Source organism: Eleutherodactylus coqui, chromosome 13 (assembly GCF_035609145.1).
Source record: "Eleutherodactylus coqui strain aEleCoq1 chromosome 13, aEleCoq1.hap1, whole genome shotgun sequence".
Classification (NCBI taxonomy): Eukaryota; Metazoa; Chordata; class Amphibia; order Anura; family Eleutherodactylidae; genus Eleutherodactylus; species Eleutherodactylus coqui.
The window spans coordinates 50,162,450-50,234,538 of record NC_089849.1 but is presented as its reverse complement, the minus strand read 5'-3'; the positions used below and the strand labels follow the sequence as shown (position 1 = coordinate 50,234,538).

At 46.4% G+C, this 72,089-nt stretch overlaps 2 protein-coding genes across 5 annotated transcripts; one reads left to right on the top strand and one right to left on the bottom strand.

The window, feature by feature from the left end:
• The first annotated feature begins 15,020 nt into the window (after positions 1 to 15,020).
• Positions 15,021 to 56,128, top strand: SRC (SRC proto-oncogene, non-receptor tyrosine kinase). Of its 2 annotated transcripts, XM_066587237.1 has the most exons (12): positions 15,021 to 15,234; positions 32,216 to 32,453; positions 35,450 to 35,549; positions 37,975 to 38,073; positions 40,963 to 41,066; positions 46,423 to 46,572; positions 47,714 to 47,869; positions 48,775 to 48,954; positions 49,029 to 49,105; positions 49,190 to 49,343; positions 53,775 to 53,906; positions 53,982 to 56,128. In XM_066587237.1, the coding sequence occupies exons 2-12, from the start codon at positions 32,216 to 32,218 to the stop codon at positions 54,188 to 54,190; spliced, it is 1,599 nt and encodes a 532-aa protein (XP_066443334.1). In that variant the 5' UTR covers positions 15,021 to 15,234; the 3' UTR covers positions 54,191 to 56,128. The 2 variants fall into 2 exon arrangements, with proteins under 2 accessions (XP_066443334.1, XP_066443333.1); XM_066587236.1 differs by lacking the exon at positions 15,021 to 15,234 and having other exon boundaries at positions 32,207 to 32,453.
• Positions 56,129 to 64,964: 8,836 nt separating this feature from the next.
• Positions 64,965 to 70,629, bottom strand: BLCAP (BLCAP apoptosis inducing factor). 3 transcript variants are annotated; one of them, XM_066586221.1, is made up of 2 exons: positions 70,533 to 70,629; positions 64,965 to 67,812 (listed from the first exon to the last, which is right to left on the bottom strand). In XM_066586221.1, exon 2 carries the CDS (start codon positions 67,783 to 67,785, stop codon positions 67,522 to 67,524), a length of 264 nt encoding a protein of 87 aa, XP_066442318.1. In that variant the 5' UTR covers positions 67,786 to 67,812; positions 70,533 to 70,629; the 3' UTR covers positions 64,965 to 67,521. The 3 variants fall into 3 exon arrangements, with proteins under 3 accessions (XP_066442318.1, XP_066442319.1, XP_066442320.1); XM_066586222.1 differs by having other exon boundaries at positions 70,436 to 70,556; XM_066586223.1 differs by lacking the exon at positions 70,533 to 70,629 and adding an exon at positions 70,466 to 70,527.
• Between the last annotated feature and the right edge of the window lie 1,460 nt (positions 70,630 to 72,089).

Sequence of the window (72,089 nt, the reverse complement as noted above, 5' to 3'; positions counted from 1 at the left end):
ATTTTGAGTAGTGAAATGTTGGGGCTCATGTTCACAGGCGTTCTTTCACTGTGTATTACGCGTGCGATGCCCGGGCCGCCCAATATGCGTCAATGGACTCTCATTGATCCATTCACATGAGCGTGTAAACACTGTGTGTAGATATGCGTGAGAAATAGATCGCAGCGTTCTCTATTTATCAGTGTTGCACGCAGCGTCCTGAATTTTGGTTTTACCGAAACACCCACGGACAGGAGTCCTTAGAAAGGGGTCATTTAGAAATGTTAGGAGGGTCTAATAAATAAGCAGTCGTGGTGTGAGTTATTGTTGGGGACTGTAAATTGGCGCAGTAACGTATAGATGGCATTATAAGACTTTTTATTGAGAATGAGCCCCATAAAGACTTTTTTGTCACACAAGTTTGTAGGTGTCCAATCTGAACTTTGGGCGAGTGAAAGGTTGTGTACAATGTAAAGCCAGGTTTTGGGCTCATTCACATGGGCATATGGAAGCTGCGTATTACGCGCATATTTTTCATACAGTACAGATGTGTTTTTCAGGGCTGTTTTAACCATACGGCAAACTGTGCAGTAACAGCCGGCTCACTGGTATCCATCTTCCAGAGGAGTAACTTAAACACAATAAGGCACCCTGCACATGGGCAGAAATTCCGCGGCGGGATTTCCCGCAGAATTTCCACCCGTGGAAGCTGCCATAGGATTGGATTAGAAAACGCAATCCTATGCAGACGGCCGCGATTTGTCTGCGCAAAATCACGCACAGAAAACAAATCGCGGCATGCTCTATTTCTCGCTGAGCCCAGCACAGAAATGTCACTCCCCGGCCGCCAGATTCGGTCTGCGCATGCGCCGCTGGCTGGCAGCCGGCACATCAAAGAGCTGGAGCCGCGGGAGAGATGAGTGCCGCGCTGGTCCCTGCAGGGGCGAGTTTTGCAGCGGGATCCGACCCGGCCGTCTGCAGGTGGCCTAAAGGGAAACAACCCTAATCACAAATAAAGCCTGTGTGTATAAATATAAGCTACACTAAACCACTAAAGCCTACCTCATACAGGCGTTACTGAAAGCGATGCGATTTAAATTGCGTCGCTTTGCCGTGTTTTACTTTAGTTTTTGGCCGCAGTGATGCTGCGTCTGATGCCGGCTTTTAGTGCTCCTCATCATTAATGATGAATGCTAAACGCCCAAAAATAGAGCAGCATCACAATAGCGATCGAGCGGCTATCTAAAGCTTTAGTCAAGATTACTAAAAAATGTTTAAAAACATAGTATGCAGTGTCCATGTAAGCAGGCTCACACAATCTGGAAAGGTTAAGGCCTCCTGCCCACGGAAGGATATTCACTGTGGAATCTGTGGCGGGTGTCCGCACCGCAGATCCGCAGCAAATAGCGCCCATAGCATGCTATAGGAAATCAATTCTTCTACACACTTACGGAAATTACTTGCGATTTCCGCAAGCGGAGGAAAAATCGCAGCATGCTCTATTTTTGTGTGGAATCTGTTGAAGTCAATGGAAGCCATCCGACCCGCGGCCCTTACGTAATCACATTGCAGAAAGGTCGCGGATTCTGCGTTATCGCTAGGCGATGACACAGAAAAAAGCAAGATTTTCAAAATAAAAATCTGTACTGCCCATGTCCAAAGGCTCGCCGTGCGGACCATCCGCAGTACAGATTGAAGACTGAAAGAACAGGTACACGCAGACGCTGCTGCTCCCAGGGCGGGATTTCACTTCGGAATTCTGCATGTGGAATCCGGTCCTGCCATGTGCAGGCGGCCTTTAACAAGCCAATACATTGGAATACAAATAATAGAAGTAGTCAGTCCTTGTATATGTAATGATTCCATCACAATATGCATAAAAAAAGGAGGACTACAAATATACCAGTAGAGTGCGTTCCTGAGCCCCAACCTGCGTTTCACCACTTGCTTTCTTAGGCCACGGTCACACAGGGTGGATTCCCGATGGAAATGTCGCGGTTTGGCCGCAGCGAAAAACAGCGACATTTCCGCTGGGAGAACCGCCGCGGCTTTTGCCACGGCGGCTTTGAAGCGGCCCTGCCGCTCACTCTTCTGCTGCGGCTGGCGCTCCCATAGAGGAGAGCGCGACCGCAGCGGAAAAACAAAAAATTGACATGCTGCAGTCGGCAAATCCGCGCCGCAGCAGCGGCTTCTGCCGGCTTAGCCGCAGCGGATTTGCCGTCCCGTGTGTACAAGATTTCTGAGAAATCTCGTCCACATGGCTGGCTAATCCCGGGATTAGCGGCCGCATGCGGATTTGCCGCGGCAAGATTCCGCACGGAATTTCCGCGGCAAATCCACCCTGTGTGAACCCAGCCTTAAGGGGTTATAGTATATAACTCCTCATATTGATAAGAGAGACCTTATGGGCCCCCTAAGGTGCGAAGGCCGAGTGCGACAGTACCCTCTGCAACCGCTATAGTTATGTCCCTGGGTAAGTCGCAGACATGTCTAACCTTTATTGCTTCCGGAACATTTGCACACGTGATAGAGCACATACATGAAATGCATATACAGGAGACATATTCTTTTGTGTTCTAGAACAAGATACCATTGATGGTAAGATGTAGGATATCATCATGCCATATGTACCAGGTTTGCAACTATTGCAATATTGTGAAACAAAAGTAGCCGTAATGTCTAGACAATGAACCCTTGAAAAGACACTTCCTTTTTTTTTACTACATTGCCTTCATTCAGAATACAGTTATCATAATTATTTCTACTGCCCGTAGACTATAAATTTCCTGGTAATCATTGCCTGGTAAGGAAGGGGAAAAGCTTCTGCTCAGCAAGTCAGCTCAGTTAAAGGAAACCTACATTGTAGGGCTCAAAGGTGAGGGAGCAGGAAGTCTGGGGAGCTATGTTTAATGCTCATCAGCTCCCTATTCCTGTTTTGTGCCTCTGCAAAATTGGCGTGGGCCAGCAGCTTCATCCTTTCTATGCACATATCTCATAGTCATGGTATGGGCAGCATGGTGGCTCAGTGATTAATGCTGTTGCCTTGCAACTCTGGGGTTCTGGGTTCAAATCGCATTGCGTTTGTGTGGGTTTCCTTCCACACTCCAAGTACATACTAATAGATGAACTCAGATTGTGAGCTTCAATGGGCAGAGTGCTGCAGAATATGTATGGGCTCTGTAAAATAAATGGGGAGTTTTAAATGTTACCCCTTAGACATCCATAAGTGGCTATTGTGTGGCAGTCTGTTCTCTAGTGCTGGTTTGGATTGCAGGATAATAGCAGTAATTTAGAGGCTGCTATTGAGCAGGGGTTGGACCCGATGACCCTGGAGGTCCCTTCCAACTCCAGCATTCAATGGTAGATGTGCATGTGGAAAGAGTCAAACTGCTGGCGCATTCCAACTGCATAGGAATGCAGCACTGGAACAGCTGCCTGGTGGATACGAAATACAGCTCCCCAGACTCCTCATTCCCTCGCCTTTGAGCCCCATAACATAGATGCATGCAGTCCACCATCAGGGCTGCAGGCCATGCTTCATCTTTTATTATTTTTGAATTTACTTATTTAGAAACCCGTAGGCAATTGTGCTCATGTCAGCTAGTGAGGGTATAAACAGGATTTAAAAATCTTCTCTGAAGACCGCTAACCTGGATGACTGACTCCTAGACTGCTAGCTAATATAATCCCAGAAAGAAAGGGATTGAATCTTCAGTTTAGTCAGTAAACACTATAACAGGGATTCTAGTGTTTTTCATCTAATCAAGCAGGTAGCCCATTACTCCTCAAAGACCAGGGGCTCTAGGCTAATCTTCCTAGTTCTACCATCAGAAAGAGAATAGCTGCTGATTATAGATTTTGGTATCACTGACTGAACTATTTAGTTAGACATTAATTTCTGACTGTACCAATAGAAAGGGGCAGCTTTTTGGTGTAGTCTGTGGCTACACTAATTTTTTTACTCAAAGGGAGTATAGTTATGACTGAAAAACCTATCTACTAAGAAATGGTATTAGTGTATCTTGACGCCACCAGGAAGAACTGGAGGAGTCAAGATTGACAGGGGGGTGACGCCCCCTGTACCTGATTGGCTGCAGAGTTCAAAGGGCTGTATAATAGGCTCATGCAGCATCTGCAGTGATTTCTGACAGGGATGGAGGGTTAGGGTGAGGGGTAAGTGTAACAGTTAGTCTTACTGATATAATATAAGGCTAACTGTTACACTTACCCCTCACCCTAACTCTCCATCCCTGCCCATTTCCTATGCCTCAGCACTGACGTCCCCCCTCCCCCCGCTCCTGCACCCCCCCTTCCTCCCCTGCACTGTCTACTACCACAGCCACTCAACCTGCGGCCGAACCACGCGGGAGCACTGTGAGTGGCGTCCCTACTGCTGTGCCCTGCTCCCGCTCAACCAGCATCGACACAGTAGTCTTGAGCTGCTGCTCCCCCTGCGGCTACAGCATCTGGGAGAGCTTCTAGTTTCATCGGCGCTGCTGTCCCTGGGTCCCACTTATGCAGCAAAGATGCAAGGCACTTCCACTCCCCCAGTGGCCCAAACAGCCGGCAGAGCTGTGACAGGTGTCCCTGCTGAAGTCCAGGACTGTACGCTTCCTCTTCGGCTCCCCCTGCGGCCAAAGCAGGCGGGAGCGCTGTCACTGCTGCCCCTGGCTCCCACTCCTCCTGCAGCATGGGCCCCGCTTCATCTCCCCTGCAATTTTCCCAGCGTACCTGGCTCGTAGCTCCTTCCAGGACCTTAGCTTCTTACGCCAATCAGAAACTAGGGGTGTAACAGGGGCGTCAAGATACACTAATACCCTATGAACTACCCTGTGAGAGGTAGTTATGCCATTTTGCATAGTAGCCTGACAAATATCATAGGTAGACGACAATCCTCCCACTCACCTCAGGTTACCTATCGGTTAGTACTCAGACAAGATAGCTGCTAAACTGGGTCATATGTAACTCATCTAATCGCACATTTGGGGAACAGCATTCACTAACCCTATACATTATGTAGATTCATTTGTTCCTGATGAACTGTGCCTTAGGAAGAGAAACACGTCGAACCATGGACCAAAAGTACTTCGTAAACACTGTAAACCAACCTATGTGCTAAGTGTAATGAGAAATTGGTGATTGCACACTCATTACACATATGTTTGCTAATAAATAAGGGAAACTATGCGAACATTCCAAAACCGCCTTGGATGGTTGGATCTCTACCGTCTTCTATATAGCTAACACAGGATAAGGCAAATAGCGTGATTCCTCCAGTAAGGAATGGAGGAGGGCAGGCTGAACCAATCCCTGCCCATTCTGTCTCCGTTCACTAGCGCTGATTGTTCCTGTGTAAAAGCACAGGGGCGATTATCGCTGAGACGACCTGTTGGGCATCTGCACCCGATAGCTCGTCCTGTGCAAAAGAGCACTAAATTCAACCCTACCTAAGGACATCTTCTAGTGAAATTGTTCTTTAAAAGGGTTGTCCACCACTAAACTTCTGATGACCAATCCTCAGGATAGGTCATTAATAGTTGATCGGTGGGGGTCCGCCACTCTAGACCTCCGCTGATTAGTTCTTGTCTCAGCTGCTGACAGAGTATAGAGCAGGAAGCAGATAACTCAAGACATTGTAGCAACCGGCACTGGTAATGCAGGCACAGCTCCCATTAACTTCAAAAGAAGTTGTACCTGTAGTACCAGCCCTGGCCACTGTAATGTTTATGGAGCTATCTGCTTCCTGCTTCGTACACATTATAGTACTGGTTCTACAGGTACAACTTATTTTGAAGTTAATGGGAGCCATGCCTGCATTACCAGTCAGCAGCCCTGACAACAGCTGATTGGCCTGGGTGCCAAGGACACCCGCCAATCCACTGTTGATGACCGATTCCGAATATAGGTCATCAATAGTTTAGAGGTGGACAACCCCTTTAAAGCGCAAATTCACTAGAAGATGCTGTTTAGGTAGGGTTGAAGTTACCTTGTAACTTGAATGTGTTACGTGGTTGATGTTTGTTGCCACAACATGATCACTTGCTTAGGATTGCCGCAGCCGTATTATGGATCCATGTTGAACAGATCCATTATATGACACCTGTAGAAATCTATGCTGTACCCTCATATGCCTTTAATTTCATATAGAAGCTCTCAGATATGCCATTTTAAGGAGGTATTGATCCCTAAAGGCATATTGGGTGCCTAAAGCACCATAATACAGAGCTGTAGGGACGCCATGTGATGATGGAAGGCTTTGCACATGATTTGAGCTGTGCATTAGACATAAGAACTAAGTTGCCCTGTTAGTTTGATGGAACTGATCATTATGACTGTTTGCATACAGAGTTCATTGTTGTGATCTGACACTGACAGTTATTTTATATAGGCAATTGCATGAAATCCAGTCTATGTTTGTGATTTAAGTGAACCCTTGAACTGATGAAGTGGATTGGCCTCTGAATACAGTCTTTATGACAGCTACGATTTATGGTGCATGTTTGTGTCTGTAGCTACCTGGGCGACTGCGCTGCTCGGAGCTTTACTAGTTTACTAATCCGTGGCCAAATTCCAGAGACATAAGTAATGACATTCCAGGCAGAAATTCCTACCTCTGCTAGCTGCCATTCTGGCATCTATAGCATTTCAGCCTCTGAATATTGTTAACTGGTACTTCCTCATGATTCAGCTATTTCAGATAATAGCTATAATCTTTCCATGGGGAAGTAGCACTTATATACTTCCTCTTCTTTCACAGGGACTTTTCCAGCTGAGTTTTTATCATTTTGGGAAAATATAAATTAAGCAATCCTCGTGGCTTAGCACCTACTGCTCAGCAAGTGAGACAAGAAGAGTTTGCAGGTGGGATGTGATCTGAACAGACTCAAAAGCCAATTGCAAAAATAAATGCATTGTGTGCTTGTCGGCTTTGATCAAGTTCTTTCTGTGAGATGGGTCCATTCAGGCCTCGTACATTGTGATTTGCAAATTGTGCCCTACTCCTGGAGACCCCAGAATGAAATAAAAACCATTTTAGTCTCTAAGGAAAGAGATTTAAACATATTTTTTTAAAAAACAGATTCTTTTCTTCTCCATTTGGCCCAGATTGACCTGGCAATTTCTCCTGAAGACTTCAAGGTTTTCTGCAGACACAGCTGTAGTCAAGGGTAAAACTAGGCCGTGGTGATGGCAAAATCGCTAGAGGAGTTTAAGAGGGGACTAGACATCTTTTTAGAGAATATGATATTACAAGATATAGACATTCGGTGGTTGTTGATCCGGGTCTTGGAGTTAGGTAAAACTCAAACGTTGATCCAGGGATTATTCTGACTGCCATTATGAAGTCAGGAAGGAATTTTTTCCTCCAAATGAGCTAAATTGGCATTTACCTTGTTTTTTTTTGCCTTCCTCTTCAGAAATCAACATTGTAGAAACAGGCTGAACTAGATGGACATTGTCTTCATTCAGCCTAACATACTATGTTACTATAGTAAGTGCAGAGATAGCATTCACAGCTGAGCCTTGGAGCCTGATGGAGCCCAAAGACCCCTCTGCCACAAAATAAAACACTGGTATAGTGAAAGACAAATAGCTGGGGCCTTGTTGCAGATTTCGCACTGACATTCAGATCAGACCCTGTAATTAACAGTCCCCAGATCAGACCCCATAATGAGTATAGCCCAAGTCACTTTTCAGACCTCAGAGTAGACCAGAAAAAAATGACTCCACTCTCCTCCTGTCTGGGCACCGTCCAACCACCCTGTCTATCCTTTGCATGTCACCGCTTTAGCAGCTCCAGTCCACCGTGTCCAGATGCCAATGCACACTACGTCCTGATGTGGGATGAGGTCAGACCTCAGTGCTCTGCCGGTGCTCAGAGCAGAGGAAGACCGGCTGAAGGTGAGTAACACAAACCATGCTCACCGATCCACAGGATTTCTGTACCAATGAACACTTCCATCACTGATTGTAATGCTCATTATAAAGATTGTTGCCAATGAAATTGCCCCCACCGTCAGTCACCTATGGCAAAGTGGCACACTAAGCGCCGCCTACCCTTGGCTACCCTTAATCTTGGCTCTGGGTCCATGTAATGTGTAGAGTAGGGTGCGTGTAATGCAAAGTCATCCTCCAGTTGCTCTTCTTTCTGGCTAAAAGATGATAGTCCAAATGGAGGGTCCCTTCTATTACTAAGAAACCACTAATAGGGTGGGTTTCAAACATAGCATTTTCCTGATGTTCTGTCACACTTTTACAGATGTTAAATATGAAACACGCTACAAATGGTGTGAGGTTTTTTTCTGGCATTTTTCCCTACTTTTGGGCTGGTATCAAGATCACAGCATTCTGCAGATGTTTGGAAACACCCCAAATGCCCCGGAAATATCTTTATATTCTCCACCAAGGCTAGAAATATATCATAAACAAAAAATATAGGCTGCTTTCAGATGAGCGTGTTTTGATCTGCATTTGGTCTGTTTTAATGCGGACTGTCATACACAGCTAATGAAAATCTATGAATCTACTTGTATGGACGTATTTTTCCTGGCCATGTCGACTTTTTGTCAGTTTTTAATAAATAAATACACCCATTGTAGTCTGTGGAAAGTGATGAAGATAGAGATGTATCCGTATTGCATCCCTATTTCATCAGTATGTGCATTCATATTTGTATCCACCGGCATTATTTTCTATTGCGCAAAAAACAGATCCATAGATCTTGCCCAGTAGAAAATAAAACCAATGACAGCAAATACAGAGGCAAAAACAGATCAAATATCACGGATCCTGCATTCATTTCTATGGAGCTGTTGGATATTCCCAGTACAAGCCCTCGGCTATCTCCAGCAGTCCCATGGATATGAATGGAGTAGTGGTCAGGCATGTAGACCGCCATTCTATTCACATGGAGGATTCGTAGTGCACGTGGTCTCGTGATCGCTGGTGGTCTCAGTGGTCAGACCCTTTAGGTGCGTTTAGACGGTACAATTACCATTCACAAAATTCGCTAGATTGTTCGAATTTGAATGATAATCGCTCAGTGTAAACACGACCAATAATTGAATGATACTTCATTTGCATATCTTCATCGTTCATTTTAAGCAGGCTCATTCAGTTTTAATATCGATCATTCAATCGTCCTCATTCACTAGTACAATGAATGTGAATGACTGAACAATTTAGCGAATGAATAAGCCAATGATGTATCTGCCTGTATAAACAGGCTGCACGAGTGTGAATGATAAATTGTTACATGTGCAATCACCCTTAAGGATGCATTTACACTACAAAGATGATCACTCAAAAGATGGATTTTGAGCGATCATTTTGCATAAACTACTACTTGGCACTAATGCCTATTAGTACCAAGTAGCAGTGTGTGAGCTGCCAGGAGGCATATTTGGTATTTCAGCCGTACTTCAGTAGCGGTGAGCGATTCCAGCTACCTGAATGGTTGTTGGGTACACCCCCCCTTTGGAGATGTGCACGAGTGGCTGGCCCGTTAAATAAGCAGCAGCAGGGCCGTAGGAGGGTCAGCAACTAACCCCAACCCTAAACCCAAACCATAAACCTAACCCTAAACCCTAAACCTAACCCTAAACCCTAACTCCCCCGCGGGGCTCGTTAGCTAGCACTCGTGCAGATCTCCAAAGGGGGGGGGGGGGGGGTGTACCCAACAACCAATGAGGTCGCTGGAATCGCTCATCGCTACTGAAGTGCGGCTGAAATACAATATATGCCGCCAGGAGCTGTAGTCAGGAAACAGACCTCCTGCTGTTTCCTGATTATTTTCGCTTTGATCTGCCAGAGGGGCTGACAATTGAGAACAGCTGATACAATGTTATCAACTGTAATCACTCTGGGCAGAGCACAGCCTGCGGTCCTGCTTATCAGCTGTTCTGCTGAATGATAGTTTTCAAGTAGAACTGAAAACCATCATTCAAAAGCAAACTGAAAGATGGGCACATTTAGACACAATGATTATCGCTCAAAAGATGGCTTTTACCGGAAATTTGAGCGATAATCGGTGTGTTTAAATTGGCCTTAAGGCCTATTTACACACAAAGATGATCGCTCAAAATTCGTTCAAAAGATAGGGAGAATGACCATTTGAGTGATCATTCTGCATAAGCTGCTAAGAGGCATTAATGCCCATTAGCAGCTTATTACATTCATTTGCATGTAAATGAGCCTCCAGGGCTGTATGCAAAGAACAGCAGGTAGTCTGTTCTCTGCATACAGTTCCTGTGTTCTGCCACAGGGCTGCAGCCTGAATACAATGTAACCAACGCTCCCTGTGGAGAACACTGTCCCTGCTATCAGCTCTCTGGCCGGACGATGGATTTTATGCTCACCTAAAAATCATCGTTCAGCCTAAGAGTGAAAGATGGGAGCATTTACACGCAACGATTATCACTCAAATGATGGCTTTTAAGCAAATTTTGAGCGATAATCATTGGCTGTAAATGGGGCTTAAGTGACACTTAACACATATTCTGTAAATAGTTACTAAACGCCTTTAAGCCTGGTTAGAAAGAACGCTTTATGTATAATGTTACTATTAACTACACTATATTTAGGGTAAATGTTAAGAACTGACATTTTTAGCAACTTCTTACATATTTTATAGAGATGTTAGATGTTGTGGTTGTCAGGATCCTTGAGCTGAGGTCCCTGCCACAAAGTACAAAGAGGAACAAACTTTCTTATGTTTTAAGCTAAAGCATTCACAATCAATTAAGAACACATCAAATAAATGTGCACACCCGAAAATGATATTAGGAGATCTTTATTGAACAGATAAGTCAAAAGATAAACTGAAAAACAATAACAAGCAAACACTAAGAACCCATTAGAGATGATAATGGACCATCTGCAGTAACTGCCTGTAATTAGGCACATGAAATAAAGGGTCATACATCAAAGAATGTGCCCTAGACTCAAACAATCACAGCACTCCAGCAAGAGACTGAACTATCATTCTAAACGAACCATATATACATACAGAATTCATAAATAAGGTTGTATGCATAAATCATAAACACCACGAGTACCAGTCGTATTAAACGGATCTGTTACATGTAATGCAAATGGAATAGTTTTCATTTGGGTCCGCTCCCCCATAGAGTACAATGTAAAACAAAACGGAAAGGTCCATCCGGCAGGTCAGTCTTTGTTCTGTGAAAATAAAACGGAAACCAGCCGATATGGAAGAAAACTGAAACAATATAAGGACGGCTTCGGCGATTTTATGAAAACGGAACCTGTTTTGTGACAGATCCGTTTAGCAGATCCATTAAACACCAGATATGGCAGATATAACTGACATTCCCAAAACTGGGAAAGACCCCTCAACTTGTAGTAATGACCGTCCCATCTCTTCAATAAATAATGATATTAAACTGATTCCATACTGATAGCTCTCAGATTGCATCCTCATATTCCTCACCGTATGAGGAACAGGCTTTGTTCCCACGAGCGTATATCGGCCCGCCGTTTTCACGGCCGGCTGATATACAGTACGATCTGATGCATTGGATTCCAATGCACCAGATCACATGGTCGTATTCCCGCAACGTAAAAGCGCCCAGTTGGCCAATATTGCGCCGGACATTTTTATGTCGGGCTCAAAAGATAGTCCTGGAACTATCTTTTGGGCCGGAATATGTTGGCCGCTGCATGGGTTCCTATGGGAGCCAATGACAGCTGCTGGAGGTGGGAGGGAGTTTACCAGCCTGGCTGCTAAACTTCCTCCCTCTGCTCGCCTCCCCGCTAGTTTTTTAAAATGGGAGGGGCGGGGGAGAGCTAAGCGCCGTCCCCGGTCCCACCTCCTCCCATTGCTGGCTGTGGACAAGGGATGGGACAGGTTGGAGCAAGGCTCTGCACCCTACTTGCAGCCAGCAATGGCAGGAGGCAGGATGGGGTGGTGCCTCGGTCCTGCTCCCTCCCATTGCAAATAACGAGCAGGGGGGAGAGTAGAAGTGAGCCTGCGAGGGTGAGGGAAGGGAACGGGGTGATGGCATGGTGACCTCGGCGTATATGCACCGAGGGCCATGCCGTGTGAACGGGCGCACAAACGGTAGATTTGTGCGCCCATTCACGAGCTTCTACGCCCCAGATGGTAGTGTATATCGGCCAGCTGTGAAGTTGCCGGCCGATATACGCTCATGGGAAAGAAGCCACGGGTTGCTTTCGTCCCGGGCAGAGAGGCTCGAGACAACATCATTAAGACCATATCGTTAATCACAAAGACCCGTAGATCCCTATTATGTCTTTTACCAGTCTATGGGATTCTACTCGACTTGGGCGGTGTGGGTGGATTTGGAGACTCGCCCTCTCTCTCCAGCTGGCTATTGGACAGCCCTATCTTATAGAAGGGGTTGCTTATTTATCCAGTCATCTATTTATTTATTTAGATTTTAGTTAATTATAATTACGGTCCTCACTTGCAGCGCACTTCTCTTCTTGATCTCTCCCCCCCCCCCCTTTGTGTTTTTTCTTCTATTTCTCCTTTTTAGTTGCATAGTTGATGCTATGTTTAGGTTGGATGTGGTGTATTCATGGCCAGTGTGTGGATTTAAATACCTGTCATAAAAACCTTTTGAACATACAATATCAGATATTTTTCCCTCGGTTTGCATTAATTAGAGTTCTTTTTTTTTTTTTTACTTTTTAAAAAAAGAAGAAAAAAAAACGGATAAAAGAGTGCGGCTGTGAATATCATCTAAGTGCATAATCACACGGTGCAGATATGGATTCTCACAGTGGAATATACTCATTGCATCACAATTAATGAACTCTGCTAGGACAATCTGCAACAAATAGAGCATGACCATCTTCTGCCACAGATTTTTTTTCTACTGTAAGGCGTCCGGCCCACAAGCGTGAAATGCGCGCCGCGTTGTCCAAGCAAGAAAATCACAGCTATTAGAACCAATGGATTCCTATGGAAACACTCAGACGAAAAATAATTTTAATCGCACCTAAAAAGATCGGACGTGCGCGACTGAAATCCCACAAACGAAATTCCCAGCTGTGTAAAAAGCTCGGACGTGACCTATCTCTGGTGTGAGCTGCGCAGGGGTTTCCATAGACACCTATGGGAGCTGGATAACATGCAACACGCCATTTCCGATCGCGTGAACGGGCAATTTCACCACTAATTAAGCTCAGGACTTAATTACGGGAAATTACCTGTTCACACTATTTTTGCGCAGGAAGCCCCATTTTTTTTTGCGCCGATAACTTTGGCGTTTTTATGGGCTTGTGTGAACGAGGCCTGAGGGCGCCTTCACACTGGCGATAAAATTGTGTGGTTTTCGCACGATGCGAGAGCGGGTAAAAACGCAGAATAATGAAACCCGTGCTTTATAAAGTTTTCATTCACATCTCCAATGTTTTCACTCATTCGATGTTGCGAGATTTGAAAAATGCAGCTTGTCCGATCTTTCTGCGTTTTGCTTCCTTTTATCGCCCATGTTTCCCCATGGAGCCTCCGTTTTATCGCATCGCACGAGCTTGTGATTTTTGTGCGATGTGATGCGTTTTTTCATTGACTCGCTCGTGATAACTTCACGCTATTTTAGGTTTTGAAAAAATCGTGTGCGGCAGCGATGTGATGCATGATTTTTCATGAAAAAACATTGCTGACATTTAAAAATGCGAATTTGCAGCGTTTTTCTCACAGTGATATCGAGATCGCCAGTGTGAAGGAGCCCGTATGATCGCTCCTGTGTAAAAGCAGAATAGCGATCATGGCTGGGAGGGCTTTCTGGCGTTTGTGCGTCCAACAGTCGTCCCGCGTAAAAGGCGTGTTCATTTGTGCGCAGCAAAGACGCACCCATTTGAAAAGCTAATTAGTCTAACGAGCTCCAGATGTGTCCTTTTTCCTGGGGAATTACGTAGCGTACCGCGCATCTCCTAGCGTGCCGCACCCCCCTACTGATTTCTATACGGACCATTGGTTCACAAATGCGCTGGAAAAATGTGCGCCTGCGAACAAACCCGTTGAGATCAATGCGTTCTACTCTCTGCGTATCGCACACGGAGATTGTGCCCGCATAGATACGTTCGTGTGAATCTAGTCTAAAGGAGTATCTTTTATATGAAATGATATCCTTACGCGGGCGAGCGCAAAATATCAATCCGAGAAACCCGGACCAATAGCGTGATTCTGTGAGGAAAGCGCATCGCATTGTACGGCCGCACGTGCGGTTTTTCACTCGTGTTTTTCACATGTATGAATATCACATATTATTCCAATAGGAAAAATTAAAATGGCGTCACACGCACGTAAAAGTCGCGTCTGAGTGCGATGTGATGTATTTTTCTTTTGCTCCCATATAGGATAATGAGCGATATCGCCCAGAAATAAGACATCATGTGATTGCTCAAATAACAGATCATTTTTTGGGGCTAGTTCTGTTCAAATCACAATCGGACGGAACTCGTGCGAGGAACTTGTCCGTGTAAATACGGCCTAAATGTGTGCGCCATATTTGTGTTACCGCCTGGGGATAACATAGTATTTCACACTAATGGCCTCCTTGCGCCGGACTGCTATTAGGGACTGGTCATTCCCACACAGGGTGGCGCCCGCAGGTCACGTCCTTTGCCAACGGAGTGACTGACCCCCGGGTGCCACCTCAGCTGTGCCCCCTGCATGGGTGAGCAGCTTGTTCTCCCCCCCTCTGTGTGTGAGCAGTAATGTGGTGTACAGACGACATACTGGGCGGATGTGTCACCCTCTCAGTGATTCAACACTACTATTCACTAGGAAGGAATGAGGGAAGCAGGAAAAAGAGGCTCAGGCTGGGATGGAGGAGGCAGATAAGAGGAGGAGGATGGTGCAGCCAGGGAGGAGCAGGACAGCATAAAGGAAGAGCAGAGACAAGGACGGGCAGTGGGCGGGGCCAGCCTTCTGACTGACACCCGCCGCTGAAGCTACAGCGCACGGAGCAAGGCGACCGCTAGGGGGAGCAGGAGAGACGAGTCCCACAGACACATGGAGGGATGGACGAGCCCATCTCCGCCTCCCGGGGGTGGGCTGAACGCAATCGGTGGGGAGGAGGGAGTCGCAGCCGCCGCCGGCCGGGCGTGAACCTCAATCCAGGGAGAGACACAAACTTCTCGGGCCGGAGCATCAGGGCTGAATGGAAAGTGGCCGGAGATTGATCCGGTGGCGGCGCACTTCACCCCCCTCTAAGTGAGGGGGGTCCCTGGAGACTAGAACCCCCCTGTGTGGGTGACAAAAAGGTAGGCATTGGGGTGTCAGCCGGGGGGTGGCGCTGTGCTGTGTACATAGAGGGTCAGGGGCTGCATGGAGCTGTGTCCACTGGCCGTGTGCCTGCTGCCCCCATTGTGCCGCCTGTGCTGTCAGCCACTCATTGTTTACATCAGCAAACTTCATGCTGTAGCTTGCTGTAGGGGGCGCTGGTGGTGGCAGGGCTGTATGTCCTATATGTGCCTGATTGCGTTGCCTGCGCCTCTGTGTATACAGACGCCTTACGGACGGACGTTGCGTCCTGTGGCGGTCAGACCAGCCCGTAGTAGTCAGTGCGGCTATTTATGTAGGTAGGAAGGCGAGAACAACTAGTAAAATGGCGCAACCTTCCGCAGGCGTGTAGATACGTGGAGGTGTAGTCGTTTATTACATATTGAAACCAGCGCATAACGCGTTTCGGGGTACAAGGCCCCTTCATCAGTCAGGGCGCTGTTGGACGAGCCGGGGTATCGCCGGCCGGTCCGCTCGTGCGGCCTGTTTATACCGAGAATTGGTCATTTGTTCTTGCCTTCCTCCCCTGCGTCAGTACGACCCCCCGCCATTAGGTTGGCAGCGCCTCCGTACCACCCAGGGTAACCTTGACCGTTCTGGTCTAACAGCCCCGTTCACATCACATTACCCGGGTCCTCCAGGGTTTGCGCTGCCTTGTCTTCAGCTAGCACACAGTCATGGGCTTCTCCCGCATCAGAAGAGCCCTGATGGTCGCAGCCTGTCCTCTGCTCATCTGATTTGTGGATGGGACAAGCCCATTCAGCGCCCGCAGCCCCGTGCCGTACGGCTGGCGCTCGGATGGCGCTCGTGGTTTATCTCTGTGTGGGTACATTTGCCGACACAACACGATATTGTCTGATGAAGCGCTGAGGCTGCGTCTACACGGACGCGGTTCGTGGCGCAACGGAGTTCAAGTGTTGTACGTTTGCGGTCTGTACAAATGCATGGTGTCAGGTCGGCCTCGCACGAGCGGAAGTGCAATCTGCACATCTTAGTGCAACTTTGAGGCTTTTTTGGGCACGTGTGTCGGCGTACCCTGCTGCACGTTTTCTGCCCTCGGGGCATATTTTTTGCGCACGGGACACACTAATTGAAATGGCTAATTAGTCTGAGTTCCAGATGTTTGTTTTCCCGCAGTGTCACACACATTCTCGTGTATTTGCCCCCCCCCTCCTCCATTGACTTCTATGGGGACCTTTTGTGCGCAAAAATTCTGAAAAATAGACCATGTTTTTTTTTTTCTTAATTTTTAAAATATTTTTGCATGATTAAAATACAGAAATGTGAGCGAGCGCACTGATATCACTTGGTTCTATTCTCTGTGTATTACGCGCGCAGATACACCCTGGTCAAGCCGGTGTTGGGGTACTCTTAGATGGGATGATTGTGGGGTGCTTAAACACCCAATAGTCACCCCAACTATTATCAGTCCTGCTTGCACACAGTCCTTCGGTGAGTGGAGGCGGAGCGCCGGGGGGAACTCTTTAGTCCAACCGCCTCCATTCGCTGTGAACAGGCAGTCGCTCATCGATGAACCGCTGCCTGTTCACACTGTGAGAAGTCGCACGCTGGTTGGTTTGCTTCAGTGACTGGCGACTAATGAGCGGCTTCAGGCTAAGTATGGGTTAAAATTGCACATTTCAGATATTCTATTTTTCCTGCCGTTGATGAAAACGGACTTTTTTAACCAAAACACTTGTTTGTCAGGTGACCTTAATTACGAACTCTCAGTTTAGGAGACGGTCGTAATCTGGGAAGAGGTCGCCCATGTTGGCGGTTTTCTTCCAATAGTCGGATGAAGGATCTCTTGTTCTCGGAGGATCTTCCTTCATAAGGCGAATCTTCTGTCCGTTACGCAGATCGCCAATGTAGCGTGCCGCTCCGCTCATTACTGCAGGGGATCCCTGGTGTGGGGCAAGCCAGAAATAGTACCAATCAACAGTCCATGTAAATGGGTCTTAAAGGGGTCTTCCTGGACTTGACTATTAAAGGGGTTGTCTGGTTACCTGACAACACTTCTGCGATGCCTCCCGCTGCCATAGGGCTCCTTCACACGGCCGTATTTATGCCGCAGTAAATAGAACTTATCGATTTCGATGGGTTAATCACCGGGCCTTTTTTTTTTTTTTTCACGCAACTCTTCGCCACGTGAAAATACGTGTCATGTTTGTTTTCAGGCAGCAGGAATTTTTGCCGGTAACCGGACAACCCCTTTAATAACGTTTCCTTAGGACATAGGTGATTGGATAACCTATCCAACAGTTCTAACAGTTTCAGCTGATATCTGCCCAGCTGTCAGTGGGGAAGGAGCTGGAAGCTTGACAGCTCCGTCCGCATGGCAGTGGCCTGGGTTGGTATTGCCTTGAATTTAATGGGAGCTGCGCCTGCAGTACCAACCCAAGCTGCTGCGATGGGACCTGGAGCTGTCAGTTTCCAGCTCCCTCCCCGCTGGCATCATAACAGCTGACTACAACTTTGATGTGACTAGAAATTGGCGTGTCACTCGCGATATTCTAAAAATCGCACAAGACTTGTGGAATACGGCACACTAGGAGGCGCTCGTGTGATGCGGTGACCATGACCGGTCGGGACCGCTAGTGCAGCTGTTGGTAATGTAGTGTCCAGCCTTTCTAAGGGCCCTTAATGCTGGACATCCCGTTGGTGCAGATGCCCGGCAGTTCTTCCCAGCACAGGAGCGATCATCGCTGAGGGAATGGTGGCGGCGCGGGACGGGGATCGTTCCTGCCCGGCCGCTTCACAGTAAACAGGCAGTCAGTCATAGATGGAGCGCTGCCTGTTTACACCGGCCGATTGTCATGCGGTTTTTATGCAGCAGAAACTGAATGATAAAAGATAAGCGAACTAATTCTCGTTCGTCATTCAGATTCTCGCTGGACCGCGGGAATCCGAATGATCATCGGCCTTCAGGTGTTTTCGCTTTGAACACCTGACTGCGTTCTCTCTCTGTACAAGAGCTGACAGTCCGCTTGTTGCAGGTTTTCCTGCATTTCCCTGTTAACCTGCGATTCAGATTCCTGCCAACTTTCTAATATTTAGGTCTGTGGATGTTATCTAGGCCAAAATATTCGGTGTCCCACCTCCCCCTCGGCGGCGGGTTGCAGGCAGGTTGCGGCTCGTCTTCTCTCTAGAAGTATCACACAAACCTCTGCTGTTCTCCCGGCAGCGGGCTACGAGGGGGGATCTAGAAAACTACTCCGAAGTCCCTGAGAAGTTTGTGCGTGTAGTCCGTACAGAGAAGCAAACAATATACAACTCGGGAGCGTATATTCCAGTATTGTTCAGATACCATCCTCATAATATACTGTAGCTGCAGGGTAAGTTATTATATGGAGGGGTATTGGCCGACTGATTGCCCCCCCACCAGAGGGCTGACCGGTGTAAACATGCCAGCGATCCTACAACCTTCACACTCATTTGTCCGCCATTAATTGCATCTTTTAGGTAGATATCAAAAATCATTTATGAACCGCACTCCCTTTCGTGTAAATAGAGGCCATACTGCTGATGGTAATGGAAATGGCGCACAGACGATTGTAAGCTGGGAAGGAACATTTATAGGCCTTCCTGCCCAATGACTGGCGTATGCAGAAACCTGGGGAACATGCATCCAACAGCACACAAATACCCGTCTGATCCGTGTGAACCTCGCACATTGTATGTCTTATCTCGTCCGTGAAAAATCGCTTGCGTTTATAGGCTCATAGGCTATAATAGGTTCTTGTGCTGTGGGATACATGGACCGAAAATAAACCCATTGGAAGGGGCCCTAAGGGTGCCGGTACATGCAGCGGTTCTCTGCTGGTTGGCCCCCATTGACTCGTCTAGGTGGTGACCGGCAATCGCAGAGATCTACTGAGGCTTGCAGTGAACGCTGTGTGTACTGGCACCCAAAGGTCCTTCAATGGGTTGGACAGTGGGGGTCTCGCTGCTGACCCTTGCCGATCTTGAGAATAGGAGTCCTGGGTGTCTCTCTGCCTGTCGTTGTGGGGGTCGCTTCTCCCCACTTGGTGATCTCGAAATGAATGAAGCAGTGGTCGAGCATGTGCGGTCGGCACATTAATTTCCATGGGGCTGATAAGTACCCAAGTGCTTGCCGCTCGGCTATCTCTGCAGTCCCATTGACAGTGAACGGAGCTTCAGCGCACTTGCGTGCCCAGCGCTTTGTTCAGTCTCCTCCTCATTATTGTGGGTGGCACAGTAACCCCGCAGTGAGGGGGACCAGGGATACGAGATGAGTTTGGATGAGACCCCCACCGATCGGCAAGTTCTTCCCCATCCTGGTACATCCCCTTCGAATGAGTGCTGATTGACTTGACACGTTGTCGATTAGCACCCTTTGTCAGCAATTTGCCTGCCCATATAAAAGGGCCCTCAGGGTGCTAATACAGGGGTGCTGTTAACGCTTGTGTCATAGCGCTAATTGGTGGGCTGTACCTGCCCTTGCAGGTTTGACCTGGCAATTGTCGGGAAAATGCGAGGTCTAATAGTAGCCTTAGACAGTGTAACAATGACAGAAGACGGTGCGGTGCAGACACACGATGGTTTATGGGGTAGAGCCTGCCCATACAAGCTTACTACCTATAAATCCATCTAGCGCTGTACTGCGTGACCTTCTTACCTCATTGACTTCAGCCTGGAGACACACAAACTGTATTTTATGAGGATATGTACAGGTGCAGCTCTGTAAGCGGGGTTTGGGGCTATGGGCTGCACCACTAATGCCAAGTGTGTGCAATGTCTAAAGCGGACCATATGTATCTGCTTCCTCATAAGACAGCCAGAATGACCTGAAAAGAGAGAAGAACTCTTCAAGTTTTTACTGCGCTTTACAGATGTTTGATGTGAGCACCGTTGGTGATTCGGTAGAGGTCAAGTCGGCAGTCAAGACACACATCCTCCGTTCATTCCAGTGCAGCGGATGTGGCGTTTTAGGTTGCGTAGTGACACTAACGGCAATCGCGTTGAACATCGGTAAGGTGCAATAAAAACTGGATGAGTCTTCTGTCTTCATGTCCTTCGGGTTGTTGAAGAAATCTGTTTTTCTTCTTTTTGAATCGCCTTGTGTTAGAATTGTTACTTTGTTCATTTACTTCTGAGTTTGTGAAAGGGGAGGGGCTAATAATGTTTGATTCCGTAGGCTTCATTGTCACGGAATGTCCGTAGCGGGTATCCTGCAGCGGGTAGCCGCCTCCAAACTCTCACCATTTAGTGCGGGTTTTATTGCGTATTCCTGTGCGGTATTTACACGCTCATTGAGGAGAGGTGAAATCCACAGCGGAAACAGCGATAAAATTGACATGCAGTGGAATTAATTTCCTTACCGCAAGTCAATTTCCGCACGGGTTTTGTGCGGATTGTTTCTGCAGCTTGTGGACGAGATTTTTGAAATCTCCTCCACTTTGCTGCTACTGTAAATGCCACAGAGGGTCTGCATGGAAATCCTGCAGCAAATCGGCTGGTGTGAACCCAGCCTAAAGGGATAATGCAATATTACTATTTTTTTTTGTTAAAATCATAGGTATGTGTCAAAAGTTTTAATCCCTAGGGGTCAAGCTGCTGTGACCTCCACTGATTGCTAGAACGAGCCGGCGGAAGTGCTTGCGCAAATGCTGTCACTGCTCGCTAGCTGAAGACCCCTATGGGGCTGACTTCAGCTAGTGAGTGGGGGTCTCGGCAGCCAGACTCCCAGCGATGAACACTTTTCACGTGTCCCTATGATACATCATGTTTTTAGAAAACGTAATTAGACTTTAAGCCCCTCGAATGAAACGCGAAAGTCTATATTTTTGTCACGTATTGCTTGATTGTGGCACGATGTATAGTTGGTAAATTGTGAAAATGATCATTGTCCAAATACTAAGCATCGGTTAATTAAAGAGACTCCATCGCCATCTTCTTGTACCCCTCCGAGGGCAGCACAAGGTAGTGACAAGCACATGGATTTCAGTGATATGTCTGCTAAGTGTATCTAGTAGTTTTATCAGTAGCAGAATATTCATAGAGGACTACTTATAGTAATCCTGGATATTCATGAGCTGCAGGTAGCCACTCCCACCCCATCCTCCAGCCAATAATTGACTGCTGTCTGCCTATTACTTTGCATAGAGAAACAACTGCCAATCATTGGCTGGAGGGCACGGTGGGTGTGGCTAGCTGCAGCTCATGAATATGCATTTTATTGGGTGCTACTAATTAAATGCAAGCTTCTCCAAAACTCCTGCACAGACACAGCTGACATATATCACTGCAATCAATGTGACAGGCACTACCCAGGGCTGCAAAATCACGGTGACAGATTCCCTTTACGTCTAGACCGGCTCTGTCAAAAGGCAAGCAGAAAATCCATAAATGGCCAAGTGTTTGTTTTAGAAATATCACAGTAATTTAGAGGCGGCCATTCTGAGTGTTGGAGGAGTCCAGCGTCATGACTTCTGTGATGCATCTTCCAAATAAACCGATTTAGCGTTTTTATAGAAGATTGATTGTAGGTTCAGCCTGAATCGGCGCTGAGGATCTCTGCTGGCGTTAGGTATAATAGATCTTAGGGACGGGATGACGGGGAAGGTGCCGTCTGTTTACACGCAGGGTGTGCAGACGTGGTAGGCCAACGTGGACTTGGTGCCTGTTTGATGGACTCAGACGCACGTATCGGCGGTCTCGGCCGTGGCGCACGGGACCTGATATCTGCTACTAGATTTAAAGCTCCTCTAACGTTGGGCTCTCTGACCCGAGCGGTGTTTACAGCGCGTTACGCACGTTTATTCTGCACGTGTAATACGCGGTAACAAACTTGCATTACTTGCAAGCTGTATTCTTGTTTGCACACTAGTGCCGCCCATGTGTCAGACCTTCGTTCAATGTGGCATCACTGCAGTGGTGAGAAGCGTTCCCACAGTGACGAGCACCAGGACAGGGGTCCCCCGCTCTCCAAATCAGTGGGGGTCTCTACAGTGACACCACAAACTGATCCGAAAGTTAGCGGATAGGGGAAAACCTGTATTCTTGTACAACCCCTATAATACTACAGAGACATTTTATCTATGTCTTGTTTTGTCTATGTGTGTGTGTGTGTATGTATGTATGTGTGTGTGTGTGTGTGTGTGTGTATATATATATATATATATATATAATAATTTTAATTTTTTTTTTCCAACCTCCACGTATTTCTTCTAACTGCTGGAATCGGGAGTCCTACTTCCCTTCCTCTTTTCCTGCGGTTTTGTTTGTGGTTCAATCTTTTGATATAACAGGGAATTTCTTACGCCGATCCACAGGATAGGTGATAAGGTTGCACACTGGGACCCCCGTGTAACCAGAAAATAGCAGTGCCCGAGTCCCTCTAGTGCATGACCACCACTACATTCACGGTCTATGGCAGGGTTTCCTAACTTTCCAGCCTAGCGGCACCCCTGGGGTGCATAAGGATGTTGCGGGGCAACCATGCCAAAAAGGGGGTGTGGTCTGGGGCATGGCTACATGCGTAGTTTATCACAACGTATGAGTTTACCTCTATTATTCCAGTGGCCCCAGTAGTAATAACTCCGCCTCTCAATGGGCCCAGTAGTAACAATACTCACTTTTATGCCCTCATCAGGAATAATGCTCCCGCTTATTGCACAATGATTAAAAATGCTCCGTCTTATTGTCACATCGTTAACATTCTTCTCTTGTTGCCCCATCATTAATAATCCCCCCCCCCCCCCTTGTTCCACTTTTAAAAATATTGTCCTACCATTAATAATGCTGCTCTTTGTTTTCCTTGTCAGTAATAATGCAGCCCCTTGTAACCGTCCATCAGTAGAAACGCCCCATCATCTCGATAAGCGATAGTGTTTACCTGGCCCCTCTTATGATGTATAATTTAACCCCCCCCCCCCCCCCCCCACACACACACGTTATACTCCCCTTCTTTGCTGTCTGAGTAGTCTTTTACTTTATGGCCTCACTTGGCCACCTGGTAAACTAGTGTCTTAGAAGGATGCCTGTAGCAACTTCTACTGCAGCCGTAGTTGCGATTGGCCCCGGAATGTGATCGGCCCACCGGGTTCTTTTCCAGTGGACTGAATGGCCAGTCCAGCCCTGTTGACGCAGCACCCCTGGTGGTCAGCAATCACTGGTCTATGGATATAGCTGCGGTTATCAGTGATCTCTCTCTGTCCTATAGAAATGAATAAAGTGGTGGTCATGCATGCTCCCTAATGCTCTGTCCGCTAGAGGGCCTCGGGGACCGCTGTTCTTGTGATCTCTGTAGGTCCCAGCCATTGGGCTTCAGGAATAAGGTGATTACATGTTGCAGGTGATTTTTGTCTGCATTTGGCTCATTATTATACTTGGGATTCTCCTTTATTTTCTACTATGGCCTCCTAAACCAGAACATGTTTCCTTGTCCAAAGCCCATGGAAAAGTGTACCTTTTGAGGGTTATTCCCCAAATTTACTTTTATTACTTATCCATAGGATATCTGATAGGTTTGGCGTGGACTCGCCACTGACACCCCAACCAATTCCAAGAATGGGGGTCCTTTGTCCCACTCTCCTTCTCGCTGCGGGTTTGTTGCAACCCTCCTTTCCCAAGCATGCACTGTGCTGTCCCATTCATTTTAATGGGGTTGATGGAAACCATTGATTACAAGCACTCAACTAACTTTGGAAGTCCCATTGAAGATGAAAGGAGCAGCATCGCACATGCTGGACCACCCTTCCATTGAATTTCCTCTTCAATCTTCCTCTTCAATTTTTTTTATGTTTCCTGAACCCAGTATAAGAGTCAAGCACAAGAACAGTCAATTATCTAATCCATATTGCTCTCCGCCCTGTGTGGGGTATTAAGGTTACAAAATATGCTACCCACTTATACTTTATAAATGCTAATAATGTTTATTTGAAACTAAAAGAAATCAATTATGTTGCTAAGCCAGAGATTGATGCATCCGGGTTGCAGTCTATTACCACTCCCCAGATGGGTCTTGCCAGTGGGACCGTCCTTACAGTTGGTTTATACCAATGCCTTGTGTGCGATAACACTGAATTAATGTTCAGTACCTCCTAGTAATTAATAGGGAATTATATAGTACCAGTGTTTCTGGTGGCGCAGTGCGCTATACAGCTCTGCTCCATGCATGTCACACACACACAGCACTGCTACATGTAAATCCCATACAGCTCTGCTACACACATTCTTCATACAACAGGGATGAAAAGCAGCACAGTAGAGTCCTGAACACACTGATCACCTTCTGGTCATGTGACCCCCAGACTGCTCTCACACAGGTGACTGATCACATGATGGTGAACTCATGACAGGTCCTGTAAGCACACGGCTGCTGTAGGTGTTCGTTAGTATTCCATCCCCTACAAACCCCCCGTGACCACAGTTGCTATGGAATACTAACGAACACCTAGCTGGACAAAAGCCTTGTGCTTACAGGACCTTTTGATTGTCACCGCCATGTGATCGGAGCATGTAACTGTTGCTCCGCACCTAATCTTCTGACGTCACATGACCCGCTCCTAATCACATAACTGTGACGTCATCACAGGTCCTTCATCTGGAAGTCATCCCGAGTGAGTTATGCATCCCGTACGCGTATTTACATCTTCGTCAGCACTTCGGCCCTATTCACCAATCAGGTTGCTGGAATTGTGAGACAGACAACCCAAACAACCAATCGGGTTGCTGGAATTGCTGAATAGGGCTGAAGTGCTGATGAAGATGTTAATATGCATCCCCTACAAAACCCCCGCGGCCTTAGTTGCTATGACATAGGACCTATGATGATGTCATCATCATCATCATGTGATCAGGGGCGGGGCATGTAACGCACCCATGCACGGACGGACAAGTAGTAATTTGATTCTATCCATAAAGATAACTGATTGGTTTGCAGGAATGTTGCACTGGGTTTTAACTTCTTGGGTATCTTTGCCCCGGACATTTATAAGTAAGAGGGATTTCTGAATTGGTTTGTCAAGCTCTTAACACTCCTTTATACTCTTGTGAGGATAGAGCCGGATTTCCTCAAGTAGGTTAATTATTTCCATGATTCCACTATCCACAGTATAGGGGTAAGTGTCTGATCGGTGTGGGTCTGATCGCTGGATCACAAGATCGGAAGTCCCGAGTGTCCCCGGTGGGCTGCCACTCCATTCATCTCTGTGGGATTGTGGAGACGGCTAAGCTCTGTACTTGGCTTCAGTTTTAATGTAGTGTAGTAGCGTTGCATCTTTCAGTAGCTGCTATGTATGACTAATTCTTCCGGGTTGTGGAACTGGCATAGTGATAAATAATATTGATCGAGAACAGGCTGACTTTGAGAAAAATGTATTCGGGTATATCCATGCCTTGTATATACGGCAGTTAATGTCTGAAAATTGCCTTGACCATGTGCCAGTGGGTTGACTCAGTCATATGAAAATAGTCATCAGGTGATTGCAACTTCCCTGTATCGGTGTCGAAAAGCAGAATTTAGAAACCCTGTTGAAAATTCTATGTAAGAGCCCAAAGAGGAAGGAACCTCAAGGCATCTAGTTTGTTGAACAGAATTAAGATCCACTATAGGGACCTGGTTTGAGACTCGAAAGTAATACAAGATGTGACTGGATACAAGATGTGACTCAGGCGGGCATTGAGGCTCTAGTACCCTGTTGTACCGCCTCTAGCATGGATACAAGATGTGATACGGGGGGGCATGGAGGCTCTAGTACCCTGTTGTACCGCCTCTAGCATGGATACAAGATGTGATACGGGTGGGCATGGAGGCTCTAGTACTCTGTAGTACCGCCTCTAGCTTGGATACAAGATGTGATACGGGTGGGCATGGAGACTCTAGTACTCTGTAGTACCGCCTCTAGCTTGGATACAAGATGTGACATAGGCGGGCATGGAGGTTCTAATACCCTGCTGTATTGCCTCTAGCTTGGATACAAGATGTGATACGGGTGGGCATGGAGGCTCTAGTACCCTGTTGAGCCACCTCTAGCTTAGATACAAGATGTGATACGGGGGGCATGGAGGCTCTAGTACCCTGTTGTACTGCCTCTAGTTTGGATGTAAGAAGTGATACAGGTGGGCATGGAGGCTCTAGTACCCTGTTGTACCGCCTCTAGTTCGGATGTAAGAAGTGATACAGGTGGGCATGGAGGCTCTAGTACCCTGTTGTACTGCCTCTAGTTCGGATGTAAGAAGTGATACAGGTGGGCATGGAGGTATACAGATTTTGTATGGTACCCTGTGGCATATTGGTGCACACTTACTGTAACTGATCTTCTTGATTGTGCACACTCGTAGGCTGTTGTAGGTGGTGTCCAAGAGGGTCCCATGCATCTTCTATTGGTGATAAATCTGGTGATCAGGCAGCCATAGAAGTGTGACAATGTTGTGGATGAGGAGGAAAGAGGGGTGGAGCAAAACCCGTACAGTCGTGTTTGTTGTGAACAATGATACTACATACGTGGTGAAGAGAGTGGAGTGGTAACTCCAAAAGTGGAGGTGCTGCCTGACCACATGCACGCGGATCTGCGCCTGAAGGCCTCATGTTCACTTGAAAAATACAATCCGCGCAGAATCTGCTGTGGATTTCCACGGCGGATTCCGCAGCGGATTTGCCTTAAATAGTATTTTTTTTGCATGCAGATATCCGCACACATTGCTATCAATGTGATAGCGATGTTGACGATCCACGCGGAATCCGCGGCAGAAAGGAGCATGCCGCGTTTTTTCTCCCGTGCGTGATAAACGCAATTCTTTTAAAATGCCATCCGTGGGTGCAAAAATCAATTTAATGGACCGCGGATGGCAATGATTCCCCATGGGTGGAAATCTGCTGCGGAATCCGCCATTCCATTTAGCTAGTGGACATGAGGCCGAAGGGAAAAATGACATCCACAGGTATTTAACTACCTGCGGGTGTCCAATGCATCCCTATGGGGCGCGGATCCGCGTGCGGGAAAAACGCTGTGGATTTTAAATGTTAATTATGCAGTGGACATGAGGCCTTACTCATTTACTGGTCCCAACACCTCCAGTCTGGTCAGAACGGCCCAGGTGACGGCAATTCATCGACACAACCCTCCAGCTTCTCGCATCCCAATAATGCGCCCCTCTCAAACTCCGTGAACTGGGAGAGACCTCTTTGTGTCGTAAAGGCACCTAGTGGTCAACAAGCTCTACACAAGTGGAAGAAGAGGTCACTAAACACTTATAGGCCAAGGGTGGAATCACTTTTAGGGCCTTGGGTGACAAGACTGTTCATCTGATCACACCGAAACTCTAATCATTTGCATATCTACTTGAGATGTCATAGCATGTTTATGATTTTTTTTTTTTTTTGACCATGAATGTACATTTGATTACTAAACCGCCTGTGAGAAAAGGAAACTTACCAGGTGAAACTATCACACAGATATACTGAGAGAAAGGAGCCTTAGTAAGGAGGAGCCTGGAGGATTGCCTTAAGGCATGGAATCTGTCCTTACTATGAAGCCAGTGACCCTCCGGGCCGGGACGTGCAAAGATGGCTAAGCTGCTTCTCTACCTGATACACATACATGGCATGTATTGGTAGTCTGAGATACTACATGCTTCTCTGACCGGCCGTTGCTGCTCATATGGACACCACTGGTAAACCATTGCAGGTGTAATGTCTTAGACTAGCGATGCATACTAATACACAGTGTGCCGCAGCTGGTCAGAAAAGTGGTGCGGCCATCTCTGCATGTCCGGAGGTTGTTTTTGGCACTCTGCAGACCTCTGAATAGCCTTTATTTGGGACTTATTCTACTACGGAGAATAAGTGTGATAGTAGAATAATAATTTTTTGAAGAAAAAAACCTGTAGTTCTTAATGCAGATTTTTGAAGCCTGAAGCGGATGCAGCATGCAGGAGGAGCAGAAAGCCTTCCTTTTAGATTTTCCATTTCTTTTGAATCCACTTCTGGCGTTGGCTCAAAAATCTCCATCAAACCGTCACAAATACTGCAGCTTTTTTCCCAGAAATTGCTGCATGTGAAGCCGCCCCGATGGCAGTGAGATCTTGAAGATTACTCCGCTCAGAGAGTTGTTCTGAGACTGTTATCAGCGCCGTCTATAAACATCCTGCTCCGGGTATCTGGAATGGAACAGCCGCCTCTTCCCTTATCCAGCAAGTCATGTCTTTGATCCATCATGTAGAGATGTCAGATCGGGGCATCCAGTCTAGCCTGTGAGCTGGGAACAACAGTTTCTTAAAGTCCTGGAAGAGTGTGAAATCCCTTCAGGATGAGCGGGAGACGCACTGTGGAATTCTTTTTGCCACGGACTTTGCAGCAAATCCACAGCCAAGTCCCGTGTAACTTGTGGATTTTGGTGCGCTGTGTAGGGTGCAATCTGTGACGAATTCCCCCAGAATTGAAACAAATTAGAAAGTGCGGATGGGATTTGTAAATTGCAAATTGGTTTCTCAGATTTGCTTAATTCCAAAAATCCTATTTATCCAAAAAACGTATTTTTTTTTATTGTTTTTTTTTTCCCACTCCAGAAGGCTTTATGCAATTTCTTGATTCTGTCTTGTAGAATACCTGGTTAAGGCTGCTGCATGTCCTAAACTTCTCTAATGATGCTGACCCCTTGAAACGCTGCTGTTTACGTCCTAACTGTTCATGTCTCTTGCAGTTAGTGCGTATATAGCTGTCCACAATATATTGTATGGGGTGTGCTTGGAAGCTGAACTTGCTCCATACATGGCGCGATACAACAGCCACGATCGGAGAGAACTCTGATCATGGCCGTTAACCCTTTTAATGTTCCTGTCAGTTTTTGCTTTCTATCTGTTCTGTGTGTTTTTATGTTGTCTCGTGGCTGTTTTTGATGCAGTTCTTTCTTGGATTCAGTAGGAAGAGCTGGAAGTCACTTTTTTTTTTTTTTTTTTTTAAGTCCACGTCTGGCTTTTGGCTTTATTTTTTAAAGACGCTTCTACAGTTCTGGATGCAATTTTTGAAGCGAAAATAATGCATAATTTTTGCTAGTAATAAGAAAATATAGAGGAAGGATTTAGACTTTTTTCTTCTGCTGGATTAATTTCTGGCTCAAACTGCATTGGTGGTTTCCATCCCCCCCCCCACCCCCCTCAAAACACACACACACCAAAAAAAAATAAGATAAAAAAAAAAAAGTCGTGAAACCATGCTTAATCTATTTTGCCTGGGAAATTTTATTAACGGGCTTGTCCTGTGTTTAAAAAAAAAAAAAAAAGTTGTATGTGAACGCAGCCTGAACCATATCCGTCACTTGTGACTGGTGTTTTTCTCGCTGAAGCCGGACACAATTGGTGCAGTTTTTGTGGTTTGCTGGACAGAAAAGCAAACTCTATGCAACATTTTTCTGTCTGGTACAGAAAGGCATCCGGCATCAAAATTGCTGTGCTGAATGCCTTGAACTGTCATGGGGTCAGTTTCCCTCCTGAACCTCACTACATCCCCGGACCACCGAGGGTACACTGTTTCCAGCTGCTGGCAGTGACTGCATACGGGCTGAGAGTGCACTTGAATGGCTGCGTACCTCTAGCACACTGACGTGCGCAGTGTGACTCTGTCTTTTCCTCTGTCTTTTCCTCTTCCGAGCGGAGTGCGTATGGACAGCGTATCCTACGCTGTCCATACTAGGTATAGGGCTGACACTGCGGACGAACGCGGAGAAATGGCGCACACTGAAATTTATTTCTCTTGCGTTTTGATACAGTGTCCACCTGCCGGTGTCCCTAGATAAATGAAAGACCGTAGACTTTCATTGACTCCATCCACCGCGTATAACTGACGGGGTACATGTGTGTCATATGCAGTGATAATTCGCCCGTGTGAACGAGACTGAAGTTACAAATGGAGAGGGCCGCACGCATGGTAGCTTCCTTTCTGGAGTGTGACTAGTAGGTGCGGGTCCTGGAAGCGGCACCTTTATGGCACACAATGTAAGCCTGCCATAAACCTCCCTGCTGGTAACACCCCTGTGGGGTTGCTTCAGTCAGACAATGTCGCCAGAACAGGCTGTGCATCCTTGCTGAAGGCCTCATCCGCAAAATCTGAGGTGCCCTGTGTGAGAAAGCCACACAGGAAAACCTCAGCGCACGCTTGTGGCTGATCATATCTGAGGGGTCCACAGATAAGTCGCCCACCTCAGACCCCGGCGCTACAGTCTTAGGAAAGCTCTGTAAGAGCCCTTGTTGCCCCTAGCAACCAACCACGGCGCAGCAGCCTTCATTACTGCTGAGGTAAAGTGAACGCTGTGAGAAGCACCGTGTGTGGGGGGTACTCAGATATGAAAAATTATATATTTTTCTGGATTTTGCCCCAGTTTTCCCCATCCTGTTGTGAGGCGTGAGGTTCACGGTCGCAATTTTAATAAAATACACATTAATAGGGTATTTCACAGACAAACTCCTCAGCGCGTGACTGTATGCTGTGAACACACCGACCGCCACTTCCCTGCCATCTTTTTTTCCTCACGTTCCAGTGCTAATTCTGAAGCTGTGATGTCCGTTTCCTCGTGGCCGTTATCACTTGTGCCAGGCTCTCCCATTGCTTCCTCATTTAGCAGGGTGGCGCCTGAATTAGTGGTATAATGATAGTCGGCCATAGCGGTATCGCTGGAGCGTAAGATTGAATACATTAGTGTTTATGACTGTTCTGTGCATTTTGGCAGTAACATCCATTACATTATAGCTAAATTATGTATACCCTGTGCGAATGTCTCTGAGCGCGCTGCCGCCCACAGCGTGTCCTGGAGCCGCAGCGAGACCGAACCTGTCGGGAGTCACTGCTAACAGGATGTGGAATTCCTTAGGATCGTATACCATATGTATCTATCCCTGCGCACCCCGTATAGATTACTCGGGTTGTACGCATATCCTCGCAGTTTGTCCCCAGATACCATTATTGAGGGGGGAATCTCGCACGAACGGATTTTAATTGCGGAATGCATGATCGGCGTCCGAGCAGAAGATTCACAGTAGAACGCGGGCATTGTACGGTCGATCCTCTTTTTTTTTTTGTTCCACACTCCGGTATGAATTGCGTATTTGAGGAGCAAATATCCGCCCGGAAAAACGCTTGCATCCGTGATCTTCTGCGATCAGTCACAATTACTTTCCGTGAATGATCGCAGGTCTTCTGCTGCAGGAATCTACATGCGGAATCCGACTCATTATGTGGGCCAGGCCTTTATATTTTGGAATACCCTCCCTGACGGTCAACTTTCCGTTAATTTTGTGGGGGACTTGTGATAAACTGGTAATTTGGACAGAGGGACAAGCCTTGGCACTGCTGGGGCTTGTAGTTCAGCTATATTCTTGGTCGGGCGCGAGGAGCCGGTACGGTTCTCACGTTGGATTTGCAGACTGTAAGCTCCACAGGAACCGATGTGAATGAATAAATCAATTCTGCATTCTGGATTCCTTCATGTCCGCTGTGTTGTTACCCTTCATCTCTGCCAGACGACTTCTCCTTTCGCTCTCGCCCGCGCTTCTTGCGTTCACCATCGATCAATACCTCACTGTTCATCTCCGTTCTGCTCGCTAATCACGTCTATTTTACCACCTGTTGTTCCTTCATTCCTCCTCTCGCCCTTCTCCTTCCCATGCCAACCTCCCCCCTTCTTTTTTTCTCTTTCTTCCTCTAGTTTTGCCATCACAGCACATTCCAAGACTTTCAATTAACTCTCCCCACCTCCACATTTCTCCTTTATGAGGGTGGGGGGGAGTAGATCACATTTAGTATGTTCACCGGGCCGGTCGTGACCTCATTGGGGGGTTCCAGAGCCGCCCAACTATAATGTTAAGTGTTGTGTTATAAAGTAAATTAACCTGCTGTCCTCTGGGTCCGGCGCTGATATCATTCATTCGCAGTCATGTGATGTGTTTTCAGTAACTGTAGTACCTGGTTGTATTATTATACATTTTTCTTTCTCCATGTCACAGATGGGCGGTACGAAAAGCAAACCACGTGAAGGTGGGCCACGGAGCCGCAGTCTGGATATCGCCGGAGACTCACATACACCTTTTCCTTCTCTCTCGGCTTCTCAGACTCCGAGTAAGAGCCTTGACTCTCACCGTCCTTCTAATCAGCCATTTGGGGGTAATTGTGATCTTACACCGTTCGGAGGAGTCAACTTTTCGGACACTGTCACGTCGCCACAAAGGACTGGTGCATTATCAGGTGTGTAGAAGGGATTTGATGTGAGCATGGATTAGACATCCGTTCCAGGATATGATGGTGTGTCGGGGCATTCCTGTTCATTGAGTAATACACTATAGTTTCCTCCAAAATGTAAAGATTAAGGGCGGCTTCCAACGGACGTATTGGCACACGCATAAAAAGCATTCCTTGCACAACCCCCCCACCCACCCCAAAAAACATGGCATGCTCTAGTTTAGTGCGCATTTGCACACCAAATGCATTTTTGGGGGTGCACACCCAATACCCGCATAATTGTGTATTACGCTGCACAGTTTTATCGGAAAAAGAACACATGGAACTATTTAGGCTAATAGCCTTTTAAATCAGGGGATGGGTGTGTCCTGCACCCATTTGAAATGTCCCTGGCAGCGCAAAAAGTACAGTAAAATGTGCAAGAACGCCTTTTAAAAGCATGACATTAAGTGCGCTAATACGTCATGCTAAAGCATGCGTTTTTGCTAGAGATGAGCGAGCATACTCGGAAAAGCACTACTCGCTCGAGTAATTTGCTTTATCCGAGTATCGCTGTGCTTATCCCTGAAGATTCGGGTGCCGGCACGGAGCGGGGAGCTGCAGGGGAGAGCGGGGAGGAACGGAGGGGAGATCTTTCTCTCCCTCTCGCCCGCCCGCTCTCCCCTGCTCCCCGCTGCGACTCACCTGTCAGCCGCAGCGGCACCCGAATCTTCAGGGACGAGCACAGCGATACTCGGATAAAGCCAATTACTCGAGCAAGTAGTGCTTTTCCGAGTACGCTCGCTCATCTCTAGTTTTTGCGCATACTCCCTTGTGAAGCGGATCTAATAGTGTTAATGCAGTTCTATAACTTGAATCTGCGTCCCATTTCTGTTTGCATCATTATTTGGCAGCCGTCTCCCCTGGATCAGCACATACCTGCTTGGTGTTACATGCACAGGTTTGTACACGCTGTGGCCACATCATAGATTATATGACAGTCTCTGTAAAAGTTATTTGGAAATCCAAAATATCGTGTACCCATTAGGCTATATTCAAATCTGTGCTGAAGGCTCTGGCGCAGATTGGCACAAAATGCCAGGCATAATAGCGCAGCGTGTTTACAAGGTAGCTGTGTTGATTACAGGATTTACATGGCCTGAACATTGGACGTGAACATTCGTAGGGCCGTTCGGACCACACGAATGCATACGAATGAGCAAATGCATATTATACAATACCCCTATACATTATAATAAAAGTAGTATACAATACCCTTACAATACATGACTGATCTCGTTGATTGGCACTTATCAAACAGCAGTCATTGGCCCATGTAAAAGGGCCCTTTAAACTACCGTCCTGTATCTCTCACCAGCAGCGGTAGCAAGAAAGAAACAAACTGTTACTTTCTTTGCAAACTGCTACAAAGCACCTATTAATGATGCACAATGCTACGTGCAATTCAGTATGTTCTCGGATAATCCCTACAAAATTCCCCTGGCTGCATTACTGCATTTTAGGATCAGACCCTCTGTGAACAGGAGCAGTTTTGTTTAGTATTTCCGTTCCCTAATATGTTACACAACCTCCAAACAAGCTATTCTCAAAGTGTGGTCTATGTTGTTGGCTGGCTGTACACGGGCAAGTTGTCATTGCGAGATCCGCGGCGATAAATCACCTGCAGAGCTCGCATGACTCCCTTTCCATAGGGGAACTATGAAAAGCGCAGCCCAACGTCCACGAGCGGAGAATCATAGCGATTCTCCGCTCATGGGATTCAAATCACAGCATGCCACGATTCTCATCAGTGAGCCTGTCAGTGCCCCTCCCCACGGCGGAATATTCCGCATCGGCCGTTGACAGGGGGCCTTAGTGGTATAACATCACTGCATGGTTCACATCACATCATTGTAGGGGCTTTCTGGGCAAATTCTATTGACCTATCTCCAGGATAGGTCATCTATAGTTAATTGCCAGGGACCTGCCACTCGGGATTCCCGAACGTTGTCATAGAGGATAAAGGCGACAGTGTCATAGAGCTTCACTCTCACTGAAATCAGTGAGGGCACTGCTTTCTATTATACCTCTACGCCTGACCCCAGTGTCGGAGGCAGAAGTGCCTGATGTGTAATGGGGGGCTTAAGCTCTCATTGATTTTAATGGGAGTAAAGCTGCCCCGGAGACTTCCTGCTCCAGCCCCATGATTACACGTAGAGAGTCGGAGCGCTGGCTGCTCAACCAAGAGAATCCACAGCGGACATTCCTTGTGCGAGAGAGTGAGACCACCAATGCATGTAGTAGTTACGGATAAGGAAAGCATCACTACTCAAATATTTTATTTTTTTTTTAAATAAAAACTGTGCCACACCTGTCCACAGGCTTGTGTGGTTTTGCAGTTCAGCCCTAATCACCTATTTATGACACCAGAGTGAAAGGGACCCTTTTAAGTGAAGGGGACTGAACTTGCAGTACCATTCTGGGCCACTACACCGTACAGAGTTGTACTAGCTTTGGCTCAGAGTTGCTTTGGCAATCAGAAGGAGGGCCCCCACTAACCTGATCTTGATAACCTATCTTGTGGTTAGATCATACATTTTGATAGTCTTAGATAACCCATTTAAGGGGATGCATCACTAAGCTAGCATGCAGAGAATGCACGTCCACCGATGATCAATTGATGGCGTTTCTTGAAGTATGCCATCTTTTTATAACCGTTGCCATACCCCTTTGACTGGACTAAAACCTGAATTTCCAGGTTTGAAGTAGATTTTAAGTTGGGTATAGACATTACCATTAAAGTTAATGATCCAACGCTAAAAAGACAATTGCCTTATGTTACTAGGACTGAAATGATTGCTTCCATCTGTTGTAACCGGTGTCCGCCTTGTTCTAAGGGTTCCCAGTCGTTACTGATTAATCCAATGGAGAAGACCTTTTTTTTTTTTTTTTTATAAGCAAATGACAGGGTTTTACATTCTGAAATGCCAATACCATCCGTTCACGCTGCCTTTTCTCTGCAGGGGGCGTCACCACCTTCGTAGCCCTTTACGATTATGAGTCTCGTACGGAAACGGACTTGTCCTTCAAAAAGGGAGACCGATTACAGATCGTCAACAACACGTGAGTGGGACATGTATGACTTTATTCTGACAGCTCGATGGACCCGGTGATTACGACTCCTACACCAAGTGGATGCATCAAAACCTCTCTGCGGCTACTTCGTGTTTTTCTAATGCTCCTCAGGAATGGCTTTGTTGGCTTTTTATCTAGGTTCTTCAGATGAGCAGTGACTGTAACGTCTGTCTTTACATCTGTGCTCAGTAGTGTATCATCAAATAGTCATGCACTAATAATTGCTTAAAGGGGTTTTGTCATTAAAAAAAGATCAATACTTAACTATTCCTCCCAGCCCATCTTTTTACCGCATCTTCTCCAGTCCCCCGGGTCACCTCACCTCCAGCCGGCTGGATCCTTTTCTTCTTGTTATGATCCGTCCATTCTCAGTAGTCTCCTTCCGGCAGGTCAGCGTAGGTTACGTCACTAGTAGAGATGAGCGAACGTACTCGGATAAGCACTACTTGTCCGAGTAATGTGCTTTATCCGAGTATCGCTGTGCTCGTCTTAAAAGATTCGGGGAGCGCCGCTGCTGACAGGTGAGTTGCGGCGGGGAGCAGGGGAGAGCGGGCGGGAGAGAAGGAGAGAGAGATCTCCCCTCCGTTCCTCCCCGCTCTCCCCTGCAGCTCCCCGCTCCGCGGTGCTCCCCGAATGTTTCAAGACGAGTACAGCGATACTCGGATAAAGCACATTACTCGGACGAGTAGTGCTTATCCGAGTACGTTCGCTCATCTCTAGTCACTAGTGATGTAACGTTCACTGCCTAGGAAGGAATGCCGATCTGTTGCTGAGACTGCGCATGCACGCTGTCTCGCCGCGAGAGTTCATATATAGAGATGAGCGAGCATACTCGCTAAGGACAATTGCTCGATCGAGCGTTGTCCTTAGCGAGTATCTCCACGCTCGGAAGAAAAGGTTCGGGTGCCGGCGCGGGTGACAGGTGAGTTGCGGCAATGAGCAGGGGAGAGAGGGAGATATCTGCTCCGTTCCTCACCGCTCTCCCCCGCCCGCCGCCGGCAGCCAAATCTTTGCTCCCGAGCAGGCAGGTGCTCGCTAAGGGCAATGCTCGATCGAGCAATTGCCCTTAGCGAGTATGCTCGCTCATCTCTATTCATATACTATTGCAGAGAGATGGCGCGCATGCGCCGTCTCTGCAATAGCTCGGCACTCCCTGCTAGGCTATGAACGCTATGTCACGAGTGACTTAGTGTACATTGCCCTGCAGGAAGGAGACTGCCAGCAACGGACGCTTCGTGACCGGAAGAAAAAAAATTGGGCTGCTGGAGGTGGTGACCCTCCCAGTCATTGTTACAAGGCTTGTATAAGGAGTCTGACTATGGCTTGAAGGAATGCTGCCTTCCAGTAGGTGGCATTGTGGAGGTATTATTCCATCTCCCTTATTTGCATATTACCCAGAGGAGCATGCATGGCCATTTGGGTCTTCTCACTCACTGTAGGTGCTTTCCCTAAGGAGAAAAGATGGCGTTTCTGACACCTGAATCCTACTGCACACTGATGAGAGGAGAAAACCATGGGGAAAGCTATTCCTGCAGCCAGTTATCATACAGGCAGATACAGAATAACAAGGAGGAGAATGGCTGCTCTCCTGGGACACAGAGAATTTTTTAGAAGTTGTTTTTTTTTTTTTAACCCAAGACAAATTTGACTAAATCAGATTGAAGGATAGGAGGATATTAAGAGAGGAAGTCCTAGAATAATATTTTTTGTGAATGTTCTACATTCAGTGTTCTTTTAATACATGGTTTGCATTTTTGGTCTATTTAAAATGTTATTCCATTAATTGCCAATCCTTAGGCCATCAGCGTATGAGTAGTGGAGATCCCACTCCCTAGACCTCTTCATCAGTTGGCATAGTGAAGAGCCAGTGATCTCTGCTGGAGGGCACAGCCTCGCCACTTGCTTAGCTGTCTAGCAGTACAAGGCACAACTATGTCCGTAACTATGATCAGAGCGGTTAGCTTGAATGAGCTGAGCTGCAGTACCAAACACAACTGCACACATGACGAGTTCCAAATGGACTAGAATGATATGCTATTGGAGAGTAACACAAAGTACTAAATACCATGCCTGCTCCAGGAAGTGAAAGTAGATAAATCCAGGCCAAAATAGCCACATGATCCATGCCTGCAGTAACGCCCCATGTGTAATGTTGACCTGTTTTGCACATATTCTGGTCTTGTCCGTTGGTTTTCTGTTCTAATCGGTTGCTCATGTGCTCGGCGCTCTCTCTTCTTCTCAATCTTGCACCTTTTCTCTCTGTCACCATGTATGATTCTTTTTCTCTCACATGCTGCACATAGGAGGCCGGACATCAGGTATGTGGCTAGATGGGTATCAGGTGATTGGGTGTTAATTAGGTGTCATTTGTGTCCTGTAACTGCGTGTTAGAATAACCTTTTATGTCCTGCAGGGAAGGTGATTGGTGGCTGGCTCGGTCACTCAGCTCTGGACAGACGGGCTATATTCCCAGCAACTATGTGGCTCCTTCAGACTCCATCCAGGCAGAAGAGTGAGTATCTTTAGAAGTGCATGTCTCTGTTATAACACCTCCCTCTGTTATATGCGGAAACACATTTTTCTTTAAATGGTCACTAACTTTTCATGTTTATATTTGAGAACTACCAGAAGTGCGAATCACTTTATTAACCTAAAATACTATTTCTACGCTAAAATATCACTCTGAGGGCTTATTCACACGAACAATAATCTCGCGTGCGTTTTGTGCGATGTGCACGAATATGAAAGCCATTCTTTTGGATGGATTCATTCACACAAGCAATTTTTTTCCCCTTTTTTCTCTTGCAATGATACTGTGAAGGGGAAAAAATATGGCAGCACGTTCTGTCTTTGGGCGTTCCCTCGGAACGCCTCGCCTATTGCTTTCAATGGGACCTTAAAAGATATTACATTATGGTACTCGCATGCTGTGTGATGTTTCCCATTGAAGTCCATGGGAAATGTTGAGATCCTATCATGTGCGTGAAAGTCTCAATTTCACAGAAACGTTGCAATTTTTAAATCCAAAACGCTATGCAGAACGGTGAAAATCGCATGTTGGCAAGCACAATATTGGGCCGAGTTTCTTGGACTGATATCTTGCTCGCCCATGTGAATGTAGCCTAAGTGCCGGACACTAGGGGTATCATTTTTTTTTTATTGTGCTGTCCACTGCCTGTTGTCATGAAAAGTCTCTCGAGTAACAGCGATGACAAGATGGAACACAGAAATATGGGGGGGGGGGGTCTTTGCTTGCTGCTGTCTCATTTTGCTCATAGAAACCTATGGGAAGAAGGAGGGAGCTGTAGGGAGACAAAAACAGAGAGGCATCCACAGACACTGCTGCAGCTTTTGAGTAAGTGATTTATCTGCCCTCAGTACTTGAGTCTCTTTTGAACTCCTTAGCACTGCTGTATACTATCTTCCATGATGTTATTTATGAGGGTGTGCTACAGACAGAGAAGATATCCTGCTCTCCTATGTGTATAGTGTATGGAGACGACATAGCAGCTAGTCGCTACCCACAGGCAGGGAAGAATGAGAATTGGAGATTCATTCACTGGGAACTGTGTTGCAGTACCAGACTAAACCACTACAATTCAGACAGAGCTATCTGCTTCCGGTGCTGTCTGCACTGACAGTGGGCCCAATAATCCACTATTGATAAGCAATCCTGAGGATAGGTAATCAGCAGTAAAAGTCCAGGACACCCTCTTTAAATTCCTGTCTTGGTGAACCTTCTGCAGATATGGCTATTTTTATTACTGAGGGTCAGCCGGGCAATCTGAGCCAATGTGACATTATTTGTTGCTCTGAATTTTATTATAACTGCAAAATGGCTCCCCCCCCCCCCCCCCCAATCCTCCCGAAGAGAATGGCCATTTAAATGATTATTCCGAGAAGAACTGATAGTGTTCTACCTAGTGCAGGGCATTAGGGGGCGAAACATGACACAAGGATCCTTCTCGTTATCCCTGCTGGACCTACCCTCAGCACAATCCAGTTTATCACTTTGGACCATTGTGTTCCTTTTAAGCCCTCACCAGTTTAGGGATGAGCTCCATTTGTCCATCAGGGCTCATTCTACTTCAAATGCCTGTAGCCTCGGTTCTATCAGTGCTATCAACATACTTTCGGTGTAAATTTAAAGCCAAGATCTTCGACCTTTTTTCAGATGACTCCAAAATCATGTTGGTAGCAGTAACTGAACGGGAGCTACCGCTTGACATGGGGTTGGGAATATTGAATTTACAGCTGTCCCTTTTCAGTCAATGTGCAAAGCAGAGAGAAATAAAAAAAAAAAAAAATCAGGTCCTGTATATACCTCAAAATGATACCAATAAAAGCCACAAGCCCTCATACAGCTCCGTCCACGGAAAATAAAAAATGCTCTGGTTTTAGAATGTGATGACACAAAAAAAGTCCTCGTTAAAGAATAATATTAATATTGTGCAAAAGTAGTAGAACATAAAATCTTTAATACGTTTGACTAATTGGTATCAACCGTAGAATAGGTAACATATTTATACCACATGCAGAAATCCATAAAAATCCCAAAGAACAAGGGGGAAATAACTCCTTTTTTTTTTTTTCATTGCACTCGAGCAAAAAAAATTACATTGAGGAAAAAACGGAAAAAGTTTTGCCCACTACATGAGTAAATGATTTACTGGTTCTTAAGGCTAAAATGAGTTATGTTACTAAGGGGTTAAAATTGCATTTAAGGCAACCTAAGCATAATATTAGGCCGGGTTTCTCGAACTGATATTACGCTCACAAGCGTGCATTCTCACGCCAACACGAGGCGTTCTGTTACAAATGCCTCCCATCACTTCAGTGAAGTAGCGGGGCGGCTTTCAGCTGCGTTGGAGGATCGGCAAGTGTTTCCCATTGTTTTCAATGAGGAACTTTGCATTACACTCAAGTGCAGATCGCACGCTGTGCGACGTATTCTACTGTCCCATTGAAAACAAGGGGTGATGCGTTCCGAGGAACGCAAAAAGACAGGACATGCAACGGCTTTTTTACCGTATTGCTCATGTATATGACTCCTTTCAAAAGAATGGGGTCTGTATTCATGCGTCTCGCAACACACAAATCTCGCACGAGTTTCTTGGCTGTGGCAACAAAATATACTTGATATGCGACACATTCAAAATCTACAATAAAAGCCACCAGTTCAGAAGTTTTTTCTAAAGTTAATGTGAGTGTTGGGAGTTGATATTATTTGAAGATTCTTCAAATATCTGGCTTCACATTATGGTCACCCTCTTGCATCCAATCCTTACGCTTAGCCTTGCAGTGCGTTTCTGGACACGGTAACCCTTCTATAATTTGGCATCAGCTGATCTCTGTGGCAGAGTTCCTCTGCATTTATTTACACTAACTTTACCCCTTGCAGGTGGTACTTGGGCAAGATTACACGAAGAGAGTCGGAGCGCCTGCTGCTCAACCAAGAGAATCCACGCGGGACGTTCCTTGTGCGAGAGAGCGAGACCACCAAAGGTGAAGGGCATAACAGTACATATAGTAGTTGTATACGGTTGTGGACAATATTGGGCCATGCCCACATGACCAAATTGGCGTTGGAAAACTCTAATGTGAATTTCAGTGGAAATCTGGGTCATAAAGCCATACATTCAAGGCTGTGTTTACACAGAGTGCGATGTAGGTCAGTGACCATCTGAACTACATTGCACTCGTTTAGCCTGCACTTTTCTGGCATGTGTAATGTGGGATTCACATCGCAGCAAATGATCACACGTGCTTCCCATAGTTAAAATGGTAAATGCCTTTCATTTGCATGCAAATCGGATGGCATTCAAGTGCGATGCAATTTTTTTTTTTCTTTACGTTCCCATAGGAAATAATTTTCTATTCTTGAACAAGAATAGGACATGCTGCGATCTTTCAATTGCAGACTCCTGGTCTGAAATTAAAAAATCACTCATATATTAACCCATTGAAAAGGATGGGTTCTTTTTACATGCGAGTTCTGTCCATCCCACAATTAAACAGAACTCATACATGAAAATCATTCGTATAAATATAACCTAAGGGCTCATTCACACGACCGTGATTTTGTTGCGTATTGATGCACAACCGCGTGACATGAAAGTGAATGGAGTCAATGAAAGTAAATCAACTCTTATTGATCCATGTGTGTGGGAACACTGCATGTGGATATACATGAGAAATAGATCGCAGCGCACTCTATTTCTTGGTTAGCCTGCAGTGTAAGCCCTATTTTCTATAGGCATCGTATACAACACTGTCCATACACAATATATTGTGTATGGGCGGCGATACATACACAACCCCACTATGAAAGAAGTTAAAAAAAAAAAAAGATGGTCAAACTGCACATGACAACGTGCGGGAGATTCGGGCACTTGCTGCCATATACACTCTCTGGCGGCAAGGTAGGCACCACAAAGACCGGTGAAACACTACAGGCCACCTGCAGCGTTGTACGCATACGGTCCTGTGAAATGAGGCTTGCGTATAGATTTCTGATGCGGATTTGCATCATAGCTGCTGTGCATCCACACACAGATTAACCAATCCATGCGCATTAAAACGAAACGCGGATTTCAAATCTGCTGATGGGGGGGAAAAAAACTGCACCCTTTTACACTACTGCATGAATTCCCATTTAAACAAATTGGACACAGCATTCATTTTGCTGCAGATTCATAGCAAATTCCGCCGAGTGTACACGGCCCTTTTTAAGGGTAAACTCAAGTTTTTTTAATAGGAGAAAAAAATAAAACCTGAGCGTTTCCCATTGCAGTTACTCTTTTAGAATTTCAGAAACTTCTACATATGCCGAACTGCTTCCCAAATCTGTTTGGTGCCAACTACTAATCAGCGGGTTGACAACTACTGATCTGCACAAAAGATGGGGGGCTGCAGGTGGGTATTCATACGAGGAAGGAGAAAGGAAGCTGACGAGCGAATCCCAGCGCTGGAAGGAGGAGGCCTGGGAAGGAGGACTTTTTTTTTTTTTTTCTTGTCCCCCTGCTGGAGGTAACTAAATAGGAACAGAGCGGGTTGTGTGCGCGCCAGGAGGGGTGAAGGGGGCCGCTGCTATACATGCACAGAGCTTCTTAGAAAACAAGTGGAGATGTGTAATCTCTCATTCCTCTTGCCTATTTTGCACATCTCCTCCTCAGTTGCTCTTTCCCCGCCGCCCCTCTGTCAGGCCTGCCTCTGGCTGAGCGGGGAGGGGGCACATTTCGTATAGGGGGGAGCTGCAGTAAGTGGGTCAGTGAGATGAATATCCGTGTTACCCGTAGCAACTAGAAGCGATGTGTTTGCTTGCGGCCTCAGGGCTCCACTTTCCCTTTTCCCTCTTGTGCATGGTGCTAGGGGGAGACGCTGTGTAGTTCAGCCCTAATATATTTCTTTTCATGCTCTAGTAATGGGCGGCTCGGGATGACACAAAGCCACCGGCTATTTCCCTCACATCCTCGCAGAACTCAGTCTGATTCTTCAGTAGTCTCGACTCTGTCTCAAGCCGTTACTCGATCTTACTTTGATGTCTTCCCCCAGAAGGAGAGCAGATCTGACAGTGTGCATCCAACGTCTCCGGTCCTCCTATCTAGCTATTTGTGCGCTCGCTCTCCACTACGTAACATTTTTCTGCATTTGTCACAATACATTTTTAGTCTCCTCTTCTCACAGACTAAATGTTTCAGACTCTTCTTCTCTTGGTCTGGGTTGGAAAATCACAGCAACAAAAATGCCATAAATAACGGGAGTAATTACTCAAAAAATGGACGGCTTGAGCCACAGATGAACGCATTTTGGGAATTTTTGTTCGTTGTGGCAGGAGTTGTGCAGTGACCGTGGCGGTATGGATTCATTGAGCCCACTCCTCTTTTTATTTTTTCATAGTTGACCTCAATATTCAGAACTAGGCTTATCCTACATATCCAGTATATTACTGTATATATGGGAATTTCTAGCTGTTCTCGCAGCCAATCGGAAAGGATGAAGTGCTGCCACACTTTCCTTTTATTCCAGGCATAATTATAAGAAAACTATTTAACCCCTTTAACACTATACATGAGCACTGCAATACCCGTTCTGCAACGCCCTCAGCGTAATCACATGCTGCTGGTTGGATCATGCAGGGAGATGCAGGAATCATCCCAAAGGAAGACCGAAGGAAATTCTCCACTGTACTCCTTCCAATAAAAACGGAGCTTTATTCAAATGGATGCATGGAACATGTAAGATACTGGCGCGGTTTGAGCATCTAGTACTCTTAATCACAGCTAAAACCATTAGTATGATGGACACTTAAATACATGTAGAAGACAAGAAAATAACCAACTATAAAGGAGGCGCAAGTAAAGGTGGCGTTATCAATATATTATCCCATAGGTGGTGAAAGTAAATCAATGCTTGGAACATCCAGTAAAGACGTATATGTAATACCCCTTTTATACACAACGATTATCGCTCAAAAGCCGTCTTTTGAGTGATATTCGGTATGTCTAAACGCGCGGCCATCATGCAGTTTTCGTTAATAATTCGCTCATCGTTGTCTTTCAGCTAGCTGAGAGACCAGAATGAGTCTTATCAGGACCGAGCACTGAATTCTCAGTGGGATACAACTGATACTATTGTTTCAGCTGGTATCCCGCTCGGAGAACACAGCAGAAGTATGCAGCAGACTACGCTCCAGCTGTCTTCTGTATACTCCGCTCGGAGCACTCAGCTATATACCTGCTGAGCGCTCCAAGATCACAGCAGTTCTCGGAGCACGTGAATGCACACAGCAATTATCGCTCAAAAGATTGCCTTTGAGTGAATTTTGAGCGATAATCGGGAAACGGGGAAAAATCACATGCGTTTTTGGATAGTTAAATTTATGCATCTATTAAAAAGAAAGAAAACTAAAGGAGGGGAAAAAAGGGGGTTGAACAGGCAGAAATTTAATAAAAAAACGAATCTTGTCTTAAAGGGGTTTTCTAGGCAATTTTTGATGACCAGTCCTCAGGTTAGGTCTTCTATAGCTGATCAGCTGGGGGTCTGCTATTTGGGACCCCAACCAATCGGCTGTTCCGATACCCGCTGTCACTGGCAGAAACACATTAAAATCAATGAGCTTCACTCACAACTACCAGCACTGGCTACTCTACAGGGGTTGGAGCATTCTGCATCCACTACCGGTACATGTCTTGTGCATTTTGTTTTGGGGACAGCAGGTGCCCCAAACAGCTGATTGGTTGGGGTCCTGAGTAGTGGACCGCCACCGATCAGCTATCCTGAGGATAGGTCATCAATAAAAATAGCTCAGAAAACCCCTTTTAAATTAAGGCGCTTTGGCAGACCTGTATCTAAGGAATGGATCCAGAAGGCGTGGGAGAAGGGAGGCAAAAAATCCTCTTCATACCTCCAAAATTTAAAGCCGAAGGCATTACCTGCATGAACTGTTGTAAAGTGACCTGGTACTGAACATGAATTGCTAATATTAATTTTGCAGTACCTTATAAATGTTTGCGGACGTGACCTTTAACACTAACCCCAGGCTCACATCAGTGCGATCAGATGACGCACCGGCTGTGGCATTTCAACATGTCTATTTTTTATTTGCAGTATGTATTTACTTATCCCGATGTCTTCTGGTCTTGCTTTAGAGCTCATAGTTGTATCATCAAGCAGTCTTGTTCCGTCGTGACCGTTTCCTTTTATTTTACGAGGTGCATTCAAGTTGTGAGGTCTCCTAAAGTTAGTTATTGTTTAAAAAAAGAAAAAACTACTTGCCCCACCAGAAAGCTGAAAGTATTGTCATTTCTCAACATGATATCCCTCTTTACATTTTTGCACATCGCCGTGATTGCATGGCTGCTGCGAATGCTTCTTTGGAGGTTTTTTTTGCGTGTCTGAAAATCGCTGATGCAAAAGTGGCACAAATGGAAAATGTCTGACCATGAAGGGCGCCCTTCATCAGTGGGGAAAAAAAAAAAAATTAGTTGATGCAAAGTCAGGTGAGTAGGGAGCATGAGGAGCCACTTGTGGACATGAAGAAAGCCCTAAATAAGTGTCGCTCGATGAGCAGGAGCGTTGTGTTGATGGATTTGCAGCTTCCACCTGGAGGAAACCTTTTGCCTCTTCAGCTCTTCACACAGGATGCTGCTCACAGATCCTATTAAAATGCCAACCTTGCAGACAGTCTCTTCCATAGTCGATCGGCTGTCCTCCGTAACCACTTGTTGCACTTATGCAGTCACGTTGGTGCGTGTCCCAGCTTCCTTGGTTCGTTCTCACACGACGTTCTGCCTTCTTGGAACGCTCATCCACAAATGCCTGTTTTTCATGACAATGACCCCTTCACCACGTCTCACTTAACTAACGATGATTGCCAATGGGTGTCATTCCACGCAAAGCGAAGAGAACAGGTAATTATGGGCTGTTCTTGGGATGCCACCATTTTAATTATTGAAAACGCCATCCACTGTGTCATGCGGTTCTGTGAGCTGGCCGATGCCATCTGTGGGGGTTCTGCTCTTGGGGTCCCTGTGCTTGCACTATAACTGGGACCTCTGCCAGACCCTTTCTCCTTGCAGCAAAATATGTCAGCTGTAGAGTTTTTGACTGCAGGTCATAAAACGATCGGGTTAGTTGTGTTTTTTTTACTACTGTGCCATGAAGAGAACAGTGCTGAAGGCTACAGGTCTGCCCTGTGACACAGTCCAGAGAGTGAAACGTGGTGGCAATGTGGCAGAGGCCATCACAACCCAGTGATAACACTTAACGTAGGATTTGTTTTCCTCCTTTTATGTCCCATTCTGTATATCTTCTATATTGACCTGTCTGTTAACTAACACTGTTGTCCTTGTATCCGCAGGTGCCTATTGCCTCTCTGTCTCAGACTACGATCCCAACCGCGGTCTAAACGTGAAACATTATAAGATCCGGAAATTGGACAGCGGTGGTTTCTACATTACATCTCGAACACAGTTCAGCAACCTCCAGCAGCTGGTGGCTTATTACAGCAGTAAGACCAACATGGGGCACATGGGTGGCATAACACAATATCTAGTATATAGGCTAGTAAAACCCATGGTTTCAGATGGATGTTACTGTGGCTGGCATATAAGGGTACAGCCCCTCTAAAGCAGATAACCCTTATTAGGTTCATGCAGATTATTTCCAACCACAATAATTAGAGGCATTTTGCATTTTTCGAGATGAAGCAATGGATTGTGTCCAGTCTGGTGTTATTGATGTTGCGTCTGGATGAACATCTCTAGTTGTGACGGCTCGGTTGTTTTCCACCATGTTGCCAGGCTGTATTCATGTGGAAGGATCATTACTGCTCCTTCCACAGTTCCTCTTAGCCTCGTTGCCTTTTGAAGTGGACATAAAGTAGTTGTTGCTCCTCCACCCCCATCCTGCCAAACACCGTAAAAGTAAAGACTGTAGGGAGGTATTTATTTTGCACCCAGGAGACATTTGTGGTTTCCTCTTGTGTTCCTGGAATAGGAGCTTTTTTTTAAAGTGACCACCTGGTTTGGGGACAAAATTCTGTCCCTTACCGGAGGGGGCTGGGGGTATATTACCTCTACTTGTTCTTCTCTGCCGTCCGTCTGATCCTGATTTTTTTTTTTTTTTTTTGGGTAGAGCTTTTTGTATTGGTGGTTGTCAGTATATAAGCTGCTTCTAACCACTGCAGTGTATTAGCTGTGGTGTAAAGGTAAAGCTGATGATGTATAGGTGTAGCTATATCGCTAGACCATTGATGTCTATGACTTGAAGTGACCATATAGACACAGGCTTGGTCTCAATTAGAAGAGTGTCAATATATGTCCCGTTGCCCTAAGTGATAAAGTTCTGCGGGTTGTTAGATGCTATACAAGAAACGGTCCCCTTGCAGATCCTCAGTGGACACTGTATATGGGCATAGCTCCTCATATACCTTCTTCATCTTTACAATACACACAGCAGCCCGCAGAGCTGTATTATAAGGTGTAAGCATCTCAGCATCATGGTCAGTAGGTGCATCGCTTTTGACTACTCCACTGCTCGGGATGGCTTACTGAGATGTATCAGAGACCGAGTAAGATGGGAAGTTTCTGCATTTTGGTGTAGCATAAAGAAAACTGCTTTTATCTTCATGTTTATTTTCTTTTCCTTAGAACACGCAGATGGTTTGTGTCACCGACTGACCCATGTGTGCCCGACCTCCAAGCCTCAGACTCAGGGTCTAGCTAAGGATGCATGGGAGATTCCAAGAGATTCTTTACGATTGGAGCTTAAACTGGGGCAGGGATGCTTTGGAGAAGTGTGGATGGGTAAGTTCTGGGCTTTGTGTAATGAGTGGATTTCAGGGTTCCAGATGAGGACTGCCAAAGCAACCTATAATTTGCAGCAGGACTTTACAGTCCTGTCACCAGAAGCAACAGGCCCTCCGTGGCGCCACCTCTCTTCCCATTGCTTGTCCAACAGCAGATGTCTCACTCGTGGTAATACAGAAGGTGTCAAAGGTTCCTGATGCGGGGCGGTGCTGTATGCAGGGGAAAATCCTCAAGCCCCGTCTATCCTGCATGTACTATACATTAGAGCAGGAGGGGAAGGAGTCACGGTTTACTCTGCATACAGCGATCCCGGAACCTCTGAGTGAGAGAGGTTATTTAAAATATTGCTGCGGTACCAGAGATTTGGTGGAGAGGGGGGGGGAGGCAAGGCACAATTATACTGATGGGGAGGTCCAGGAGCCATGGCTATACTAATGGCGCCACCAGCAGGGACACTATTACTAAGAGGAGTCACAGAGAGGGCACTAATTTAGTGGAGGCACTATTAATATGGAGAATACTGCGGAGAGGGAGCAACCATCTTCTTTTTTGGCAACTAAAAACTTTCTTTGGCTGCTAAATGTTTCATCTAAGAAGCCATCGGCTCCTATGCACGCCACTCCCTCATAATTATTTTTTTCTCGTGCAGCAACTTCCAGATGAGACGCTGCGCAGGCAACAACCTGAAGGGGCTTTGGCCAATTCCTCTAGTGATTGGTTGGGGTCCCGCCTCTAGTTATATATTATCACCTGTGTTGGGAAATCTTGTCATGCAAAATCTTCACGCTTTGTGTTAGAATGTGGTGACCCGGTGTTATTTCTCTGCCCACGACTCGCTTCTGATGTGGGTTGATCTAGTATTGCAGCATTTGTGGTAACTGCTAGATTTGACTTGCTGTCAGGTACCTGGAATGGAACAACACGGGTGGCCATTAAGACTCTCAAACCTGGTACGATGTCCCCAGAAGCCTTCCTCCAGGAGGCCCAGGTTATGAAGAAGCTACGGCATGAGAAGCTTGTACAACTGTATGCTGTGGTGTCAGAAGAGCCCATCTACATTGTCACAGAGTACATGAGTAAAGGTATGTATAGTAACCTATAGACGGTGCAGAGCGTCTATTCTGCGTCTTACTACATTCCACGTCTGTGCCCGCAGGCAGCCTCTTGGACTTTCTGAAGAGTGAGATGGGCAGCTACCTCAGGCTTCCGCAGCTTGTAGACATGTCTGCACAGGTAAGTGTGTTTTGCTTCACATTAACTGCTGAATGTCCTCTTCATTGCCTCTACCTCATATAATTTTTTTTACCCTCTATACAGATTGCATCTGGCATGGCTTATGTAGAGCGGATGAACTATGTGCACCGTGACCTCCGAGCTGCCAACATCTTAGTAGGAGAAAACCTTGTGTGTAAAGTGGCTGACTTTGGGCTGGCACGACTAATTGAAGATAATGAATACACAGCCCGGCAAGGTATCCACATTCCCTGAATCACCATTTATTGCAGGCTGCTCATAATTATATACATACTCCTTGTAATTACAGAGCAGCTTGTTTGTCTTCAGTGGCTGGTTACTCTTTATTATGCTGTGCCCGCTGTTTTCTGTTCAAGCAACATTCCAGCCAAGTCTGAGACTACATTGTATGGTTTGGATGCACACTGCCAGCTGTGCTCGGTGGCTCAATGGCATAGTTCTCTGTGTCATCATTAAAAAGGGGTTTTCCGACATTAAAAAAAAAAATAAAAACTAAAAAACCTTTGGGCTGATGAGTGGCTAAAATTAAAGAAGAAAAAAAAAGCGTAAAGGTTTCACTGCACCAGCGCCACCACTCCGATCACGGAAGCTGCTGCAGTGGACTTGTGCTAGTTATTGCTCAAACGACCGCTCCAGCCAATCGCTATCCTTAACAGTCATATAGACATGACCACTGAGGACTAGGATTGGCTGCAGTCCATTTGTGACAAGGGTTGTCCATAAACACCACCTAGCTGTTGCCAAATGGGCATTTGACTGATGGCCATCTTTCCTGCCACCTCTACACACATTCATGCTTGGCTCGGCTGAGCGGTCACATGATCTGAATGGAAAGGTATTTTTACACAGGCTGATTAGTCGCCCACATAGTTGCTCAAAGGGGTGATTATGGGCAACTGTCACCCCGTGTAAACTCTGCAGAGTTCAGTAGTTACTAGTTGTTAAAAGGGAATGACTAGTGAGTGACTTATCGCTCAGTATATTTGAATCACTGCTTTTCTGCAATGAATGGAGGCGAGTGGCCCGAAGAGATCTCTGGCGCGCTCCGCGCCCATTCACTGAACTACTATAACTCCTTTGTGAAAGCACTGGTACGACAGTCTGTTGGACGGGGAGAGTTGGGAGGCCCCCATACACATTACATAGGTGGGTTCTGCAAAAAATAAATATATATATAATATATATTACACACACATTATGTAAGTTCTAGTCTGATGCGTATCGCCACCCTAACAGTATGTGCACACAGCGGACTTTTCCATGTGGATTCTACTTCTACAGACCTTGGCATAACGCTGCAGCCACTATGCCGTTGTAGGGCGGTGGATCCACACACGTATTTCGCCATTTTCAGTGAGCAGATGCACATGTGGAATTCCCGACTTACAATCCGCATCAAGTGACACGTTGCTTTTTTTTTTTTTTTTGCCCCAACACGCAGATTGGAAATAGGCTAGTGTGGATTCCCACTGAATGTAATGGGATGCAGAATTGGTGCAGGTAATACCCCAAGAGGAAGCACACACTAAGCATGACTGATGTGGATATTCAGCAGTGGAAAACGTGCAGCAATAACGCTATTGTAAAAGCTGCTTAATTTCCACAGTGATTCCAGCAGCAGCATTTCTGCTGTGTGTGAAGACAGGCTGAGGGTGCATTCACATGGGCAAGTGCGATATCCGTCCAGGAAACTCTCCCACGTGGATGCACCCTAAGGACTCGTGTCTATGGACAGGTCAGATTCCACATGCACGAGCCCACAGCGGAATCCAATCCTGCTCGCAGCTGAGGACCATGCTTATCTGTCCAGCTCCTCACTGCGGATGTGTGCAGAAGCGCCGGCCAGCGCACATGTGCAGTAGAGATTTTTTTTTCTTTTACATCTCCTGTTTTCCCGCGGATTCCATGGCCCATCCACAACTCGAATGCGGACAGGCCATGGATTGGACGGCTTCCATTGACTTCAATGGCCGTGCTCTTCATATCACCTATAATTGACCACCTCTATGGTAGCAGATCTCTCCTCTTCCAAAGCTAAAGCTCCCAGAATGCCCTGAGTGAGTCAATATTTCAAGTAGACATCATTTTACTTACCGGACTATGGATGAACTAATGTAACGCAATCTGAAAATGCACAATCCTTATCATCCTGGTACAAACCACTCAATGAGTCTTGAGTACATAGGGATTTAAGGGATTTTCCCACTAATTTCTTTCCTCTTCATTTGTCATTTCCTTGGAAAATGAGTCACATCAGTCACGAGTCGATGTGCTCCTTCTGCATATGTTTTCAATGTATACTTATGTACGTTCCATATGCCTGGGACTAGAGAGAAGACAGAAATGGTATTTGTGGTGTAAAGTCATGCAAGTCTTTCTGAAAGTACACTGGGTCAATTTAGTTATGTGTCAGCCTTGTGCCCCGGCGTATACCCCTGTTCCTCTGATGAAGCCAGTTCACTGGTGAGACATGTCGGCTATATATGTAATGTTTCACAGTGCGGTTTGTTGTGGTCACGTTTACTAGCAAGGTCCCATGCAGGGACAAGTGCTTTGATACTTTTAGTGAAATGGGACTACATTTAATGGTAGATTACTCCTTAGGCTGGATTCACATGAGTGCGTGCGTTTTTGCTCATCAGGCATTGCGTGCGCAGCAGCTTCTCACTGTGCTTTTTGCATGCGCAATTAATGTGCAATTGCACACGCAAAAAAATCACGTACAATGCACACAGCTTTTGAAATGGAAGATTAGTTTGGGTGGATGCCCATGCACAGATTCGCATCACGTTTCCCACGGCGTTAATCTGCGTGTGAATTCCGCAGTGGCAAGGTTCTATTGAAGCTAATGGCTTTCTGCGTGCCAACGCATACATGCGGATTTGTTCCGCGGATTTCCGCTAGTGGGAAACCATTGTGGCATGTACTATTTTACCGTGGATTTACTCTGCAGGAGGGCTGTAATGATATCAAGGGAGCGAGAGCGCAGAAACCCGAGCTGAAAAACGCCATCACTCACTGGCACTTTTTTATTTTGAATCGCGGTACTCCCGCGGTGTAAATCCACTAGCGTATTCCGTCTCACTCGTGGGCATGCACCCTTTGAGTTCAGGATGTGCTCTTTCCCTGGAAAATAGAGCACGCTGCATCTTTTTTGGCCAGCGAAATTGCGCACGCCAAATACACGCATGTGAACTCAATGAGTTCTATTTTCTGCATATTGCCCACGTAAATGTTTCGCACACGTGAATTTAGCTAATTTACCATAAGAGTCCCTATCTTTTTAATATTGGGGTGAATGCAAACAACCTGAAAGTGAGACATTCCCAACACGTGTGTAAGCAACATTGTGATTTTAGTTTTTGATCCTTGGGTTTATCTTCCGTTTTATATCATATATAATAAAATTTATATTTTATAAAGGAGCAATCGGGTACTTTTTTTTTTTTTTTGCTTAGTTTGACGTGTTTTTTACTGAGAAGAGGCCTTTTTCATTAACGCCCAGATTGGTCGAGCGCTGCAGTGATACTTGACCTTTGGGAAGCTTCTCCCTCTCCAAAGATCTGCACTCAGCCAGAGTGACCATTGCGTTCTTGGTTACCTCTTTTACCAAGGCCCTTCTTCCCTGATTACCTAATTAATTGGTTGGCCCGATCTAGGAAGAGTCCTAGTTGTACTAAACTTCTTCCATTTAAGAATCATGGAGGCCGCTGGGCTCCTGGGAACTTTCAGTGCAGCAGAATTTTTTCATACCCTTCTCCAGATCTGTGCCTCCACACAATCCTGTCTCTGAGCTCTACGAGCAATTATTTCCTTCTGAAGGCTTGGTTTTGGCTCTGATATGCATTGTGAGCTGTGAGATCTTATATAGACAAGGGTGTTTCTCTTTAGAATTATCCAATTAACTGAATTTACAGCTGATGGACTCCAATCAAGGTGCAGAAACCTCTCAAAGATGATCAAGAGAAATAGGAGGCCCCTAGAGCTAAATTTCAAGTGTCATTCCAAAGGGTCTGAATACTTAGGTCGAAGAAAAATGTTAGAAATCTTTTGTTTAATTTTTCATTATTTTTTTTTAAACATTCTGTTTTCACTTTGTCATTATGGGATGTTGATTGCAGAACGTTAGGGGTATGGGGCTTGAATTTTTTTTATTTAATATTTGCACAAGGGCACAACATAACAAAATGTAAAAAAAAAAAAAAAAAGTCTGAAGACCACCTGGACCCACTGTATATGGGAAGCACATTTTACTGTGTAGGTAAGGAGAGGGATTGGTGATCCTTGAAAGGCTTGGCTCACATAATCTTCGTCTGTTTGAAGCCTCTGGCCTAGATGTGGCACAAGATCCCAGATCAAATAGCGCAACATGATGTGCTCTTTCATCTGGGAAAATGCCACGTGGCATGATAAAAACCCAACAGACCCCATTGTTGCCAATCGAGTCTGTTGGGCACTATTTATTTTTGTCATAGGATGGATCCATTCACAGCTGGCATTCATGTTTCCATGACAAAACAGAGAAATGAAATCCCCAAAAACCGATGTGAAGGAAACCCATGTTGATAAGTCCTGCAGTAAAGATGTCACAAGTCAGCGAATATGATCTGTTTCAGCGCAAACTCTTACATATCATTCTGTCTAATAGGTGCCAAGTTTCCCATTAAGTGGACAGCCCCAGAAGCTGCACTATATGGACGATTCACTATTAAATCCGACGTCTGGTCTTTTGGAATCCTCCTGACAGAGCTTACCACCAAAGGAAGGGTTCCATATCCTGGTAAGTATGAGCTGTGTAGGTACTTTGCTTACTTCTCAGTCTCCTTATCTAACCACTTGCTTCTCATGCTAACAGGAATGGTGAACCGAGAGGTACTAGATCAAGTAGAGCGGGGCTATCGGATGCCATGCCCTCCAGACTGCCCGGAGTCCCTCCATGATCTAATGTTGCAGTGCTGGAGGAAAGACCCAGAGGAGCGTCCAACATTTGAATACTTGCAGGCCTTCTTGGAAGACTATTTCACAGCCACCGAGCCCCAGTACCAACCTGGGGACAACCTTTAGGGAAGTTGGAGAGTGATCTTGTCTACAAGATGAGTCCCATCAAATTAAGGCAGACAGACCTCTACAAGATGCTGATGCAATACTACCCAGATCCGATATTCTTTTTGTTGTTGAGGATCTGATGACACTACACGGATGGTACACAACCATTTTTTTTTTCTTTCTGCTCTGTTGATGATCCACGTCCATGTTGTATCCATGGCATCCTGGTTGCTGCTTCTGACATGTCGTCTACTGATATGTTTAGATTTTTGGCCCCAAAACAGCATCTTTTCCTTCCATGTAACTCAAAGGAACTTGAGATGATCTGGAGTAACCCACCCGTTCTTCATACTGGGGCTGTATAACCTTCTTATTCTACTCCTTTTGTCTTCAGACTTTGTAAATAAGTGGCTCAGCAGGGAACACCACTCCCGTCATCTACTCTTCTGAAAACTTCATCAAGAAGCAAGATTTCTTTTGTCTCAATGACTACATATTCCGTGGTTTTGTATTCTCAGTCGTGGGAGGGTTATGGGGTCTTCCAAAATACTAAAGACTCCTTGCAAAAGGACCAAAGTCCCACTTATGTCTTTCACCCCCACCTACTTTCTGAAGATGGGGGAGAGACTGCCCTGCTACGTTTTTGATAATGAAGTGATTACACAACCTCCCTAATTAACCCTGAATAGGCTGAAACTGACTACTTACCCTCTTGCCTATTTCTAAGCATCATCTTTATCACAGACGCCATTTTTATTGTTCACCTAAACATTTTTTTCCCTTGTAGGTAGTTTTGTAGTATGAAATTCGAAAATGAACATTATTCTTCATTGGGCCTTTTTTATGCAATTGTTACAGTAGTAAATCGGCTGTTCTTGACTTACTGTTCTTTTTTCCCAATGTAATGGTATAGAATTACGGCTCGGAGTGTACCTTTCTTCTGTGACCCCAGTTATGCCCAGTGCAGGGCCTGGCACAGTCCTTCTTGGGTTATCTTTGAGTCTGTGTCGTGCACTGCACCCTGCACCAAGCATACATGTATATTTCTTCATTGGGAGCAGAAATAAACCCCGTATTTTATTTAATTTTTTATTTTTTGTTGATTGGACCGGGTTACGTTTTCTAATCATCCCACTATGAAATAATTTGAACGGGGCTTTTGATAACGGTACAAATGCATTTCGTTGTTATATGGAAGCCTTGTGACTAACTCTGTTATATCACTGGCAAAACTGTGGACTCTGCCAGGATGGTATGGGTTAGTCTTCCAATTTCTCAGGGATGGAGAAGGTGTGTTTTTTTTTTTTTTTTTAATTGCCAATCATGGAGAGAAATGAGTGAAGGTGATGATGACATTACATGGACCTTGCTCTGGCTTTTCCATAATCCTGCCTGGAGAGGTGGTTCAGGTCAGAGGATGGTATACGGTTGCCTCCTCAAAGGTGCCAATCTCATAAGTCTGCCTGTATTATTGATTAAGGTGTATATACTTTTGTTTTTTAATGGTTATATACCACTTGAGTGCAAGGGGAGAGCGTTGTATTGTGAATACTAGCCCGGATACACTGTATGTAGAAGTGTTACACATCTGTTTTTGTAGTATTGGAGTTACTCCCTTTTTTTTTTTAAGTGTCATTTGATAAGAAGAGCCAGGGAAGGGTTATTCTATACAAGGATCAGGCTTTCCCTTTTTGTACAGAGTATGTTTATACCTAGTTACAGGATGGTATGGAATCACTCTGTCGTCTACCAGGAACTTTGCAGAACTCATGTTGCAGCCGGTGGCTCCACTTCAGTTCATTGCAATTGGCAGCTGTACCGGACAGGCATGGCTTTGGCGGGGTCAGACACCTGGTCAGTTTACTTTATTAACACTTAAACACTGGCACTACTGCTTTTATGTCCATAGCAATAATATGCTTAATGATGGGATGGTAAATAAAGATGAAAGGCGAATTGTGGCTGCTGGTTTTTATTTCTTGCAATGTAATTTTTTTTATTTCCGTGTCGTTGGGGGACACAGCTTGGACTGTGGTAATAGCTACTGCTACTAGTAAGCGGATATTAAGAAAAAGTGTTAGCTCTCCCTACCGAATATATCCCTCATGCAGGCACCAAGCTAGTCAGTTTTAGCTTGGTGACCATAGGAGGCAGACCTCTCAGTTACTGGTCTTCAGTCCCCACTCCCTCTTTCCCGAATGGGGGTTCTTCACTTCATGCTGGGTGTGTGGTGGGGTGAGGGGTGGTGTTCTCAGTGGTGCTATTACTAGGACCGTAGCCCCTTAGGGGGCAGGCTACTTATGCTAGTGACGTGCTTGGTGGCTACACTTACAGGCTGAAGAGAGCCTGTGAGCCCACCCATATCAGGGTACACCTGCAGGGAGGAGGTACTTCCTGGAGAATCTTCCAATCATTGCTTTGGTTTCCCTTTTCCCGTGCTTCCATTGGTTCCCACGATTCCTAGGGCTAAAGCCTGACAATAGGTCCTTTTTTCTCCTTATTTCTGTATCCTCTCCTTGGTTTAGATGTGTTCTAGTTTTCGTGGTTCTTCTCACAGCAGCGAGGCCTGGGATCACAAGCACAGGATAGCGTAAACTCTGCCTGGCAGTAAGCTCCTTTTTACTTGTGCCCCTTCCACAGCACCCATAGCATCAAGTAAATTAGACCCAGGCACCATGTCTGACCCTAGGTCAGAATGCTCAAGACAGGCTGCAGCCAGAGTCATGCATTTTGCACGCTCTTGCTGTTATACCAAATTTTCATGTGGGCAGTGTGAATCGCTCTGCACTGATTGTATCCTATCAAGACAGGCTCACAGCAATCTGCTTACTGGCCACCTCCCAGTTATAGCCCTGATGACGGCTGAACTGGAATGGGCATGCTCTCATGCAGTCCTGCACCTCACAAAAACGTGTGAGACTATATCACTGACATGCTGGATAGGTCTTCCTGTCACCCGTTCCCATCCGCATTTGACAGTGAAGACTCTTTACCCCATGGCCCATCCCGTGGAAGAACCGAGAAGGGGTCCAGACCATCTTTTTCACGACAATCCTCCTTTGCCAGCCTTATCATGCTCCACGCTCCCCACTGGAACGCACTGAGTGTTGCCCTAAGGACGACTTTTGCTCAGAAGGAAGGTGTCTGAGTCTCCCAGATCTGGTTGAGGAACAATTGTGCAAACTTATCTTTAGTTTATAGGTTGAAAACTGCGGTGAAAAATACCCTGCAGGTGAAAGATCTGGAGTCAGAAGCATCCACAGGGAAGACTTTCAGATATCCAAGACGTCCCCTAAGGTCTATTCTTTCCCCAAGGAATTTGAAGATGTTCTGACCAGGGAATGGAATTTCCGATTAAGCATTTTATTAAGCAAAAGCACTTAGACTTTATGTACCACTTTCCGTAGGGGTCCATAAAGAAATGGGCATCATCTCAGTTAGTAGACCCTCCGTTGTCATGCTTGGCAAAACGTACCACTGTGCCTATGGTAAATGCCTCTTCTTTTGTGGATGCCCATGTCATAAAACTAGAATCGCTGGCCAAAGCCTCTCTTGAGGCATTAGGTTCGGCCCTACGACCTCTCTTTGCTTCTAACTTGGTCAGCAGGGCTACTTCTGAGGGACCAAGCAATTGCAGCATGGCATTCTTGCCAGTTCTTCCCAGAAGAACCTACAGATCCTTCTCAACAAATCGACAATGCAGATAAATTCTTCTGTGAGGATGTGGCCAAACTAGTTCCTCTGGCTTTGGCTGCTTGTAAAGCAACACGAAGGACCATGTGCCTGAGATCTTAAGATGCTAATGCAGCATCTAAAAGTTCCTTAACTGGTCTTCCCTGTGTAGGTTTCCACTTCTTTGGTGTTTGGTAAGACAAAATTCTTTCAGAAGCCACAGGTGCTAAGAGTTCCCACCTACTTCAGAACAGTTCTAACCAAACGAGGTCTTCTCGGAATAGGTGCTTTCAGTTTCATTCCGTTTAGTGCTCTTATTTGTGTACCCCGAATACCAAGAAAACCACACTACATCACAGCAAGAAACCTTCCGTCAAACCTCAACCCTCCTGGCTTTCCCATACATAGGCTGCCAAGCTGCCCTCCGCAGGATGGACCCCAATCCAGTCACTCGGTGAGTGTGAGTGTTGGTGGTGAAGAAATGACTTTCCCACTTCTGAGACATCTGTTTTTTCTTATGTCTCGAACGCCATCATCTCTTCAGCATTTGCCATAGTTTGTCAACCGCAGTCTCCTTCACGGCTCAACGATTTCGATCAAGTGATGTGCCAGCTACTCGCCCAGGCTGTAATCGTCCTGGGCCACTCAGGGAGCGTTTTACGTTTTTTGTTCAAACCTTTTTTTTTTTGAAGAACGATGGATTCGTCCGTCCTGCTCTAGAATTAAAGAAACTGAATCATTATGTAAAAGTGCACTGTTTCCCTATGGAGTCCCCAAAGTTCGTTATCGCATTCATGGAACAAGGCGAATTCCTGGTGTCCCATCTACATCAAGGATGCATACCTCCCCGTGCCCATCTGTAGAGCACATCAAAGTTTTCTGTGCTCCATATTTTAGTAAGACTTACCAGTTTTTGGCTCTCCCATTTGGCTTGGCCATGGCTCCACAGCTGTTGACAAAAGACTTGGTGGCAGTGATGGCCCTTCTCCACTCAGTGGGGATTATCACTGTCCTTATCTCAATGGTATCCTACTAAAGGGACCTTCCCACTCAGCTTTGCTTGAGAGTCTTTATATCACCTAGATGCAATGTCACGTTGCGGGTGAATTAACACCTACTGCAAGTCCTCTCTTCCCTTCTTAATGTCTGGAACTTTTGGGCAGGGTGTTCGACATATGTTCTCCTGCCATCGCAGAAACTTCAATAACTGCAGATCCAGGTGCACTCCTTGGAAATTCAGTCTTTGATTCCCATTTGACTTTGCATGAGAGCCCTGGGGGTCATGGTCTTTTCGTTCAAGGCGATTCCATTTAGCCAATTTCACACCCGAACTCTCCAGTGGACAATTCTTGCTCAATGGGGCAAATCCGCACAGTCGCTGAATTGGAAAAACAGACTTTCCTGGATGCTTTGTCACTCGCTTAAGTGGTGGCTGGAATCCTCTCTCGTTCATCAAGGATGATTCTTCTTGACAAAACAGTGATTGTTGCTGACCACAGATAAGTCTTCTTGGATGGGGAGGGATGTTACCCAACTCCACATCACAGGGAAAGTGGACAGTACAGGAGTTATCGCTGCCAATAAATGTGTTAGAACTTAGGGCCATACTACTGTTATTTTGCGCAATAGGTGTTAGGGTTTCCAGTCCGTGTTATGGGAAAAATCATATCTCTCTGACTTCGCTGCCTGTTCCAAATTAGTTATTGAGAAGTGCGTGCACACAGATTACAGCTAAGGAGAAACAGCTGTATCAAAGGCAATATGCTTCTGATTTATTAGCATTATGGTACATAAATATACCCTAAATGACCCAGCAATAGCGATACATGCCCTTAAAGTCCTAAGAACTCACGATTGGCTTTTAATTTCTACTGATTAATATATGTTAACGCCTTAAGGTGTGTGTTACTACCAAAACACGAGATTTTCAAAAAATAGAGAAAAGTGAAACTTAACTGAGAATAAACTTTTATTAATATCACTGCTTTTGGCTTAAGGGCAAAAGGTATGCAAAAGGAGGGGAAAGGAGGAGCTTCACTTACCAGAATGTAGACCTCTGCCTGTGAAAGGCCTATAGGAGGCTGGCCTGCACCTGAGAATCATGCGTAGGAGATGGAGGATGAGAATCTAATACATAGTAGTGTAGAATATTGACCAAGTTAACCATTTAGATGCTGTTATTGGTATATCTTCCTTCCTTCCTTCCTGTGTGTGTGTGTGTGTGTGTGTGTGTGTGTGTGTGTGTGTGTGTGTGTGTGTGTGTGTGTGTGTATATATATGTATATGTATATATATATATATATATATATATAATATACGTTTGCATATGCTGATGTGAGAAACATATATGAAAAGATATGTACAATAGAATACATATATCATTACTATAACAGTGTACTAATGAACAATGTGAAGTCTGTTGTGTACATAAATCATCAAGCTCAGCTGTCATGGAGAAAGCGGGAAAAATCTTAGCCTGAGTGGGAACGCACCTCCTCAGCAATCTCCCTAGTTTATATACCAGGTGTGGACAACGGGAGAGCTGACATTCTACGGAGAGAGAAAGTTGACCCGGGCGAATTAAATAAGGCAGGGTAGATTTCTCAAAGACATCGCCAGGATCATATCTAGAATCTATTGCAAGATTCCAACCTTTCACATTTGGGTCACAGGATGCCCAAGTGTGGGCGGTGGATGCTCTTGTGATTCAGTGGACAGACTTCAAGTACCCCTACGTATTTCCCCATTCTCGCTCATTCCTCGCCTTCTCGAGACTAAACAGGAAGGTCTTCCAGTGGTACTCGTGGCTCTTGATTTGAGTCAAGGTAAGTGGAACTAGTCGACCTGCTTGTCGACTCTAGGTGGTGCCTTCTACTTCAAGACTATCTTCTCTTGCAGGGACCACTTTTCCAGCCGAGTTTAGCCACGCTTCATTAAACAGCATGGTGGTTGAAACTGCGATATTGAGGGATTAGGGTTTTACTGAACCTGTCATCCAGACTATGATGAAAGCTAAGACGTTATCCTCCTCTTGGGTTCATCACAGATTGGGGAAAGCTTTCTTCCTCTGATGCGAACAGCATGGTTTTTAACCCCATGCTAGAGGAGGAGCTAACGCTTTTTCTGCTTCGTGTCTGCCCCCTAGTGGTGGTAGGTATACCTACGGTCCAAGCTGTATCCACCAAGAAACCAAATGGTCTTTGTCGCCACCTACTGCCAAAAGGTGAAACTGCACCAGTTTTGTTTACCTCTTGCTAACTCAGTGAACCAAAAAATAATGCACCAAGGAGTTGTTAGAATCGAATGAGACGTTATATATGTGAATGCAATGATATAGGCAAGTGCTGACAATATTAGGGTGCAAGGATACATTTTTGGGGAAAGTTGTACAATGCAGAGACTCAAGTGACCCTGTTGGGTCACCTTTATCTTGCATACATAAGCTACAGTCAGACATGGAGTTATACACTGTCTGTATGTTCTCCTACGGCACATTTGTCTACAGCAGTTGGAACTAGGCCTCTTGAGCCAGGACAAGCATAGGCTGCCGAAGTTGGCATTCCAGCTGGTCCTATAAATGTTTGATTGGCAATTAAGCTGCCGACTGGGCAGGCCAAGGAAATGTGATTACTTGGTAGGGGAATTCCTTGGAAACCCTTGCTGTGTGTGGGTGAGACTATGAAAAATGCCTCTTGGAAGCTGCCATGAGAGGAACACATGTGGATGCAGGATGTCCTGAACATATCGCTGATCTGTAAGTGTTTCATGGGGTGCCTGAATGTAGCATGCAATGATCAAGAGAGCCATTACTGCAGCAGATTGGCAGTGTGTCGCTCCATAGCAAAGGCCTCCGTACTTGAACACAACTGTCATCAGCTCTCAAACTACATGTAGATTCGTCACTAAACAAGAAAAGGTTCCAGTCCAAATTTCCTATTCCCGACACCACTGCCAATGAAGGTGACTGTGTTGGGGTGTTAATGACAGGGCACATAATGGGCACTGTGACACCAAATCTTCTAAGCACCTGGAAGTGATCCGGGTGGTATAGTGAAGGTGCCGCCTCTGTCTGCATGGTGGACTACAAAAATTATGGATCTGCTTGTTGTAGATCAAAGGATCCTCTCTACTGGTGGTCTGTCTCAACTAGTCAGAACCTTGGTGTTGTAGGTGCGTGCCCTCACTTACCACCGCTCCCAACAGCCCAGAGTACGGACAATTTGTTGATATGACTATCCTGCTTCTCTCATTCCAGTAATGCACCCCCTCTCAGTTTGTAAACAGGGCAAAAAGTCTTCGAGTATGTTGTAGAGCGCCTCTAGTGGTCAATGAGCTGTAAAGAAGAAGTACACTGCGCAAAAGTCACCTTTTTATAGGTCAACAAGGGAAGCACTTTTATGACCACTGGCGATAAGACCCAGTGTCTAATCACACCCCAGCTGTAGTCCTTTACATAGCTGCAGCAAGCCGATGCTTCTCTCTGAGCACATAGTTGTCCCTATCTACTATATATAAAATAACTGAAAGCCGTGGTGCAGTTTCAACTTTCGCCAGTAGACAGCAACATAGACTCCATCACTATTTTGAGGCCAAGCATGGCAGGGATCTCTCGTGCTGTGAGGTGAGGTCAGGTCAGGTCAGTCCAGCACCCTCAACCATGCTGTTGCAAAAAATACTTGTCCGAGTGTTGGGGTGAATTCACAGATTGCATATTTCTTGCGTAGACCGTGCCGAACGAGGAGTACAATGTTAGTGAATGGCGTTTTAACAAACCTTATTACCTACAGCATATGAGAAAAAAAAAAAAAACTTGCCCTGTCCCTCAAATGCCATGGCTTTGATTTATTGCGATTCAATAAGGTAAAGGGGTTTTCTCGTCAAATACTGTTGATGACCTATGGTTAGGATAACTCATCAATAGTTGATCGGCTCTGGTCCACCCCTCGGGCCCCCGACCGATCAGCTGTACCGATGCAAGCTGTACGCACCGCAATAACAAAGGTCAGAGCAGAAGCCTTCGCGCCAACCTCCCATGTAGTGGCCAGTGCTTGTAACTGCACGTACGGCTCTTCTTGAAATCAATAAGAGCCGTGTCTGCAGTTACAAGCGCTGGCCACTACGCAGGAGGTCAGCGTGGAGCCTTCTGCTCCAAATACACAGAGGTCGGAGGGGAAGCCTCCACTCCGACCTCCTTATAGTGGCCGGCGCCTGTAACTGCAGGCATGGCTCCCATTGATTTCAATGGGGTCAAATACACTGAGGTCACGTAGAGGCTTCCGCTCTGACCTCTATGTTATTGTGTCGCTAACAGCATGCACCCGCACAGCTGGTTGGTCGGGGTCCCGAGTGACAGACCCCAGCTGATCAACTATTGATGACCTATCCTGCTGATGGGTCATCAATAGTATTTACCCGCAAAACCCCTTTAAGATCTGCTACAAAGTCATGTGTGGATATTATAGAGGATCTACAGCTGGAAAAAATCTGCTGTGTGAACTCCGTTCTGAATGCACCCGAGTATTAATGCACTGATACAGTTTTGACATTGGCACTAGGTTCTAGTAAGGTGCCCTTACTGGTTTGCCCCTGGGCAGGAAGGGGGGAGGGGAGGGTCTTAGCAAATGCATGCTATCCTTTGTAGAATGAAGGTTAGTTTTCCAAGAGTCTGTGTCTTCAAGATCACTGCTTGCAGTCATTTAATAGCAACTTTTGTTGTTGAGTGCCAGAGGCTAAAAGCCTGCGCCGCTCATGTGATGGACTGACTACACCAGTCACCAGTGCTATATCCATCACAGACCGTTATCCCCCTGCCAGTAAACCATGAAAGCTCCTTTCAAATGACTGCAAGCAGAGATCCTAATCCCTCTGCAACATCCTGCATTATTCACTGCCAGGAATTTTAGTCCATATCAATCCCGGCCATTTAACCCTTCCTTAGTTCAATAGGGACTACTGCAACTCGGCAGCTACACAGAGGAAGGTGTGCGCCCTCTGTCACCGCAATCATGGTGTGCCAAAGGGTTTCCCTGATAGCCAGGGGCTAAGGACCACCTGCAGGTCTGCCTTCAGTATACATCTACTAGGAGCTGCCTATCAGTTTTAGGGTACTTTTACACAGACCGCTGCTGAGTCTGTGATCTCCATGGCTGTAGGGGCAGTAAGTAGAATTCTTCCAAAGGGGTTATCCAGGCAGTGCCTGCAGGATACCCCAAGGTTGGAGCAGAAACCACTGCGCTGACCCTTGTCTATCGGCCAGCGCTTGTAAATGGCAGGTGCAGTTCTCATTGAAATTACTAGGACATGTCCTTCTAACTGCAGGCTGCGGTTTCTTTGATTTCAATGAGAGCTGCACCTGCAATTACAAGGACCGGCCACTACATAGGGGTTGGCACAGCACTTCCACTCCGACCTCGATAATCCCTGGTTATGGTTTAATGTATGGTCAGCAGGTCACATAAAAGGAGGTGACGGGCTGGTTTAAGCCCGTGGGCCTTGTGCTTGATGTATGCCTTAAGACGTGCTAATCAACCATCTCAGACTCTGTAAAATGATCTATGTGAATACGGCCTTAGTGATCCCACCTTTTCAGATGAGAAGGCAAAATCTGCTGTAACCACAAGATGCAAGAACTATTTTTTTCCCCCAGGCTCATCTAGCATGGATGACCCGGTTGTGTTTAAAGTCGCTCTGATCACTCGATTCTCCCATTAATCATGTGGATTCACACCAACTGATCCACAGTAAACCTGCTCACTTGTTTTATGCAGCACTGCGGGATCACGGGTCTAATCTCCATATAGGGAAACTCATGACCGGGAGAGGGGCTCTAGTAACACGGCCACTCACTGTACTGTCATCTATACCGTACATGCCTCAAAAGGAAATACCCCTTTAAGCTTCACTGTGGACCTTCGGACGGTCAGGACTGGCCATGAGGCCTTCACCCTAGATGAGATTGTGCGCTCCTGCACTCAAGACCCTAAAAACATGAAACCCGTCCATCATAAAAAAAACAAACAAAAAACAGAATTTTTTTCCCACCCCCTTTTACACAATAAGTTACGTAAAAACTAAACAAACACACAGAAAGTCCAAATAACGGTATAACTGGAGCCCCAACGACCCAAAGTATAAAACCAACGTCATTTATTCTGGGCAGCAAACACCATGAAAAGGGAAAAACACAGAACAGCATTTATTTGATCGTCCATTCTCACAAAAATTAACAGTATATCAATAAACCCCCTGTGCAATGAAAACGGCGAGTCCCACCAAGAAAATGCCTCAATCCTCTCCGCTGCCCGAAAAATAAATTAGGGGTCTCAGAATCTGCTGACAAGGGATTTTTTTTAAAGTGTTTTTATTGTGCAACAGTAAGGAAAATAAAACCCGTATCCGGATGTGTGGTTGGCAGCTGACCGCGCTCCGGGGCCGCAGCACGCTTACTTCTCTAATTCTGTATGTATCCGTGGGCCGTGGGAGGACCGGCGCGAGTCACCTACGTCCGTGTGAACGAGCCCTTACAGCTGTGGCTCTCACCCTGCAGCTAGTTATGTGGCACCTGCCTAAAGCACACTAATCTTATGGTGCCAACAGGGAGCTGGGTGCTGGTGCCCGCCTGTGACGTCAGCGCACCAGCTGAAAATCTGACGCTTCGGTACGCTGGCTCTCCTATGAGAGTCTTGCAGATTTTGATGCGGGATTGCAGGTGGGTTTAAGCCATTTTCTCTCTGCATCACAATCTGCACTGATCTGCGGTGCGGAATATTCTGGCCGTGTGGACGGTCCCTTGGACTGCGGAGGACAGGCCACTTTAAAATCTGTATCCCGCACACCTGAAAAGCCGTTTTAAAGGCCAAAGTAACACTTTTATCATAACACTCATGTAATAAATGCACATCACATGATCAGAAGGGTCCTAGTAATGATGGGAATGGCGATGTCCAGATGGGACCACCTTTCTAGCAATTGCCTGCCATTATACCTAGTGCTTCCAATGGAGAGGTGCCTATAGGCCATCTTGTTCAGACCTTCACTGTGCCACAGTGTGCCCAACTGACCCCCTATACAACGTGCCTGGGCGCTGAAGGCAGAGGGGAGAACGCGATGCCACACTCCTCCGGCAGCATTTATTCCTGTGAGTAAAAAGGATCAGATGACTGAAATCGAATGACCCAATGCTTATCTCCCCCAACATTTGCTGTGAGCGCGGAGGCCGCCGTTCACACTAGGTGATCGGGCAAACCTGGCCAATATACATGGGATATGTATGGCTACCCTTAAGCTGCCCATACACGCCCAACAACTGTGGGATAAACGATCATCCATCCGACAGTCGAAGCGAGGCAAGTTATGGCCAGACAGGACAGCTCTGGCGGCGGCTTACCTCTAGGGAGGGGGAAGAGGATAGAACATTGAAGTTAAATGTCCACACTACTCCTTTCCTCTGACATCTTCATCTGTTGAGCCGCTCTGCGGGCCCGTATAACACTGCGAGAGCCACATAGCGTTTCCCGCATACAGCCGTGTGAACGAGCCTTTCATGTCGGGTTGGGACAACTAAAGTCTAAAGCGTATGGAGCCCTTTAAACTTTTGGTCCTTTTACATGGGACGAGCCATCGGGCAAACGATGCCGGCTGCTTTGCTATTACACAGGGTCGAGTCTAGTTGGCAACGCTCACAGCGCTGTCGACATGGAGGTAGAGCGGGCAGAGGAGCATTCTCCACCCGCCCGCTGCCATCCAGACTACGCAGCAAGCCGCTCAAAAGTGAACGACTGCTGTTTACACTAAGCGGCAGTTTTCTGCATACAACTCATTCAGTCGCTGCATGCGTTTACACGGGAGGACTATCGTTCAGATTCCCACGGAGTGCAGGGATCTGACTGATCGTCGTCGCATGTAAAAGGGCCATTTCAGTGTCGGCCATTAATCCGTCGTCTATGAACCGCCGTGACTCATCACATATAAGAGTAAGTGGGACTGATGCAAAAAGTAGGAGCCGTGCGCAATTTTGGAGGAAACTGCTGCATCCACTATTTCCTCGGCCATGACAGAGATGCGACTGATGTACAACGTATCAATATGATTAATAAAGCTTTATTCAGGTTCGTTTTGCCCCAACACAATAGGATAAAATCGGATGGTCCGTCCACATCCACAGGACTACCGCACCCTCCCCATACACCATCACGGGGGTACATGACGTCACGTGTCCACGTATCCTGCTTACACTCCAGGCAGCCGGTGGACCGGACCGATATATACACAAGTGCAAATCTATCAATTCACTACAAAATGTGCAACGTCAGCGATGCAGGAGCCCACAGAACACCCCCTGAATATGTAGACGGGTCACACGAGATGGGAGGAGCGCGGCGCTCAGTATCAGAAAAGGACTGTCAGCAAAATGGACAGAAGAGTCGTAAACATGACCGGAGGAGCCCCAAAATACATGGAATTAAAAGTCCTCCCAGCGAGATAATACCGGGGGATGGTAATGCAAATGTCTCCGTGTGTGATAACAGGGAAATAGGGGATCCATTGCACAAAAACCTTCTGAAGTCATCATGATGTCCCTGTAGTCCCAGTATAGTCCTCAAGACACAATGGTGCAAGCTGTGTCATGTCCCTGGCAGAAAGCAGCAATCTGTGGGCACAGGAACTGCGGAGCCTCTTTAGGTGCCCACCACCGCCGGGTCATGGGCCGATTCTGGAAGCTGGCTGTCACTGCAGTGATACAAAAAACAATTGCCCCAACAACTGTAGCAGATGAGGATGAGCGCCCCCAGGAAGACCAAGGCGCAGATGGTGCACGGCTTCCTCTCCAGTAAGAAGCTCAGGAGGTAGAAGCCCATGAACATCGAGTGGCTGAACCAAAGGGCCGGGTTTAGAGGCTTGGGGATGAGGAGTACCGGGAGCAGCCATTGTAAACAGTACATGATGGCGGTGGAGACCCGATCTATAACCTGAGGAGACAAGGCAGAGCAACACGTTATAATCAACTACTAATAGCCTGGATGTAGTGTGCTCCAGAGCAGAACTCCCAGACCCATCCTCATAAAAACAGCCTCTGCCCCCTCTAGAATGTCTCCTTACAAGGGTTAATGCAAAGTTGCAGTCAAGTTGTGTTTTTTAACCACAAGTCCCGCCAAGACAATCAAAACTTTCTGTTTGGTCCCCCTTTAACCCTTTCCAATCCACTGTCTGACGTCTAAAGACATTCTGATTGAAGGCTGTACAGCTTCCGATGTCAGAAGACGTCCGACAGGGTATTCTTACTGTAGATTACTGGCCGCTCTGTTGTCGGGGGCCTCTCCAGCATGTCTAATACCGCAGTACTGGCTCTAGCTAGTAGATGGCGCCATTGTATAATGGCAGAAAGAAAACCCCCTAGGAAACCCTGAATCCAAAATTGGATTGCAAAGGGTTAAAGTGTCTACACAGGTTTGGTAGAAGCTGAAGGTTGTAGCCCCGCTGAACCCGGGCGGTGGGGTTGGGGAACCAAACTTCCATCTTCCAGGCAAGCGTGTGCGTTTCTCTCTAGTCGTGTCTACAGGACTGTTGGAGGTAGCTGAGCGCTTGTATGTGGGTGTCCTGAACGGAGGTCCATAAAGCTGAACCGCTGCTACATGCATTCATGTGTCATACGTGTTCAATGATACCAGGCGAGGGATTCGGGAACTAGAGACTATTAGGGCTCATTTACACGGGCGTATGCATGAAATGTGGTGTCTTACCACCCTGGGAGCCGGGTATCACTGCGCATAACAGCATATCTCACGCACAGTCATGCGCAGTGTGCCTTTTTTTATGCCGCTCTGTTGCAGTGTATTATGTACGGCGTTGAATACACCATTCTAGAGAACACTCGGGCTGTACGCGTGTAATACGTGGCGAAATAGAGCATGCTGCGAGCTTTTTCACAGGCGCATCTACACGCAAGGTATATACACTAATGTAAATAGATCCAGGCAGGTCCAGCTACTGTCATTGGCTTTATTCACTGCATGCGTAATACATGATGAAACCCCGACCTTGTGAGCGAGCCCCGAGACAGAAGTGTTGTCAGCAGCCCCCTTCCTCCTGGGTGACACCACTCTGTCATCGGGCTGCTGGACAACTGCTTAATTCTAACTATCAAATGACGGTTTGGGTTGAAATTGTCCATTTTGACCCGAATGAAGACAATAACGGCTGGAAAGAGTGAATCCAGCAGTAGAGGTTTGGAGTCACCGCCGCATTCTGTCTCTGCCGATGGAAGTAACTGGTCAATCAACAGACAAACAAATCTGCTCGGAGCGCTCTAAGCACGAAGGCCTCATTCACAGCGGCGTCCGCAGGCCGGAAAATACACCGCACTTATCGCATATGAGATATATTATATATAGCTGTGGTGCATATTGGACGTGTTTTTTTGAATGTGTTACATCTGTACTCAGTCTCCTAGGAGCGGGCAGACACACGCGTGCAACGCACAGACTTACTGCGCATTTTGCGCACGGATAGACCTGCATGGACATTTAGTACATAAAACACACCACAATGGGACAGGCAGCCATTTTTTTCCTGTGAGTGAAATAGAAGCCAATAGAACCCGACGGCGGTCTATAGTGTCCGTATTGTATGTGCGTAGCACTGGCCGAACACACCCAAGTGTGAGCACACCCTAATCACTGCGTAGAGGCGGACAAACAACTGGTCGCTGGTAGGATTCAATGTCTCATCTGCAGACTGCAGTATGGGGGAACGGGGTGTGCCGTGGGGCAGTATGGGGGAACGGGGTGTGCCGTGGGGCAGTATGGGGGAACGGGGTGTGCCGTGGGGCAGTATGGGGGAACGGGGTGTGCCGTGGGGCAGTATGGGGGAACGGGGTGTGCCGTGGGGCAGTATGGGGGAACGGGGTGTGCCGTGGGGCAGTATGGGGGAACGGGGTGTGCCGTGGGGCAGTATGGGGGAACGGGGTGTGCCGTGGGGCAGTATGGGGGAACGGGGTGTGCCGTGGGGCAGTATGGGGGAACGGGGTGTGCCGTGGGGCAGTATGGGGGAACGGGGTGTGCTGTGGGGCAGTATGGGGGAACGGGGTGTACTGTGGGGCAGTATGTGTGATGTGTGGCAACGTGTAATAGTATGATGTCTGACAGTATGTGTGACGCGTGGCACCGTATTTGCGTGGTGGGGCACAGCATGTGTGATAGTATGTGGGGCACAGTATGTGTGATGTGGGGCAGTATGTATAATATTTGGGGCACAGTATGTGTGATAATAGGTGTGATGTGGGGCTCAGTATGTGTGATAATAGGTGTGATGTGGGGCACAGTATTTGGGGTGCAGTATGTGTGACAGTGAGATAGTATGGGGGGGGGGGCGGTATGTGTGATGTGTGGCAGTATGTATAATATTTGGGGCACAGTATGTGTGATAGTATGGGGGGGGGCACAGTATGAGTGATAATAGGTGTGATGTGTGGCAGTAAGTGTGATGTCTTGCAGTATGTGTGATAATAGGTGTGATGTGTGGCTGTCCCGTCACCTGTCCGCCTGCACACTCCCCTCCGCTCCAGGACTTCACCCGCTGCTCCCCCACTGTCACCTCCTGTCAGCCGGAGCCCCGGCAACACACCGGGAACGGACTGCAGGCTCAGCGTGCCGCTCCGCCGCCCTCCCTCCGCTCAGCTCCCCGTACACACCACACTCCGCTGCAGGCCGCGGCTCCCACACGCAGCTGACAGGCGCTCCGAGCTTACGTCATGCGTCTCTCTACGTCCGCACGTCACAACTCACGCCGCTGCTTACTAGTGGACGACAGCGCCACCTGGTGTTCACACCTAGGAACTCGCGGTGAGCTGAGGAGACAGAAAGAAACGCTACCACGTGACGTGAGGCTTCTGGTCTCAGAATATAGAAGGTGCTTTCACACCGTGTTCTATGGAGCCACGCTGTATCCGATTGTAATATTAGAAAACCCATCGTGTTCTATGGAGCCGCGCTGTATCCGATTGTAATATTAGAAAACCCATCGTGTTCTATGGAGCCGCGCTGTATCCGATTGTAATATTACACAACCCATCGTGTTCTATGGAGCTGCGCTGTATCCGATTGTAATATTAGAAAACCCATCGTGTTCTATGGAGCCGCGCTGTATCCGATTGTAATATTACACAACCCATCGTGTTCTATGGAGCCGTGCTGTATCCGATTGTAATATTAGAAAACCCATCGTGTTCTATGGAGCCGCGCTGTATCCGATTGTAATATTAGAAAACCCTCCGTGTTCTATGGAGCCGTGCTGTATCCGATTGTAATATTACACAACCCATCGTGTTCTATGGAGCCGCGCTGTATCCGATTGTAATATTAGAAAACCCATCGTGTTCTATGGAGCCGCGCTGTATCCCATTGTAATATTAGAAAACCCTCCGTGTTCTATGGAGCCGTGCTGTATCCGATTGTAATATTACACAACCCATCGTGTTCTATGGAGCCGTGCTGTATCCGATTGTAATATTACACAACCCATCGTGTTCTATGGAGCCGTGCTGTATCCGATTGTAATATTACACAACCCATCGTGTTCTATGGAGCCGTGCTGTATCCGATTGTAATATTACACAACCCATCGTGTTCTATTGAGCCGCGCTGTATCCGATTGTAATATTAGAAAACCCATCGTGTTCTATGGAGCCGCGCTGTATCCGATTGTAATATTACACAACCCATCGTGTTCTATGGAGCCGTGCTGTATCCGATTGTAATATTAGAAAACCCATCGTGTTCTATGGAGCCGCGCTGTATCCCATTGTAATATTAGAAAACCCTCCGTGTTCTATGGAGCCGTGCTGTATCCGATTGTAATATTAGAAAACCCTCCGTGTTCTATGGAGCCGTGCTGTATCCGATTGTAATATTACACAACCCATCGTGTTCTATGGAGCCGTGCTGTATCCGATTGTAATATTAGAAAACCCATCGTGTTCTATGGAGCCGCGCTGTATCCCATTGTAATATTAGAAAACCCTCCGTGTTCTATGGAGCCATGCTGTATCCGATTGTAATATTACACAACCCATCGTGTTCTATGGAGCCGCGCTGTATCCGATTGTAATATTACACAACCCATCGTGTTCTATGGAGCCGTGCTGTATCCGATTGTAATATTACACAACCCATCGTGTTCTATGGAGCCGTGCTGTATCCGATTGTAATATTAGAAAACCCATCGTGTTCTGTGGAGCCGCGCTGTATCC

Bases quoted from the DNA above. Each gene is read 5' to 3' on its own strand.
- BLCAP (XM_066586221.1), bottom strand. From the start codon at position 67,785: ATGTACTGTTTACAATGGCTGCTCCCGGTACTCCTCATCCCCAAGCCT.
- SRC (XM_066587236.1), top strand. From the start codon at position 32,207: ATGTCACAGATGGGCGGTACGAAAAGCAAACCACGTGAAGGTGGGCCA. The intron at 48,955-49,028 runs GTATGTATAGTA...CTGTGCCCGCAG, and splicing joins CACAGAGTACATGAGTAAAG to GCAGCCTCTTGGACTTTCTG. The intron at 49,106-49,189 runs GTAAGTGTGTTT...CCCTCTATACAG, and splicing joins TTGTAGACATGTCTGCACAG to ATTGCATCTGGCATGGCTTA.